Below are 72,089 nucleotides of genomic sequence, written 5' to 3' on the forward strand. Positions count from 1 at the left end.
TCTTCATTGTAATTCCTGATGCAGTTATCCGAATCGCACACTATGAGTATGGGGAATTCGCGACCAGTATTTTCAAGCGCCATCTTGAATGCCTGTAGTTCAGCTCGCTGAGCTGTACAGTCTCTGAGAGATTGATTTTTTGTGATCATAGGTCTGAATTTACTATTAAGCATGGGCGGAAAATCCGTTCCGCTCGCGGATTTTGCGGATTTACGGAAAATTCGCAATCCGCTAGATTCCCGAATTTCCCGAAAAATCCGTGAGCGGAACAGATTGGGTCAAAAGTTCAAGCAGACTTTTTGTAACTATTTTAGAATGGCGCCGGCAAGCTGCCAGAGCCTCTAAAATAGTTACAAAAGTCAGCTTCAACAGGAAGCACTAATAGATAAAGTAAAGCTGGTGCTAGAGTTGAATCTCAAATTCAGTTACACAATCATTAATCACCCCAAACTTGGGGTGATTAATCACTGTGTAACTTAATTTGACCTTCAACTCAAGCACCTGCCTTACTTGATCTATTAGTGCTTCCTTTTGAAGCTGACTTATGGCTGAGGGCAGAAGGGCACAAAGTGGGACAGAGGGCATGAGTTAGGCAGAGGGCAGAAGGGCACAGAAACCAGTGGGGCAGAGGGCAAAAGGGCACAAACAAGAGTGGGGCAGAGGGCAGAAAGGCACAAAAACAAGTGGTACGGAGGGCAGACGGGCATAAAAAACGAGAGGGTGGCAGTGATGAACCAGGCAAAAAAAAAACCTGCGAACACGCAAAGCGCCCCGCAAATACGCAAAGTTCCCCGTGAACGCCCGCGAACACCCGCGAACACGCAAAAGTTAAAAATTTGCAAATTCACAAATTTTGCGGATTGCAAATTCGCAAATCCGCAAATTCGCGGATCGCGAATTCACAAAATTCGCCCATGCTTATTTACCATCCTGCAAGCGACCTTTAACAATCGTGCACGCAGCACTATAAGCTTGCTGCCCCCAATCGCGGGCTGTGCTGATCCGTCTGTATATATAATACAGCCGTAATGTTCTAGAGGTAGAATTTCAGTAGGCAGAGGACATTTTTGTTCGTATTGGAGAAATTCTTGTGTCTTCAAGTAAGGGTCAAAAACGTATTCAACGTCTGTTGCAGCAAGAGATTTAACCCATTGTATCCATCTCGGATGTAGAGCTTTTGCATTTGGAATGCTTGCCTTCGTCACTGCCTCGAAGGCAGGTACAGGTGTAACGACTTTAATGCGTTTGCCCTGTGTGAGGGCTCTCTCCTTTGCTACAGCAGTCTGAACCGCTGTCAGATTTTTTTCTGTTGAAGTGAATTTCATTTCAGCTTCTGTGTACAAGTGTGACTTGTAAGTTATTGGTACCTTTTCATCTTCGTTGAAGGTTAGGTATGTGAATCCGCATCTCCCTGGGATGATTTGGATTACAAGGTTGCATACATTGTCGCGTGTTTGTAAGTGTGTTGTTGCCAACATGTCTGTTTGCACTGAACGCAAAATTTCTGTGTGTTTCTGAGTCCAATTAGTAGGTTTAAAATCAGGTTTAATTAATTCGTAGAGAGGTGTAACCCTTTCTGCGTAATTCAGTATGTAAATTCTTCCAAAGTTTAGTAATCCTACAATTCACTCAAGGTTTTTCAGCGTTTTTGGAGTTTGAAGCAGTGCACATTTTTCTAAAAAGTTTGCTGCCAGGCTTTTGCCTTCACTCGAAAGTTTGTATCCCAAGAATGGGACGTTGAGGTAGCTATTCTGGACTTTTTAAAGTTGAATTTATACCCTTCAGAGGCGATTCCAAGTATTATGGTTTTCACCCTGTTCAAGTGCCTGTCCAAATCATCATCTGTAAGATAGATGTCATTGACATAAGATAATGCCTCATCATCATACGTTTGTAGTAACTATGGCCCACATGCATCAAGCATTTTTGGAGTCGCAAACGGTGCGATTCCTTAAAATCGGCCGTTTGCGATTCCAAAAATGCTTTTTGAGATACATCATGCTTTTTTTAGAAATCGCAACTTTTTTGCGATTTCTAAAATTGCGATAGCATTTCAGAAATCGCAATTTAGCGATTTCTAAAATGCTATGCATCATTTGATTTCAAATTGCGAAATTTGAAATTGCAAATGCAAATTACCACGAAGTTGAACCTCGTGGTAATTTGCGAAATTGTTTAAAAAAGCACAAACATGCATTTTTTAACTGTAAAGTTACAGACACACATGTCCTTAGGACATGTGTGCATGTAACTTATACTCAAAAGTACATTTCATGGGTGAAGGGGGGGTCATTTGGACCCCCCTCTCTACCCTTGAAATGCATTGCTGAATTGTGATTTCAAATTGCGAATTCGCAATTCCCATTCATTCCTATGGGCATTTTAGCCCATTGGAATGAATGGGAATTGCGAATTCGCACTTTGCTAATCACATAATATTTGAGAATCGGTAAAAACTGCGATTTTTACCGATTCTCAAATATTTTGATAAAATGTACATGCATCCCATTTTGCATTTCCTAATTTGCGATTCCCTAAAAATCGCAAATTAGGAAGTGCAAAATGAAACAATGATGCATGTGGGCCTATGTTAAAAATAATACTGGACTATTCTTGAATCCCTGGGAGAGACGGCCAAATTGTCGCTGTGTCCCCATGATTGAGAAAGCGGTCAAGTATCTGCTTTCTGGTGCAATGTTTTGACAGAAGAAACCGTTTGAAATGTCTAATGTCGTTTTGTATTTTTTGTGCATGTTGTTATTCATCAGTGCTGTACTGTGTGCATTTTGTACTGCAAAAGTTTTGCTACAAGAGTTTAAATGTCTGTAGTCCATAACTAGACGATATGTATTGTCTGGTTTGGAGACAGGAAACAAAGGATTGTTCATTGATGAGGTGCATGTTTCAATCACTCCTTGGTATTCAAGTTGATCTAAGATCTCCCTGACTTGTTTTTTAGCTTCCTGCTTTACTGGCTACTGCCTCTGATCAGTAGGTTGATTTTTTAACTGGATTTTATGGTGAGGAGAATCCTCATTCCATCCCACATGATTTTTATATAGAGCCTGGGCCACAGCCCATTTTCTGGCATAGATGTATTTTTTATGAATAGGAATATGATTAGAGAAGGCTGGCATAATGATGTTTTCGCCATGTGGGCACTCCCTGACAAATTCAGGTGGCCAGTCTTTTTCAGCGAGAAGGGTGTCATAACCCTTAGATCGTTTTTTCCTAAAGAGTGCTTTTATTTTCCTAGTTATATCCCCCTCTATCCGGAGCGTTACTTCATATAACTTATGGGGTACACTAACCCTGGTGTCGGCAGTTTCAACCTGAATGTATTAATTCAGATCCACTGTCTCCAGATTATCCTTCAGGATCCTGCGAGCTATGGTGACCTCTGCTGCGCTGTCCAGCATTGTCTGGGCCCACTTCCCGTTCTTGAGTTGTGTCCTCAAGATCCTCGGCATGTCTGATTTTTAGACTTGCTACCTTCTTTTTGGTGAATTGGGTTTTCGTATTCTTCGGAACGTGTTGATCGTCTTTGGAAATCACGCGTTCTTCTTTTTGTTCTGATTGTCCTCTTCTTTCGGTTTTCTGCGAGGAAGTCTGAAAGGTACAAGAGGATCGTGTATCAGTATCTTGATATCTATCAGGTTTTCTTATATTATCCCTCTTTCTAAGGTTATATCTCTTCTCAGAGGGCTCCTTCTGAGAAGACCTTCCTCTGGACTGAGAACGCTTCTTTTTAGGAAGTGTCTGTTTAGTGTTCTCCTACTTCTTTTTAGGAGTAGTGAGATTATTTTTGATAAAAACCTTTTCAGGATTTTCTGTTAGTTTGGGCTTTACAGGTTTCCCTTCCAAACTATCTCTACCTAGTTCTTCATAGGATTTTTCAATAATTCCGGCAAGTTCATATGGTTGCTCAGTAATATCTGTTTCTTTTAGCTTTTGGGGGATTGTCACAGATGCTGCTTTATCTTTAATGTTGGCTAATAGTATAGCTGAGACCTCTTTCTAGATTTAAGGCCGGTTCTGGACCATATTAATTTTGAATCTGTCTTAGAACGTCTGGTATTACCGCCATAGACGAAACACCATGTGTTTTTGTGTAGATTAAAGCAAAGACTGTACCCCAAGTGTCACAGTCCTCTACGTGTGGTGCAATCCCCATTGGTAGACAGATTGTTAGAATCCTGTGTTTCTCATGAGGTGTACTATCAGGAAATACTGCCTCTATTTGAGTAATTTTCTGGGCTAACCAGAATAGAATTTGTTCCCTTTTTGCGGGCAACTTATCGATTACTGACTGTATAGTCTGTGGTGTGATTTTGTTTGTGTTCCCTTGATGAGGGGTGTCCTGTGGAATTCTTACAACTGGTTGGACTGTTAAAGTCCGCATGACATATTGTACCAATTGTCTATGTTTTTTAATTTATTGTTTTAGCTGAGCTAACAGTTCTACAGCTGCCATTATTTCAATGCTAGGATGTGGTGTATAGCTGGCTAATACCGACCATGTAGCTCCTGGTCTACCTAGTGGACCGAGCCTGGTAATCCGATTTTGATGTTGTAGGGCGCCATTAAACCAGAGCTGATGCTCTTGGTAAGTTGGTGGAATTTCAACGTCCTCGAAAGGAATGTATTCCGCTGGAGGTTCCTCTTTTTTATAGTAGTGGTACTCATGTGTTACTGGATTTGCTTGTGGAAAGACAATCCATTATTAGAATACCTCTGTCTGCCGATATTCATGTGCCTCTATCACAAATATGACTTTACCACCTCTCGATGATACTCCATTATTTATGAGTTTGTAAGTTATAATTTTCCTTACATTTGCCGGGCTGTGTATAACATCCGGGGCTCGTCTAGGTTTTGTGCAAGTGGTGCTGTTGCAGCTCTAGCTAACTCTTCGTCACTCTCCGTCATTTTTTTATGAAGGTTTGCAGGGCAAGTTTCAAGGGAATAAAGATAAAGTGCACAATATTTTGGAACACTGTATCCTTCAACGAACAAAAACTAATACATAGGATTTTTCGCCCTACTCAGTTTGAGGCGGATATTTTATCCTTCAACCCACTCCAGACGTCTATTGGAGTATTTTACGGGAAAATGGGGTCTCTGTGAAAAGCACGACTGAGTTGCTCTAGTATCTAGCATTAAATTAGTCCCTTGCCAAATGTTGGACGCCATGTAGTGTAGTTACTATATTCCCAATAGGCTCTGAGCATTGGAATAATATATCCTGTAGATTAGACTTAGGACTGAGGTCGACTAGGTCTCTACCGAATATACTAAACTTAATTGTGTGTGCCAGCTAGCTCAGAGGTCACTAGAAACTTTCTCAAATTCACAAGAAGAGATTAGTCTCTGACAACCGCATAAACATGGCAACTTTGTTTCCCCAAGATAAAACTTATCTTCAGAGTCGTGGAAACAATAGATAGATATTTTACTCAGTCAATCGTGCATGCTTTGTTTCACGAGAGGTGCAGAGAAATAGATAGACAGGCGTTTTTAATAAAAAGATTTATTGAACCGTCTTCTTTCTCAAGCATAAGAAATGAACTGCTACTATGGTAACACAGTTTGTAAAATATAATGCGTACAGTATAAATAGTAGAATAAAATAATACTGTAAGAGCATTGTATAGTTCTTAAACCATATAAAAATACATACATAAATAACAGAGGCTAAAAGTACTCAACTGGTGCTTCTAAAATACACCTACCCCGGTGTACCTAACCTAAGCTTAGTACGAGGGAAGAAGTAAGTGAGGTGTAGCATAAATGTAGTATTCTTTTGCCAAGAATCTGCCCAAGATTTGTCTAAGAGTCAAATCAGCTCCTTGCCTTAGTTTAGAATGGAGAAGGCTAGTCTCGGGACTCGATTTCCCAACAACCCACAAGGGTAGCTTTGAAACACTGGAGCTGGATTTCTCTGCAGGAGAAAAGACAGTGTCTCTCAGTGCGTCTGCTGGAGGGTCGGCTTCCTTCGGCACTTGCTGTAGCAGGCTGCGTCGGGCAAGTAGATAGTCGAACTGCTCCAAACCACCGTGTGTTTGCTTGGGCAAGTGTGAGCACATTTATACCTTGAAGGTGCCTGGTTTGACGTATGGTTGGACATAATAACATCATCAAAGAGTCTCAGTTCTTTGAAAACTCCATGAGTTCTTGGATAAATCAGTGCTCAAGCAAGGGGAAGACCCTGACTGCTGAAGGGCAAGGCGGGTTTTTCCAAGAAATCGTTGTGGATTTTCGAACTAGAGGAAGTAGCCCGGCCGTATTTGGGCTGCATGAGCTATGCCTAAATATGGTTATGATTTCTATGCCTATATAAGTGATTTATACCTATATAAGGGCATTAATCGGGTAACTTACAATAGGGTCCTAAAATAATACATAACACTTCTTTACAAAGTGCACAGCACGGGCAATGCACACCTTTTCCCTCACCCCATTTAGCAATCCAATAAGGAGAGTAATAGAGCTCCAAACTAGTTTATATTACTGTGTTTGAAGGTTGGCCGGCATTAAGATCATTAAAGTATTTGAAAGTGACCTTTGAAATGCAGTGTCTGTAATGTCTAGACTCCCTTGCCACTTCATGGAGCACTTTTCCCGATCGTGTTTCATATATTCATTAAGACCTTTATACAGAGTCCCAAATGTGGGGTGGGGCAGACTGTGTCATTTTATCCATAAGTTCACACTTCTCAAAACTTTCCGCTTCCCCCATTCCTTCCTTGCTCTGTAAAGAGACTCTAACCTGAAGGTATTTAAAGAAGAAATTCTATTAGTAAAAACAAATGTCGCTCTCAATTCATCATATGTTATTATGCCTTAAGGAGTATAAAAACAACCTAGGTATATCATTCCCGACTTTATCTAATTATTAAAATAATGGTTGTTAAAAATATCAGGCAAGTTCTTATTTTGCCAAAGTGGGGTATAATAATTCAGCCTCCCTAGGCCTAGTAGGCGGCGTTCAGAGGTCCATACCTTAAAGGCCGTGAGCAGCATCTTAAAGCACACCCTTTTGTAAATGCCATAATCTAGTTGGCGCCATAGACACCCCCAGGCTTTGGGACTAATCAGCAATTTGAAGTGGGAGGGATATTTTGACCTCTGCCTATTACTGTCTACCCTCAGTAGTGTTAAGTATTGCACCAATGAAACCCACCACCAGTATAACTTAAGATTCGGAAAAGCCAATCCACCACGTTCCCTGGGTAATGATTAGTATTTAATCGATCTCCTTGGTCTAGAGTATGTCCAGATAAACTGAGCAAATGTACTTTCAAATTTCTTTAGCTAAATATTCTAGAAATCGAGGGGAATTGCTCCAAGAAAGTATAGTATTCTAGGAAAAAATACAATTTTTATTGTTACTTCGTCCAATCAATATTAGATGTAGATTATCCACCCTTTGTAGCACTTTTGTAGTTCCCTCTGCACATGGCCCCAGATTTTCCTTTACCACTTCATCCAAATCAAAGGTTATCTTAACCGCTAAATATGTTTCCTTTTTTACTACCCTGTAATTGATAAAAGATACAGATTTATTAATAATTATCTGTGTTTTATCCCTGTTCAGGGCATATCCTGACAATGCACAATATCTATGAGCTTCTTCTTCAATATCCCTGATTGCCTACTCAGGATGGGATGTAACTAGGGCTATATCATTACCATAAGCCAACACCTTGATTTCCTGTTCATGCATAATCAAGGGGGGAATATCTACCACCAATTCCAACTGCTTTAGGAAAGGAATGATAAATCGTGCAAAAAGGAACGGTGAGCAGAGACACACCTGTCGCGTTCCTCTCGTAATTTGAAAGGCCTTCATCAATTACCCACTTGTATAGACTTTAGCCTCTGGATGTTTATACAAAGCTTTAACCGCACCAATAAAATTGCTTCATATCCCCTATCCCCTTTCTACACATTGAAGTCCAAAGAAACTGCCAGGAGACCCTAATAAATGCTTTTTCATCATGTAACAGAATAGCAGCCATAGGGTTTCCTGACACCTGTCTGGCATCAAACAGAGTGATAATCCTTCTGATGTGTTCTATGGTGCCTCTGCCAGGTACCAAGCCATGCAACCCCATGGAAACAGCCCTATCAATGACCTGTGAAAGAAGAGTGGCTACAGCTTTTGAATATATTTTCACGTCCCCATTTATTAGGGTTAATGGGTGATAGGACCCCAATTCGTATATAGGTTTATTTTTCTTTGGAAAAACTATGATCTTCGTAGAGGCCCATGATATCCATGGTGTAGTCCCTTCTTCAATCTGTAAGAACATAGTTGTCATCATTTCCTTGAGCTGCTCCTAATAGACCTTATAAAATTCCGTGGGGATTAAATTGGAACCAGCCACTTTTCCTCTACGTAGACTAGACATTGCCACCTCAATCTCTTCCCAGCTTAATGGACTATCTAGTTGCTCTCTCTCTTCAAACAACAAAACTTCCCCACTGTGGAATCCAGGTATTTTAGCATTGCCTCTTCACACTTGCTCCCAGGCTTCCCCGGTCTTCTGTGTATAGAGCCTGATAAAATGTATAAAAGGCTGCTCGGATTTTGCCGGCTTCAGATACCAGCCCTATTAGGAGATCCCTCACCATACTGATTTCAATTTGTGTAAATTCCTGCCTACTTCTAACTGCAAGTAGATGGCCCACCGATTTGCTACAGTCAGTTGTTTCTTTCCGATAAGTGGCTGCTTTATCTATTGCCTTCTTTAGCAGTTTTTCCCCAATTGCTGCTTTCTCGGGTGCTACTTCCATCTGGGCTTCTTCAATCCCATTTTTCTGCAGCAGGGCAGTAATTAGCCTTCCCTCTGCCTGGTCCAGCCTTTGTTGGAGAAGCCATAGGCAATCCTTTTCATTTTTCCTCTTTCTAATCGGAAATTTGATTGTTTCTCCCCTGATGCCTGCCTTTAGGGTGTCCCAAACTTTGCTCTGTGAGGCTGTTCCCAAAGTCCTTTGTAAGAAATATGGGATCCACTCCCTCATGTGTCCCACATAGGCTTTATCCAATAAGTGTGCTCTTTCAAAGGTTCAAGAAGAGAGTCTTTCAGGAAAGCCCCCGCCATCCACCTCTAATACTAATAGGCTGTGATCTGAGAAAAGTTTGGAAACATTTGATTGTGCTCTTCTGCCTGATCGAGGAAGATACAAAAACATAATCTAATCTTCTGGGTTGCTGGTGAAGGGCAGAGTAGTAAGTATATCCATATTCTCAGGGTCTCATGTGAGCCCATACGTCACACAGTACGTGCACCTGGCATAAATTACACACTGTCTGAAATATTTTGGTCTTCCTTCTCATGTATTTTTGCCTAGGTCCCCAACCACATGCGAGGTTGATATTAAAATCTCCACATATAACAATAGGGAGCTGCCTGTGCAACAGTTCATTGGATAACCACTCTAGTAGAGAGGGATCTTCAATATTGCTACCATACAACAAACATAAGGTAAAGCTGGGGTGTCATTGGGCTCTACAACTAGCTATAACCCAGCACCCTAATGCCTCCACCCGAACTTGGGGAAACTGCATTGCTTGGTTGTGGGTTAGAATTGCAACCCCCCGTGTGTGGGTCACTTGGGTCACTGCCCCCACTATGCTATACCCCAAGTGTTTTCGGAGATCTTTCTGATTACCCTCTAAGTGAGTTTTTTGCAGGCAGACAATATCTGCCTGTAGTATTTGCAATCTAAGTGACACCATCTTCCTTTTTTTGAACTTGTTTAACCCACAGATATTTATTGTAGCTATCCGTAGTTTGCCCATCTTTATCTTCTAATGCCCTAAACCGCACTTTAAGCTTCATCTGTCCACACAACCATCCCACGCCCCACACAAATAAAACCAACCCCAAAAAAGTTGTTGCCTGCCTAAGTCCCTCTACACTCCTTTTATGTGACCCACCCTTCCCCCACAATGCCCTCCCCCCACTCCGCCCTCCATCCACCCCCACGTACACATGCTATCAAGCATAACCTGAGCAATGTGCATCTGACAGACTCTCCCACCGTTTGTCTCATAACACTATAGTACACATTCTACACCAACAGATCAGTCCCAATATTATTGTAACATCCCCAGGAGCATAGCAGAGAAGCCACCCGCTCATTTAGCAGACTCCCCCTCTTTTTCCTTTCTTCTAATTTCTTCTAGGTAGTTCTGTGCTTGAATCTCTGATGTAAAGCTATGAAGCGTTCCTTTGATTTTAAGTCTAGCCGGATTCTGGAGGAAGACTCTGCCCCATCTCTTTTTGGATTCACCATTAGTGAAAATCGGTGAGTGCATTTTATTCCGGAATCCCAATCCCATTTTAGTTGATCAGGGAAGGCACTGTTCAATAAATTCACTGGGCCTTTTTTATGAGGCCTTGCAACAGTTTTGTGCCGCATCGGTGGCATAACACATGCCCCCTGTTACGCCCTATTTACAAAGTGACACATCTAAGCATGTGTCATTTTGTAAACCCATGAGCTGCATTATACCTGCGTCAGCTATAATGTATTTAGGGTGGAGCGGCGTTCCCACGCAAGTAAGCCTAGTAGAAGAGACAAAGTGAAATGTATTAGATTTCACTGCGCCAAATATAGGACGCAAATGCATCAAAACCTTATGCCTGCCTTATAGCAGGCGTAAGGATGACGCAGTGCAATAGTCAGAGCCCTCCTGCATCATTTTGGCGCTGACAGATACATCAATAAAACTGACATATCGGCCATTCCTTGTGACAAGTTGAGTCAAACATTAAATATGACGTATCCATCATGTCGCAAGGAGGGGCGCGATAAAAAGGGAGCATCTCTGTTTTCTCACAGCAATGGGTCACTTTTAATAAATGAGGCCCACTATGTAGACTCTAGGTTTGCTGCCTTCCACTCCCTCCAAAATCCCTAAAAAGTGTAAGTTATTTCTTCCCTGTCAGTTTTCCTGCCCTTCCAGTTTGAACATTTCATCAGACATAGCCTCTCCTTGGACAGTGGTTTGTGATTTCAAGTATTCAACTACAGCTTCTAAAACCTCAGTCGGTGTTCCCACAGAGGTCAATCACTCAGCAATTTCCCCTCAGTTTTACTGAGCTTACAAATCCCAGCTTGTACCTTTTTAGAAGGAACTCTTGCTCTGTGCCCATCATTCCAAATGTCTTCTTGCATCTGTTTAATGGATGTAAACAACGCTGTCAGTGTGGGTTATTTAGACTGTTTGTCTACATTTAAGCCTTCCTTTTGGGCTTGTGTCAGCTTCCTCTTCCTGGGAAACCAGTTTGGTATCAGAGTAATCCCATTTTAGATGTTTACCAGTGCTCCGCTTCTGGCTATCATTCCTCTTTTTCTTCCTATGTGTCAGTTGAACATCATCAATGGAGATGATACTACCGGAGTCTGTAAGGGCCTCACTGCTTGAGAGTGTATTTTCCTGCCCAGAAGAGTCTGAATCATCCGTTAATGAGAAAAACTTCTCGCCTGGCAGATCAGGAGACAACTCCCCTTTAGCTGCCGTTAGAGGGCAATCAATGGGTTCCAAGCCTTACTTTCCCCGGACCTCCCTTCATTCGAACAGCTGCATCAACCTCTATTCCTTGTGTCTCGGAACCTCTGTGACTAAATGGCTTTTTTTCTTTATTTTCAGAAATGTTCTCAGATGAGGGGGCCAGTATATTTTTTTATTGCAGTTGCCCCTTCACTGCCCACTGCCTCCTTTACTGGATTTCCATCTCCCCATCTCTGGTATTACACTGTTTCTTTGTGGGTCAGCTGATAGACAGGCACACATAGAAGCAACCCCCTCTACTTGTACCATCGGCTTGGTTGCTCTCTTCTTTACTCCGGTTTTGCGTTTCTCCTTTCCTATACTGCCACAATGTCTCAACTCGCCGACAGTCCACTGATCTCCGCTGGCTGGCCGCCTGTCCAAGATGCAGCTCCACAGCTTGAAATTCCGCAGCTGCAGTCCGAGCTTTCCCTGCCCTGCCTCCTCTCAGTGTCATTAGGTGATCCAGCAGTTTTACCCAGGGCCACCATAACCGCCTGCCCCAGTCCCAGTATTTCAAAAGTAGTCAGCAGGAAGGAGCGTCCACAAAAACCACCTCAGCGCTCCCCGCAGCAGTGCACTGTGATACGGGACTAAAGCCAGCCCCGCCCGTACCTCCCATTCTCGGACGCTCACCCTTCACGACAGCCTGCGATGAAGCGTCCTTGGACACAAACCTGACAACCAGCACCCCTCCCCTCTCTGTCTTCCAGGAGCCAATCAGGAACGGACGTCTCCCGGAACCACAACCACCTGACCCCGGAAGTCCCGCCTCGGACTCACCGCCGGAACAGGGAAAAAGCGGAAGCAAGGACAGAGACGCCGTCGGAGCAGCGATCTCATGGCAGGAGGCTCGGACCGGCGTTGAAGCAGACCAGACGAAAGAAGAGGAAGAAGAGTGGAGCGAAGACTGGTGGAGTCCAGAGGAGGAGGCTGAAAAGCGGCCGCAACTCACCTGGGAGTTGCGGCGGAGAGTGTGAGTACTACCGAATCCACCTCAGTAGCACACTAGGTGCTTTGTATATAGTGTTCGTCCCTCTCTCCTTAGTAGCACAAGGCCTGATTCCAAAATACAGAATGGACATAATATCGAAGTAAAAATATAGAATGGACAAAATATCGAATGGACACAATATAGTGGTTAAAAATATCGAATTTAAGGTAAGTAATATCGATTTTCAAAATATACAAGTCAAAATATCGAAGTATACAATATAGGAATTAAATATATCGATTTTTTAATAATATCTTTTTTTTAAGTGTTTTGTATGTTAGTATATGTGTGAAAAGTGTATATTAATTTTTGTAATGTATGTTTAATGTATTTTAAGTAATGAATTTTATGTTATTTAATTTTTGCGTAATTTAATTCTGTAGCGGGTTGTGGGTTTATAGGGGAATGGGGTGGGAAGTAATTTAATTGTAATTAATTAAATAGTTTTATTTATTTATTGGTATTCATTTTGAATTTATTGTTATTTTTTAATTGGTAATTCACTTTTATTAATTGCCAGTTAATTTGTATTAATTGATTAATTGTTAATTATGTTAATTTTCTAAATGTATTTTCTGTAGCGGGTTGTGGGTTTATAGGGGAATAGGGTGGGAAGTAATTTAATTGTAATTAAGTAAAGAATTTTTTTCATTTATTGGTATTGATTTTAAATTTATTGTTAATTAATTTTTAATTGGTAATCATTTTTCTATTAATTGACAATTAATTGTTATTAATTGGTAATTATTTTGTATTAATTAAATATTTGATAATTATGATAATTGTATTAATGTATTTTCTGTAGTGGGATGTGGGTTTATAGGGGAATAGGGGGGAAAGTAATGTAATTGTAATTAATTACATATTTAAAATACTTTTTGTGTTTTGATAATTAATTTACTGTTCATTTTTAATTGGTATTAATTTTTATTATTAATTAGTTTTTGTTATTGAAAATTAATTAGTTGTTAAATAATTATGAATAGGTTATTAATTTTTAATAACTAATATGTAGCTGTATTTCTAATTAATTGTTACATAATATTAAATTGATTATTAATTTCAATTAATGTTTTATTGGTATTGATATTTAATTTATTTTTAATATTATATTAAATCATTACTTCCCCTACTGTTAAACTCACTGGAGTGGGAATAGTAATTTTCACCCTCCCGCTATCCAACGCTTTCCCTACTGTTGCACTCTCTGGAGTGGGAATAGTATTTTTTACCCCTACGCTATCCAACGCTTTCCCTACTGTTGCACTCTCTGGAGTGGGAATAGTAATTTTTACCCCTACGCTATCCAAAGCTTTCCCTACTGTTGCACTATCTGGAGTGGGAATAGTCATTTTCACACTCCCGCTATCCAACGCTTTCCCTACTGTTGCACTCTCTGGAGTGGGAATAGTATTGTTTACCCCTACGCTATCCAACGCTTTCCTTACTGTTGCACTCTCTGGAGTGGGAATAGTAATTTGTACCCCTACGCTATCCAATGCTTTCCCTACTGTTGTACTCTCTGGAGTGGAAATAGTAATTTTTACCCTTCCAATATCCAACGCTTTCCCTACTGTTGCACTCTCTGGAGTGGGAATAGTAATTCTTACCCCTACGCTATCCAACGCTTTCCCCACTGTTGCATGCTATGGAGTTGGAATAGTAATTTTTACCCTCCCGCTATCCAACGCTTTCCCTACTGTTGCACTCTCTGGAGTGGGAATAGTAATTTTTACCCTTATGCTATCCAACGCTTTCCCTACTGCTGCACTCTCTGGAGTGGGAATAGTAATTTTTACCCCTACGCTATCCAACGCTTTCCCTACTGTTGCACTCTCTGGAGTGGGAATAGTATTTTTTACCCCTACGCTATCCAACGCTTTCCCTACTGTTGCACTCACAGGAGTGGGAATAGTATTTTTTACCCTCCCGCTATCCAACGCTTTCCCTACTGTTGCACTCTCTGGAGTGGGAAAAGTCATTTTTACCCTTACGCTATCCAACCTTTACACTACTGTTGCACTCACTGGAGTGGGAATAGTATTTTTTACCCCTACGCTATCCAACGCTTTCCCTACTGTTGCACTCTCTGGAGTGGGAATAGTAATTTTTACCCCTACGCTATCCAACGCTTTCCCTACTGTTGCACTCTGGAGTGGGAATAGTATTTTTTACCCCTACGCTATCCAACGCTTTCCCTACTGTTGCACTCACTGGAGTGGGAATAGTATTTTTTACCCCTATGCTAGCCAACGCTTTCCCTACTGTTGCACTCACTGGAGTGGTAATATTAAATGTTACCCTCCTGCTATCCTATGGTAAAATATTGTACATTTTTTATTAATAACTTAAATTAATTATATCTTAATTTTAAGGTTATTTAAGTATTTTTAAGTATATTTTAGTTAATTATATTTAATATTTCATTAATTTTAAATTACTTTTAAGACATTTAAAAAAATTAGATATTTTGACTGACTATATTTTTTACAGACTATATTTTGGATTCGATATTTTTGTACTTACCTGTTTGTAGATAGGAATTCGATATTTTGGCATTCTATATTTTGGTGACTATATTTTGGTAAGTCTATATTTTGTCATTCTATATTATGTCAGTGATCCACCTTGAGTCACTAAACTCTTCATCCTGTGTTTAGGTGCCCATAGATAGTCAAGTCTGGACATGCTACACATGGAGTTCGAGACTTGGGAATATTACATTTGTTGAGAGTGTGTCACCATTTATAGGTCCGTTATCCCTGTTGCTTCCGTGAAGATTTGTATCCATGTATCCAGGTTGGGTGGCTCTCGGGTAATGGTAACCCGGTGTATGCCTCTCTGTAAAGTGAGGTTCATGTCACCTCCTGCCACCAGAACAACTTCCATTATCCACTCAGCTAGTTTGTCCAGCCTTGTCACCTGTAGACATGGCGGGAGGTACCAGATGTACTGTCAGGGTTAGTCTATTCTACTGCCCATTGACAACAGCATAACATCCATGGGGATCTACCCAGTTTTACGCATAATGCAATGGCAGGGACCTACAGATTAGGATCCCTGTCACCAGGACCCTGCTGTGAAACCTGCATGAACCAATAGGTGGTAGAGGCTACGCATTAGAAATTGGGTTTCTGGCTGGCAGGGGTAGGTACCCTGTCCAAGCAGGAACCACAATCCTAGTCAGGGTAAGTAACTAACACACTCTAAATAAACCTGTGCTCACCCATTGGTAGCTTGGCACAGAACAGTCAGGGTTAATTTATGGGGCAATGTGTAAAGTATTTATGCAACACATCAAGCAGTGAAAATACTACAAAATGACTTCATACCAGTTTAGAAAAATAGGGAATAATTTTATAAGTAAAGCAATACCAAAATGACAAATATCCAATAAGTAAAATTCAAAATATTAATTTTCAAAGATTGAATGCAAAAAATGGCTTAATGTATCAAGTTGGACCGGGACAAAGTGAAGAGTTCAGGCTTACCATGAAGGAGTGTGGGCCATATACAGGATCCATGGCAGTCCCACTGAGCAAAAGTACCTTGATCCTGGTTGCAAACAACAAGATATGTTGGTGATCCCACCTCAATTGGGGTGATGAGCCAGATTTCTCCATGCAACAGTGGTGATGCATCAGTTTTGTGAGTGAGGTGTCAGGTCAGAAATACAGCAGTTCTAATTGTGATGCACTCGGTGTCTCCCTGCTGTATAGGTGATGGGTCCATCTTCTCCACATAGTGGTGGCCAAGCGTCAGTTCTGAAGCAACAGTTTCGGAGGTGATGTGGTAGTTCCAAGTGCAATGCATAGACCTGGTTCCGGCAAAGGCAGGGATGTTAAAGTTTCAATTGGCGCAACAATGTAAGCGGCGAGATGCCTCAAGGTGATTTGAGCGCTATACAAGAGAGTATAACATAACATAACAATGTTGATATGTGGGTTTTGACTGATGCAGTACTTTAAATTCACTTCCAAGGGCCCAGGACTGGATTGGTACTACTGGGCAGAGCAGGGCTCACAGCAGAAAGAGTCCATGTGCCGTTTGCAGGTTGAAGAGAGAACTCTTTGATATCCCTGAGACTTCAAAAAACAGGAGGCAAGCCAAAAAGCACTTTGAGATACTTAGGTCCAGGCAAAAGGGTAACAGGTAGCCAGCCAACATAACAAAGCAATTCAGCACAGTAGCAGTCCCTCCAGCACTGTCTTCAGTTCCAGAAGTGTTCTGAGTTGGGGGTGTCAGAGGTCCAGAACTGTTACCCAGTTAAGCATTTGAAGTGGGGGAGACAAAGAGATGCCTTTGTAGTGCGCAAATCCATGCCTTTCCTGCCCTGGATTCAAATTCACAACAGCGGGTACACAGGCTTTTGTTTGGGGACAGGACTGAGCTATTTCAGCTGTAAGTGATAGCTCCTCCATTCCATCCTGCCCAGGATGGCCCATTAGGATCTGGTTGGCTCATCAGTCACACCTAAGCTCCCTTTGTGTGTGGATATTCACCCACCCCAGATGTGTATTCAGAGACATCAAAAGGCACCAAATAGTCACAGTAGGAAAATTCCACATTTCTAAAAGTAAAAAGTACACAGGATGGACGGAATGCTAAACAAACCAAATATTTACCCCCAGTCACAGATCTGGGTTAAATGCATCAGGTTTTCTATTTTTTCTGCCCGCCATGCCAATCCAGTTTGGGCCCAGCCATCATTTTTTTTCTTCATTTGTCTCCCTAAGTGGGAAGGGTATGCCCAGACATGCGTCTTGTGCTCACTGTGCTGTGGATTCGAGCTAGCCTGGCTGATAAGGGCTGACACCCGAAACCAGGATGCTTATTTTCAGTCCAGGGAAGGCCTGGCCGTACAGGCTGGACTGTTCCCATGGGGAGCAGTGTCGGGACTGATTTCTCTATGGCTTCAGCCAAAGTGGGGTGACATACTGAGCAATAAAAAAAAATATATGGATTTAACACCGATCTGTTACTGGAGGTGAATGATATGTTCAGCATTCCGTTCATCATCTGTTATTTTTGCTTTTGTCACCCTAAGAGTGAAGGGTATATACAGAAGATGTGGATTCTGTGCTCATTGTGCCAATGGATTCAAGTAAACCTGACTGATGGGGGGGTCATACTCCGAAAGCGGTCCGAAGATGTTTGTTTCTGGTCCAGGGAGGACCTGGCCTGGCAGTTCAAGCTAGACTGTTCCTATGTGGAGCAGGGTCAAGACTGAATTGCATATGGCTTGGTCCAAACTGGGTGACGTGCTGAGCAAAAAAACTATAGATTTTGCCCATATATATGACTGTGAGTGAATGTTTGATTGTTCAGCATTCCTTCCATCATTTGCTATTTTTGCATTTGTTGCCCTAAGTGGAAAAAATATGACCAGAGGTGGGTCCAGTGCTCACTTTGCCACTAAATTCAAGCTAGTCCGGCTGACACCATGAATCCTATCCCGGGATGCTTTTTCCCGGTCCATGAAGGACCTGGCCTAGCAGTTCGGTCTGGATGATTGGAATGGAGGGCAGGGTCAAGACAGATTGGCATATAATACAAACAAAAGAGCACAGAGTGGCAACAAACATATAGAGAAGCACAAATGCTAAACAAAACAATCTATCCGGACTCTTCAATGAAGTTTGTCAAATCTCTTTAATAGTTGCTTGAATCACAAAGCATAACGCAGTGCAGATGCAGCCAACGAATTTCACCCTGAATAGGGCTTCCTCAGGGCAGTGATACACTGTACTGTACTCGTTAATGTACTCTGGAATGTACGTACAATGTTAAGAAAGCCTTGATAACTCAAATTGATGATGTTCATTCCCAGATTCATGGACTCAAATTTAATAGCAGTTAAACTTTTTAAGTAATTGAACAATAAAGTTTAACAAACGAAGGAATGTTCACTGTCATAGGTACAACATCTAAAAGTATCTCATCTGAATATCAAATGCACCGTGAGCACATATCGAGGAATGCGATGTCTCTCAATCACGTCGCCAAAGTAGTGTTTGTATTATAGTAGTTGGGTTCATTGGCAGGGGACCTGGGAGGTTCTCAACATTGACTTGGAGCTTTCTGGTATAGTGTATTGTCAGGTAGTGCAGTGTTAATTATTCCTTGCTGCCATTTGCCTCTTTCCACAGATTTGAATATGGCTGGGTCCAAACTGGGGTGTTATGATGAGCAAAAAAGCAATGGATTTGACCTATATCTCTAGCTGGTGGTGAATGTTTGATTTGTTCAGCAGTCTGTCAATCATCTGTTCTTTTGGCATTTGTCACCCTCAGTGGGCATGATATACCCAGACATGGCCCTTGTGCTAACCCTTCCACTGGATTCAATGTAGCCTGGCAGATGAGGGGTGATACCCCGAAACCGGTCCCAGGATGTTTGTTTCTACACAAGGGAGTACCAGGCCTGACAGTTCGGGCTGCCTTGTCCCCATGAGGAGCAGGGTCAACACTTATTTCCATATGGCTGGGCCATAACTGGGGTGGCATGCTGAACAAAAAAACAATGGTCCCGATTCACAGAACTAACTTAAGACAACATCTAAACTTTCTACTTTTGGTATTCACAGAGGCATTTAGCAGTAGTAAAGTTAGGAGTTTGTCTGAAGTCTGTCTTAAGTCTGTCCTAAGTTTGTCTTCAGTTTGTCTTAAGTCTGTCTTAAGTCAAACTTAAGACAAAATCCTGAACTTACTAATTTTGGTATTCACAGAAGGCATTTAGTAGTAGTAAAGTTAGGATTTTGTCTTAAGTCTGTCTTAAGTCTGTCCTAAGTTTGTCTTAAGTTTGTCTTAAGTCTGTCTTGTGTCTGTCTTAAATCTGTTTTAAGTTTGTCTTAAGTCTGTCCTAAGTTTGTCTTAAGTTTGTCTTAAGTTTGTCTTAAGGCTGTCTTAAGTCTGTCTTCAGTCAAACTTAAGTCAAACTTAAGAAAACATCCTAACTTTACTACTACTAAATGCCTTCTGTGAATACCAAAAGTGGTAAGTTTAGGATTTGGTCTGAAGTTAGTTCTTTGAATCGGGCCCAATAGATGTGACTCAGATCTGTGACTGGGGGTGAATGTTTGATTTGTGCAGCGTTCCATCTATCATCTGTTCTTTTTGCATTTGTCTTCATAAGTGGGAAAGGTATGCCCAGACAAGGGTCTTGTGCTCACTGTGCCACTGTATTCAAGCTAGCCTGGCTGATGAGGGGTGATATCTAAAAACAAATAACAAGATGCTTATTTCTGGTCCAGGGAGGACCTGCCCTGATAGTTCGAGATGAACTGTTCCCATGGGTAAGAGGGTCAAGACTGATTCGCATATGGCTGGGTTAAAACTTGGGTGGAGTAGTGAACACAAAATTATGAATTTAACCAAGATCTTTGACTGTGCGTGAATGTTTGATTTGTTCAGCATTCCATCCATCATCTGTTCTTTTTCCAACTTTCTAAAAGTGACATTTTCAGAATTACAATTTAAAATCCAACTTCACCATAACTTGTGTTTTAAAATTGTAATTCCAGAAACTCTAGATGTAGGGGCCCCTTCTCTTCTCAATTGGAAATTACATTTATAAAATGTAATAAGGCAATCCCAATGTTCGCCATTGTGAAACATAGGCTTTGCAACAGTATAAAAGAAATATAGGAACATTTCCCTACTAGGACATGTAAAACTTTAAAAGAACATGTCCTACTTTTTTTTTGTTCAAGAATTCTATTGAATTTTTAAGGATAAACAAAAACAAGAAAAAGAAAAGATAAAAATATTATCAGAGCAATACACATATTACAAATAATATGTAAGCATTCAATATATACATATAAGATGAGCAAATGAAAAAAGAGGAAGATGTAAATGAATAGAATGAAAGATGAAATTAAGAAGAGGAAGTAGCTTAAGATACAGGTGCATGTGTAGCAAGATAAGATGTAAAAGGAAACCAGAGAAGATCCGATGTAATTTTCTGAGATAAAATAGAAGAGGAAACAATAGTATTTCTGTGTTCATCACAAATGAAATTCCACCAGGTCAATGAGGATAACTTGGAATTATCTTTACAACATGACAGAATAACTTTGAATGCTAATACAATAAATAGGTCGAACAATAAAGATATAGGAGTCCAACCATCTAAGTCAGGTGAAGATCAACCTAGAAAAACATTTTGCAATGATAACATAATATCACATTTGAAGATTTTCATGCATGTAGATCAAACAGAATGCCAAAAGGTCAATACATTACAACATTCATAAATTTGATGTCTTAAAGTGCCGGTAGATTCAGAACAAGACCAGCACAAGGGTGAAGAGGAAGGTGAAAACGTATTTCCTACTTTTTTAAATATGCTGCACCCTGCCCAGGGGCTACCCAGGGCCTACCTTAGAGTTGTCCGCTAGCTAATAAGGAAAGTTTGGACCTCAATTTGCCAGTTCGACAGAGCAGTTTAAAACTGTACACACAGACTTTGCAATGGCAGGCCTAAGACAAGTTTAAAGTGCTATTTATGTAAGTGTCACAATCAGTCCTGCAGGCCCAATAGTAGCATTTAATTTACAGGCCCTGTGCACAGGTAGTGCAGTCTGCTATGGACTTATAAGTAAATGAAATATGACAATTGTGGATATGCTAATGTTACCATGCTTTAAGTAAAGAGCACATGCACTTTAGCACTGGTTATAAGTGCTCAGATTCCTAAAGCTAGCAAAAACAAAGTCAGCAAAAACAGTAAAGACAGGACGTCTGAAGGCAAAAAGTCAGGGGAAACCATACCTAGAATGAAAGGTCTAACACAACGGCTAAGAAATCTGCACTTATTTTCCACTAGGTGTGTCTCCTGTAACAGGACTAGGCCAGGGTTGCATTTATTTAGATATTTTGCTACTATGCCCTGCTTCAATTTACTACCCATGCCGCTCACATTCCTGGAGAGCAGTTTAAGTATCAGCCCCTTCGCAGTGTGGTAGGTCTAAGGACATACCATGTGTTACTCAGTAGCGTTCTCCTCTGCCTCTTTTGTGGTATTTATTGGTGGATATATGTAAACAACTTTGCAGACCTCAACAGTCCTCTTTCCCCCTAAACTATCCCCCAAATTCGTGTGCTGCAGGATTAGAACTACCCGCCTCTCCAATGGTCAAGGTGTTTCTCGCCCCTTCACATCAAAGAATCGAAATGTGAACATTGATAATAATACTCAGTAACCAAGAGTAGCAGGGTTCGGCCCATGCAGGAAATCAAAGTCTGTTGAAGGCTTTCATGCCAATGGCCGCCTAAGCAGCCCGACCTGTCATGTGCACTCAATCAGTTCACTGTGCGCCCAGTTAATTGATCTCTTCTGATGTCATTGGCGTGACCACTGGTGAACAAGGTTCCTCTCAATTTACTTCCTGTTCAGAGATCCCCTCATCAGAGAGAGACTGTTTTGAGAATTTCACTATTGGACATATCCCGGCACTACTTAAACCCCTGCTGACTCGGCTGCCAAGCTTTCTCACAATTATTTCCACTGTAATCCATTTCAATATTTTTCCTCCCACCCCCAGCATCATTGAGGACTACAGCTCCTCGGTGAATATTTTTATGCTAGGGCCTTCGGTTTTCTCCAGGGTTCCTACTGTTGTGCATTTATGCAGCAAGAATGCCTTTCAGCATCATTTATTATCTCAGACAGGGTGGCTACCTTCTTTTCCAGTACTCGCACACAGACAGAAAAATCTGATGTTGTTGGTCCTACTTGGGCGAGGACAGACTCCATTTACACAACTCTATCCATCAGCCATCTGTGGTCAGCCCTCTGGAGGCTCACATCCTGGTCCACTGTATCAACCTTCAGCTCTAGGGCCATTTTTATGTCTTTAATGGCTGCCGATATTGCTCCCATGTGGGCCTATAGCCTTGTATCAGCAACCACTGCCACTGCTCTGCACCCAAGTATCCCATTTTGGGCAGCATTCTCCAGCTGGTGTACCCTGGTGGATTTTCTCTAAGAACACATAGATTGCCAGGCACAAGGGATGGACTTCCACTGAATGCTCCTACAAAGGAGCCTGCATGCAGCAACTACTTTGGCCTGCCACCGATGAGTGCCAGCATGTCACCTGGCAGCAAGCACCCCCTGGCCACTGCCGGCTCACTGGGGGTCGGTCTCATAACTCCATAATAGGGGACTGAACACAGGCCAGGAGGTGTGCTCCCTATGAGAAGGTCCAGGTGAAACACCAAAGACAAAAACACCCCCACTACTGTCCTTCTGCCTCAAGTATGTCTCTTTGGCCTCGGGACTACCCCATCTTTACCAGCCCTACTGCACCCCAACCTGGAGTCTTGGAGCACCAGGTATTCATGAATTCCTGGGTGTTCCCCATGCATGCTGGTGGCCTGTGCTATTCTGCTTGTAAGGGATTGAGGGCCCCTCCAGTGCTCCTCGCCATCTCTGTTTCTTCCTCAGGACCTTTTTGCTGTGAGAGTTGATGCAGGATGCCTGGGTGCAGCTGCGCTCTCCAGTTCCCTCTTACCCCCTGCTCCTCCTTCACCACACTCGTGTCTCACCGCAGTTCCTTTCTTTGTTGGGCAGCTTCTGCACCACTGGCTCCCCAGTCATATAGCCCTGTCGGTGTCACCAGGGCTCTGGTTTCCCAGGCAAAACTCCTATTGGGTTCCTCGCAACTTCTGCTATGGCTCAGGTTGGTCCTTTCAGGCTGAGTTCCTTGTGACAGCTGCCATTTTCATTGGCTGCAGCCTGGCTCCACTCTTCCTCAGATGGCTCCCTGCACCTTCGACTTGCCAGCGGCATGACTGCTGCTGGCATCACCAGGACCCCTCCACCTCCGGCCACCATGTGACTCCATACGTCCTTGGCACGGCCCCCTGACCCATCATCATATGTAGTGGTAAAATTGGTACTGCACATTTTCCCGATGGTAACAGTAGACGAGCAATAATGTTTTGTATAGAAGTGTCTGAAAGTACCGTCAATAAAAAATACGTACACATAAGATCTAGAGCAGTAAGATATTTGAAAAACAAATGTAAACATGATGCTTCTGGAAAACCTTACCTTGGATGCATGAGTTTCTGGTCTAGAGCAGCAAGATATTTTTATAACAAATGTAAATATGATGTTTCTGGAATAACTTACTTTTGATTCAAGACTTGCTCTTCTACAGAGAAAGAAAAAAGTATGATCGAAATTAATTTCAAACAAGGGTAAAAAATACAGTTAACTGCAGCTCGCTTAAAATGGTGCAGAAAAACCATTAAGAAAATCTCTGAACATCATAACCCTGAAGTACACCAGTTACCCATACATTCAACTTAGCTTGGAGTGGATGTCATAGCCACACGCAGCATTGAATATCCCAGAAATCTCTAAATCACTTGTGTGATATAGCACTGCAAATGAGATAGCTCTGAAAATTAGCCATACACAGTAAATACAGGGGAAAGCTTTGTGTATTACCTTTCCTCCAATCAAGAGAGTTCATGGACTGTGCACCAAAATCCCCTAAGTTAACTAATCTACTCACTGAGGCCTGGGTGATGCAATTTAGGTGTTTGTATCTGAGGGCAATTCAATTCAGTTGCTTTATTCAAAAATAACTGGTCTCAAGACTAAAATGGAAGACAGCAAATTGAAAGTCTTTTATAGAAGACAGCTACTTCAAAGAAATATGGCTTTGTCTTTCTTTATATGTTGATGCTTGTCCCGGAAAATATGAACCACCAAGGAAATCCTGGACAACGACTTCAGAGATAGGTTTATTAAAGAGGAAAAACAAGAGCTTATAAAAATTCCAACTGTGTCTCAGAATGTTCTGTGCTTGAAAACTGTAAATGCAGAAGGGCCAAATCTCCAAGTTGACAATAGCTGTGTCACTCCAATTTCTTTACGGAATGGCAGAAGATGATGGGATTCCTCCATATGGTTTTTGGTGTGGTGTCAGAGATATGATAAAGACTGAGACTAAATAACCTACTTTTGTAATATGTAGTCATTTGCTGGTGGATGAGCATATTATTATGATATAGTAGTATATTATATATATATATATATATATATATATATATATATATATATATATATATCATATTTTTCAGAAGCATCGCACAGCTGCTTGGAGAAAACCACACTCCAAAATTTCTGGAAATGAAATTTAATGGACTGACACGTTTTGACCAGAACGGTCTTTGTCAGAAACACTGTCCACATACGGAAGTGCTCTATTTTCTATAAAAACAGTGGGTAAACAATAGTTAAGATGAAAGACAGACTTGTGGGGAGTTTACAATAACTTGTTACGTTTCATGGAGAGAAGACAGACTCGTCCACACAGTCATGGTTATTGTAAAAATATTATTATACAATTATTCACATACCAAATTGTATATATATATAAAGTGCAAATTACTATTCCATAATAATTTGTGTGAGTTGATAAATGTTTTCTAATGCATTGTGGTGATAATTTAAGCACAAATTAAGAAAATCATACTAAGTAGTTCATAATCCCGACTTCATAATTCTGGACAGTGCCCAATTTTGTGCTATGTAATTTATGTCTTTGCAGGACGAAAACATATGTTATCTGTAAAGATGTTACATTAATCATCATCAGTCGCCCAGTGGCTTCGTGCCTCCCTTACAGCGTTGCCAATTTCTATATCCATGATCTTAAATTTAAACTATATACCAGTGATACGCTAATCAAATGTGAAAAACGAAAATGAATCCAAATAATAAAAGAAAAATAAATACAGATTTCAGGGACATAATAGTTAGGAATTAGCATTTAAAAAACCTTAGATATTCACTGAAAAAAACACAGGTTTCAGGGACGTTTTAGTTAGGCTGACATTTCACTTGTACAAAACCAGAGAAATTCAGCCGGTATAGTTAGCTGAGCTTGCAATAACTTGTGCGCCAGCAATGCATTGCTGATGACGTCACATATTACATCTCTCATGACATAGTTAGTGACATCACAGATGACATCACAGATGACGTCACTGATGACATCTCAAATGACATCACTGGTGACATCATCCACTTAATCTCTGATGCACCTCCTCAGACTCTAATATAACCTTCAGTGATGTCTTGAGTGGTGCACTGACCATGTCATGAGTGATGTAATATGTGATATCAGCAGTGCATTGAGGGGCGCGAGTTATAGTTAGTTCAGCTAACTATAATGGCTGAATTTCTCTGGTTTTGTACAAGTGAAATGTAAGCCTTACTGTAATGTCCCTGAAACCTGTGTTTTTTTCAGTGAATTTCTAAGGTTTTTTAAATGTTAATCCTAACTATAAGGTCCCTGAAATCTGTGTTTTTAGTGAATTTCTAATATTTTCTGAATGCTAATTTCTAACTATGCCTACATAGATAGGACATGTACAGGAAGGCGCAGAAAGAAGCAAGAGAAGTGCAGAAAGTTGCAAGAGTGGTGCTGAAAGAGGACGGAAGGTGCAGAAAGAAGCGAGAAAAGTACAACTGAGGTGCAGAAACAGCCAAGAGAACTGTAGAAAGAGGCAAGAGAGGTGGAGAAACAGGCATGAGAGGTACAGAAAGAGGAAACAGGGGTGCAGAAAGAGGCAAGAGAGGTGCAGAAACAGGCAACAGAAATGCAGCAAGAGGCAAGAGAAGTGCAGAAAGAAGCAACAGAGGTGCAGAAATTGGCAACAGAAGTGCACAAAGAGACAAGAGAGGTGCAGATAGAGGAAACAGGGTTGCAGAAAGAAGTAAGAGAGGTACAGAAAGAAGCAAGAGAAGTATATAAACACGCAACAGAGATGCAGAAAGAGGTAAGAGGGTTCCAGAAAGAGGCTAGGGAAGTGTAAAAAGAAGCAACAGAAATGTAGTTAGAGGCAAGAGAAGTGCATAAAGAAGCAACAGAGATGCAGTAAGAGGCTAGAGAAGTGCAGAAAGAAGCAATAGAGATGCAGAAAGAGGCAAGACAAGTGCAGAAAGATGAAAGAGAGGTACAGAAACAGGCAAGAGATGTGCAGAAAGAGGGAACATGGGTGCAGAAAGAGGCAAGAGAGGTGCAGAAAGAGGGAAGAGGGGTACAGAAAGAGGCAAGAGAGGTGCAGAAAGAGGCAAGAGTGGTGCAGAGAGAAGCAACAGAGCTACAGAAAGAGGCCAAGGGCCAGTTCATCTACAACCACCAACAAGAACTGATTAGTACAGACAGAGGCAAGATGGCCACAGCAGGATCGTAGCAAATAGTCGCAATTCCTCCTTCTCCCTCCTGAACTAGTATGGAGCACTGATTAGGATGCTGTAGGCCCCTGGAAGCTCGGAAAACCGGACGTTAGCAAGACAGAGCAACCGTGGGACCGTGAACTGGCCATCATCCCCAATCGACCTCTTACTCTCGGCCATCAAAATTGGGCCGTTTTCCTCTCCCGCACAAGAGCGGCAAGCACGATGCCCCTACGCCCCCTCCAAGCAAGTGAAGGAGCAGACTGAATCAGGGATCGGAGCTAAGAAAATGACAAAGAGAGATCCCCCTGGTCCTGGGTATGGCTCAGCGCTCTGCGAGCGCTGTACGGAAGGCGCTGAATACCACAGCCAAAAAGAGGAAGGATTTGCGGGGAAAAATTTGCGATGCTCCAAACACTGATGAGGCTCGGAGCACTCCGTTGCAGAAACCCGTTAAAGAAAGTAGCAAGTCTAAGGATACAACAATGAGGCAACCTACCGTGGTCGAAGCCTTCAACGCAAAAGCCTCGGAACATCCCGACGCCAATGTGGGGGAGAACGAAGTCAGCGCCGTCCTCGAGGACGCTGAGAGAGCGATCGCTAGGCAACGATCGGTTTCAGTGGCTGGAGCGCTGTTAGCTGGGCAGTCAAGCAGCAAGGCAGGCAGTGATGTAGCCCAAGGAGGGAACCTGGACACCGATGAAACTCTGGACACAACAAATATGAGTAATAAGGACATGATGAGCGCCCTGCTGGTGGTAGAGGCTGGCTTGAACACCCCACCTCGAACTGTGAGTACTTGGGGGAGCGAGGCTAGCCTGGCAAGGCACAAGGATAACTCAAAGGTTAGACAGCAGAACGGGGGCTTGGAGAGAGGGGGGGCGGATCACCAGAGGGGGATTGCTTTTTTTCCCTGAATGAGGATTCGGAATCTCTACTCTCAAGTGAAGTAAGCCCAGAGGAAGGCTCATACACAGGGTCCAACGCTTCTGGTAGGAGGAGCACACAGAAGAAGCGAAGGTCCAAAATTAGAGTTAATGTACCTGGGACCCCCTCGGGTACGAATAAGAAACTTCTTTGGGACTACTCGGCCACCTCACAATTGTATCACAATGAAACTAAATTATCCTCCCCAGAAGGTGAGTTCGCTTCCAACAACCCCCCTAGCTCAGCCTGCCTCACTAGAACTACTGTTTAATACCCCAAAACAAATGTAGGGTGAAGCAAGGGTGGAGAGCCGCAGGGCTAGGCAGGCAACAACGAAAATACAAAATACTCTTAGGAAAGTCAACAAGCTATATGAAGAAGTGGCGGACAGAGTGACACAGGTTGAGGAAAGAACAGGAAGGCTGGAAGCCGACGTCGGTAGCTGACAGACTTTCAAATTGGCCTTTAATGAATCATCCTGGCAGTGGGAGAATAAGGTGCAAAGAGCGCACCGGTTCCCATTCACGCTGAAAAAAGGGCGGGGAGGAGCACAGGAGGGTATTCCCAGAGCAATTTTGGTTTATGTGGGCAACTACTTGCTCAGACAAGAAATTATAGATAAAGCAAGACTGGACTCTAAGCGGTCGTTTAATGGCATTACCTTCTTCGCCAGGCCCGATTTCTGCCACGCTACGGTGGAAAGAAGGTGGAGGCTTAGGAAGTTAATCACGCCATTCCAGGCAGTAGGCTCCGAGGCTTATCTTTTGTTTCCTGACAGGCTCAAGGTGATCACTCAGGGGCAAGCAAAGATGTTTTTTTCTGAAATCAAACAACAGCAGTATATGGAGGAGCTAAAGGGATAGAAGGGTGGCTAAGCTGGCTAAGGTGGCTCAAATTATAATATAGTTCATCAGTCCAGGGGACATTTAGGAATGGCAGGGGCCTTTTCCTTCTTGTTATTTTTTCTCACGTGTCCCAGAGCACAGCCCAAGAGTTCAAGCTGATGGTGGTGGGTTGGTATAAGGTGTAGGGAGGCAAGCACAGCAGGGATCAACAGATATAAGGGAGGGATGCAATAGTTGCAATTCAAAAGCGGTCACGCATAGGTCATGTGTGCCTGTAAGGGGGAGGGGGAGGTCCTGGGGGGTTATCAGGAAGGCCAGGAGGGGTGGAGGGGTGGAAGAGGGGGGCGTAAGGCACACACATTTAAGGTATTCACAACACACCACAGCACAGCACAGCACAGCACAGCACGCATATGTACTTCCTTTAAAGTTTGGATGCGAAAGTCAGGACAGCAATACGACGTATTCTAATGAGTATCTGAATTGCGTCGATAAATGTATGTTGTCTCAACGAGGGCAATAAAAGGCAGCCAGTGGCAGCGCTCCTAAGATCAATGTGTTTAGATATAGTATTTCTGCAAGAGACGCATATCGAGGGGACTAAAAGCTATCTCCTGGAGCAGATGGGTTTCTTAGTATTGGCGTGCACAAAGCAGGGGACTAAAACTCGGGGGTGGCCATACTTGCCAAAAGGGGGGGACATAATAGTTAAGAGGAAGAAGGAGGATCAGTGGGGGAGGTGGGTACTACTCAAGAGTAGCATGAAGGGCGAGGCATTCACGCTAGTATCACTCTATGGGTCTACAGAGAATGACCCGGACATCTTTGAGTTTCTGGATTCCGAATTTCCCTTATGGCCAGAACCTATTATATGTTGTGGTGACCTCCAACATCAACGGGCTGACAGGCTTAGGTATAGAGGTCGGGCAGGTATACATCGTCGGCAAGAAAAATACTTGTAAAGCAATAGTCAACCTGACACATCATAACTCGCTATCAGACCTATGGACCCGGATTAACCCTATAACCGGTAGCACATTTTACTCAGCACCCCATAGGATCTCTGTAAGACTGGACTACTTCTTGGTATCAAGTTCACTAGTTACAAGGGCATGGATAGGAAAACAACCTCGAATAATATCCGACCACAATCCTTTAATACTCACGCTTAAGTTGGGGAGGGTTGTGATTAAAGAGAACAACTGGACCTTTGAGAGGGTACTTTTGCAAGATGAGGAATATGTTAAATATATGACGGCGTGGATGTGTATGTACTGGGAAATAAACAGAGGCAGTGCCTCCCCTGGCGTTGTCTGGGATGCTTTTAAAGCTGGCGTCCGAGACGAGACATTGAGGTACACACTACATAAAAAAAAGCAGGAAAAGGATTGAGTCAAAGGAATCACAAGAAAGTTGGCAGAGACAGAGGAGGAGCTGAATGCAGCTATACAGATGAAGGCACTCCTGGAGGATATCCTCCTTAGGATTACAGTAGGTAAAGCAGAGGCGAGTGGAAGCATTACAGGTAAAGCAGCTGCTAGTTATTTGATCAAAAGAGAAAGTTACTATGAACTCAGTGAGAGAGTAGGGCACATCCTCGCATTATGCACAAGGCAGAAATTGGCGGCAGGAGAAATAAAGGAGATATCAGATGGCAAAGGAGATGTAGTTACAGACGCTGGAGAAATAAGGGAGATTTTTAGACTCTTCTATGCGGCACTATATGATCAAATCAAGACAAGTGATGTAGCTCCCATTCAGGAGTATCTAAAAGGTATTCTGCACCCGGTCTCCCTGAGGAAGAAAAGGCAGCTTTGGGTCTCCCTATAACACTAGAGGAGACAACCACTGCATTAAAAAATCTCCCCTCCAGTAAGGCGGCAGGCCCGGACCAGATACCGGCCGAATTTTATAACGTTTTTTGCGGGGTGTTAAGTAAGGATATACAGGCTACTATGGTACAAGCACAACGGGGGATTTCCATACCAAATTCCAGGGGGGGGGGGGCGATAAAATAGTTATCTTGAAAAAGGGCAAACCCCCTTTCGACCCTGGCTCATACAGGCCTATAAATCTCGAAAATATTGGCTATGAGGTTAGGTAGGGTGATTATAAGACCTTGGTGAGCCCCACACAGCATGTCTTCATCCCAGGAAAGGGAACCATACAACACATAAAGCAAATGATTACACTGTTTGATTCAGCGGAGGTCTCAGGGGACCCTGCCGTGGCCTTGCTATTAGACGCAGAGAAGGCAATCAACGGGGTCTCCTGGGAATATCTTTGGATGGTTATGCAGGGTATAGGGGAAGAATATATAGGGGATGTACAGGCTTTGTATAGGGACACGTCAGCCTGATTGAAAATCAATAGAAGATACACCGACCCGCTGCAGATCAAGTGAGGGACAAGGCTGGGGTGCCCCTCCTCGCCCTTGTTGTTTGCTTTATATATGGATCCACTGTGACGTAGGTTAGAATACAACAATAAGATCCCGCCTGTCGTGATGCATGGACAGGAGTACAAAACCTTTGCATACGCAGACGAGGTGGCCATCACCACTTCAGCAGCAGCTGCTGCTATCAAGGAGGTAGAGCTGGAGGCCCAGGGATTCGGGTTAGTTTCAGGTTATGCGATCAATAGGGCTAAAACCCAGATAATAAAGAACGCTTTCACAAACTGTGAGGATGACAAGGTGGTAACATTGGCCATATACTTAGGAATTAGGATCTCAGCAGATCTAAGTAGTTCAGTAGAGCAGAATATTGAGCCCTTAATAAATAAAGTCAAAGGTGATCTTGACAGGATACACAATTTTCACCTGTCAGTAGTGGGCCCGACAAACGTTATAAAGATGATCATTCTGCCCAAATTCCATTATTTGTTTGGGGCTATCCCACTTTTTTTTTTTTAGCCCAAATGGTTCCGTGCACTAGAACAAATCCTGAATAGATTCATTTGGGACCATGGCAAAACAAGGAGAGCATATTGTTTCATCACCCTCCCCAGGGAGAGAGGGGGCTGTGGGCCCCAGACTTCAGAATGTACTACTGGGCGGCGGTACTTCAGTACATGCAGGGATTGATAGGGGGGGCAGTAGAAAGAGCAGGGGGCCCGGGAGACAGACTCAGTTATACTAACGTATATTCTACTTTGATGGGGATTGAAGCAGGGAATTGCTTTCTAAATTGCATAGACTTCAGCTATTATAAACACACAAAATTCAAGACACTGCAAGCGGCATTTAAGATCTGGGTAGCTTTCTCAAAGAAGTTTGGTCTGGGAAGGTTTAACAACTATACACGTATGTTAAAAAACATCTCCCTGCCAGGAGAAATATTCAGGGATCCAGTGATGTTGGACTGGGAAGGGCACGGAATACAGAAAATAGGTGATCTTTTGGGCCCCAGTGGGGTGCTTCAGTTTTCTGAATTACAATCCAAGTATGGTATTGATAGCAGGAGCTTTTTAAAATACCTGCAGGTACGAAGCTTTATTTCCAATAAGCACGGTGGACCTTTAGGGTTTGGCCATAATATCATTTTAGACACTATTGGCAGGGGAGACTGTACGATACGCAGGTTCTATGCAGAACTTATTCCTGATGACCTTAGGAAATTTGCCACAAAATGGACAGAGAAATTAAGCACCGTTCAAGAGGGGTTTCAGGATTCCTTGGATCTGGGACGGACCATACTTTGCTCTGCCACATTACAAGCACAACATTACAAGACGGTATATTCCCTGTACCACACATCTGCAAGGATAGCCCAGTGGGGGGGGGGGGGCATGTCAGGCACTACTTCCTCCCGCTGTGATTTCACTGAGGCAGATAGAGTCCATATCATTGACACCTGCCCTCAGCTATACACACTTCACAGAGCTGTTGAGAAGTTCCTTGATACCTCTCTGGGGATCAAGGTTACACTTTCAGCGGCTTTGATCATCCTTGGGGTTAATGATGAGGTGGGGGGTCCTCATGAGGAATTTCTATTTATGGCTATAGCGGTGCTGCGCATCTGTATGGCCAAGGCTTGGCTATATAAAGCGCCTCCTACCCTTCACCTTTGGCTAGCCAGGATGCTGGATGTATTCAATCTAGAAAATGCAATTTATGCAAGAAAAGGCCGAAGGGGTAGAATACTCGGGAAGAAAATCTGGAGACCCATTGAGCAGTTGAAAGAGGGCCTTAACAGCATACCTTAAGAAGGCTGATCTCCTCTCCCCCTTCCCAGATGTTACCAGATGTTTATTTTTCTGCTCTCTCTTTTTTTTCCCGACCCAGGTGGGCTCTTTTAATTGCTTAAACTGCGATGTGTAAAATATGTAAAAAGAAGGTATATCTTGTATACTTAGTATGGTATTCTGCTGTGTGCTGTGTTGTAACACTGGGTAAAAACTATAACATATTTTTATTAAAAAAAAAATTCTAAAAAAGAGATACAGAAAGAGGCAAGAAAGGTGTAGAAACAGGCAGGGGAAGTGCGAGAAGAGGCAAGTGAAATGCGGCAAGAAGCAACAGAGATGCAGAAAGAAGCATGAGTAGAAATGAAAGAGACAAGACAGTTGCAGAAAGAAATAAGAGAGGTGCATAAAAAAGCAAGTGAAGTACATAGAGCAGAAAGAGGCAAGGGAACTGCATAAAGAGGAAAGAGAGGTGCATAAAGAGGGAAGAGGGGTGCAGAAAGCAGCGAGAGAGGTGCAGAAAGAGGCACGAGAGGTACAGAAAGAGTTAAGAGGCCAGTAAAAAGAGGCAAACGGGGTACAGAAAGAAGTCAGCTAAAAAGGAACAGAAAGAAGGATGAGAAGTGCTGAATGAAAGAACAGAGGTGCAGAAAGATGCAAGAGGTGTAGAGCAGGGGTCTCCAAACCGGTCCTGGAGGGCCGGATCCATGCCAGATTTTTAAAATACCTACATGTATCTCAATGGGGATATCCAAAAAATCTGGCATGGATCCGGCCCTCCAGGACCGGTTTGGAGACCCCTGGTGTAGAGAAAGAGGCAAGAGAAGTACTGAAAGAAGCAACAAGGGTGTAAATACAACTAAAACCAAGCTAATGGCTCTGGCCCCATCCAAGCATTTTAGAAATACCATCAAGTTGGATGACTCCCCTTTAGAATTAGTCGAAGCTTTCGACTATTTGGGTGTACTGGTCAACAACTTGATGAAATGGAACTCCCATCTGTCAAAGATGCTTCTCAATCACAAACGTGTGACGGCGGCTATTGCAAGGCACCAGTGCCTTTCCCATAGTCGACCTGTCACCCCAGCCATCAAGGTCTATGAGGGGAAAGCCTTGCCCTCGTCCCTGTACGAGGCGGAACTGTGGGGATTCGAGAACATTGTGGAGCTAGTGAGATCAGAGAACAAGTTTTACAGGGACCTGGTCTCGCTTTCTCCATCGACCCCTCTGGTCCCTCTCTGCCCTGATTTGGGGAAACACTCAATAAGGGATATAGCAAGGCTACGCCCTCTTCTATTCTGGGTACGCCTTAGAAGGACCCCAGCATTATGCAACTATGCCTCCGGCCTGACCGAACTGGTCCACATAGATACAGGCCATATGATATCCTGGGTATCCAAATTGAAACATCTGGTGGGAGACATCGGTCTAGCAGAAGCCTGGGAAAGCCAGACCCCGCCACCAAAGCAAGTAGTCAAGAAGGCCTACTGGGAGTGGGTGTCTAATGAAGCCATACGAAATTTGAAACATGGCTCTCTGACGGAGAAGTTTTTAGACCTGAAGCCTACCCCCAAATTGGAACCCTTCCTAGATTTTATTGAATCCCCGAGAGACAGGGCACTGTATCTGTAGCTGAGATCTGACACACTCCCTCTGAATGATTTCACAGTGGGGTGGAAACACACGAGGGTGAGGGAAAGTGGGTGCCCTGGCTGTGCTTCTCCCACGGAATCCGTTCCCCATTTTCTCTTTGCCTGCCCAGTGTACAGACAGGCGAGAAGAAGATGGTTGAAACCTGTGTGCCCCAATCCGGGGGCCAAGAACTATAGGGAGGCATTGCGTATTCTCACAGCGGACACCTCCGTCCCCAGTGTAATTTGTGAGACAGCAAAATATTTGGGATGTGCCTGGTTACCTAGATTTGAGCTTCTCCAGGCGAACAAGTTGTAGACTACGGAGCTCCAGCAACGTCCCTTTATTTTTGTGGTCTTTATTGTATATAAATTGTTCTTAAATTCTGTGCAACTTTCTAATGGACTTTTTATATCTTTTATACCCTGTTTTTAATTGCATTTTGTACTGTATATATGGCAAAACGATACCCTTCTTTTTTATAACATTGATGCCCTTTTAAATTGAGGAACGAATTGTATACACTTTTATGATATTTGTATTGAATAAAGTCATACAACATCAACAACAAAGGTGTAGAAAGAGGCATGTGAGGTACAGAAAAAGGTAAGAAAACTGCATAGAGAGGCAAGAGAGTTGCAGAAACAGGCAAATGAGGTACAGAAAGAGGAAACAGGGGTGCACAAAGAGACAAGAGAGGTGGAGAAACAGGCAAGAGTTGTGCAGAAGGAGGGTACAGGGGTTCTGAAAGAGGGAACAGGGATGCTGAAAGAGGCTAGAGAAGTGCTTAAAGAAGTAACAGAGGTGCAGAAAGAGGCAAGAGAAGTGCAGAAAGAAGGAAAGATATGCAGAAAGAGGCAATAGAAGTGCAGAAAGACGCAACAGAATTGCAAAAAGAAGAAGAAGTACAGACAGAAACAAGAGAGGTGCTGAAAGAGGGAATACGAGGGAAGAAAGAGGAAACGGATGCAGAAAGAAGCAAGAGAGGTGCAGAAAGAAGCAAGAGAAGTGCATACACAAGCAACAGAGATGAAGAAAGAGGCAAGAGAGTTGCAGAAAGAGGCAGTAAAAATATAGAAAGAAGCAACAGAAATGTAGAAAGGCAGAGAAGTACATAAAAATCTAAAGAAATGCAGAAAGGGGCAGGAGAAGTGCAGAAAGAGGCAACAGAGTTGCAGAAAGGGGCTATAGAAGTGAAAAAGACAGAAGAGGCATTCAGGAACAGACATGAGATGTGCATAAAGAGGGAACAGGGTTGCCAAAAGAGGCTAGAGAAGTGCTGAAGTAAGTAACAGAGGTGCAGAAAGAGGCAAGAGAAGTACAGTAAGAAGGAATAGATTTGCAGAAAGAGGCAAGAGAAGTGCAGAAAGAGGCAAGAGAACTACAGTAAGAAGGAAAAGATTTGCAGAAAGAGGCAAGAGAAGTGCAGAAAGAAGCAAAAGAAATACAGGACGAGGCAAGAGAAGTGTAGACAGAAGCAACAGAAGTGCAGAAAGAGGCAACAGAAGTGCACATAGAGACAAAAGAGGCACAGAAATTGAAAGAAGAAACGGGTACAGAGAGGTGCAGAAAGAAGCAAGAGAAGTGCATAAACAAGCAACAGAGATTCAGAAAGAGGCAAGAAGGTTGCAGAAGGAAGTAAGAAAAGTGCAGAAAGAAGCAACAAAAAATTAGAAAGAGGCAAGACAAGAGAAATGCAGAAAGAAGCAACAGAAATGCAGACAGAGGCAAGAGAAGTGCAGAAAGAAGGTACAGAGATGCAAAAAGACGCAAAAGAAGTGCACAAAGACGCAAGAGAGGTATAGAAACAGGCAAGAGATGTACAGAAAGAGGAATAAGGGATACAGAAAGAGACAAGAGATGCACTGAAAGAGGCAACAGGGGTGCTGAAAGAGGCCAGAGAAGTGCTGAAAGAAGTAACAGAAGTCCAAAAAGAGGCAAAAGAAGTGTAGAAAGAAGGAACAGATTTGCAGATTTGCAGAAAGAGGCAAGAGATGTGCAGAAAGAAGCGACAGAAATGCAGAAAGAGGCAAGAAAAGTGCAGAAAGAAGCAAAAGAGATACAGAAAGAGGCAACAGAAGTACACAACGAGACAAGAGAGGTGCAGAAACAGAAAGAGGAAACCGGGATGCAGAAAGAAGCAAGAGGGGTGCAGAAAGAAGCAAGAGAAGTACATAAACAAGCAACATAGAAGCAGAAATGGGCTAGAGAAGTGCAGAAAAACACAAGAGGCATACAGGAACAGATATGAGATGTGCAAAAAGAGGGAACAGAGGGGCAGAAAGAGGCAAGAGAAGTGTAGACAGAAGCAACAGAGGTGCAGAAAGAGGCAACAGAAGTGCACAAAGAGACAAAAGAGGTGCATCAATTGAAAGGAGAAACAGGGGTGCAGAGAGGTGCAGAAAGAAGCAAGAGAAGTGCATAAACAAGCAACAGAGATACAGAAAGAGGCAATAGGGTTGCAGAAAGAAGTAAAAAAAAGTGCAGAAAGAAGCAACAAAAATGTAGAAAGAGGCAAGAGAAATGCAGAAAGAAGCAACAGAAATGCAGAAAGAGGCAAGAGAAGTGCAGAAAGAAGGTACAGAGATGCAAAAAGAAGCAAAAGAAGTGCAGAAAGACGCAAGAGAGGTATAGAAACAGGCAAGAGATGTACAGAAAAAGGAATCAGGGATGCAGAAAGAGACAAGAGATGTACAGAAACAGGCAAGAGATGCACAGAAAGAGGCAGCAGGGGTGCTGAAAGAGGCCAGCGAAGTGCTGAAAGAAGTAACAGAAGTCCAAAAAGAAGAAAAAGAAGTGTAGAAAGAAGAAACAGATTTGCAGATTTGTAGAAAGAGGCAAGAGATGTCCAGAAAGAAGCAAAAGAGATACAGAAAGAGGCAACAGAAGTACACAAGGAAGTAAAAAAATGCAGAAAGAAGCAACAAAAATGTAGAAAGAGGCAAGAGAAATGCAGAAAGAAGCAACAGAAATGCAGAAAGAGGCAAGAGAAGTGCAGAAAGAAGGTACAGAGATGCAAAAAGAAGCAAAAGAAGTGCAGAAAGACGCAAGAGAGGTATAGAAACAGGCAAGAGATGTACAGAAAGAGGAATCAGGGATGCAGAAAGAGACAAGAGATGTACAGAAACAGGCAAGAGATGCACAGAAAGAGGCAACAGGGGTGCTGAAAGAGGCCAGAGAAGTGCTGAAAGAAGTAACAGAAGTACAAAAAGAGGCAAAAGAAGTGTAGAAAGAAGGAACAGATTTGCAGAAAGAGGCAAGAGATGTGCAGAAAGAAGCAACAGAAATGCAGAAAGAGGCAAGAAAAGTGCAGAAAGAAGCAACAGAGATACAGAAAGAGGCAACAGAAGTACACAACGGGACAAGAGAGGTGAACAAACAGAAAGAGGAAACCGGGATGCAGAAAGAAGCTAGAGAGGTGCAGAAAGAAGCAAGAGAAGTACATAAACAAGCAACAGAGATGCAGAAAGAGGCAAGAAGATTGCAGAAAGAGACAAGGGAAGTGCAGAAAGAAGCAACAGAAATGTAGAAAGAGGCAAGAGAAGTGCATAAAGAAGCAAAAGGAAAGCAGAAAGAGGCAAGAGAAGTGTAGAAAGAAGCAACAGAGATGCAGAAAGATGCAAGAGAAGTGCAGAAAGATGCAAGAGAGGTGCAGAAAGAGGAAACCGGGATGCAGGAAGAAGCAAGAGAGGTGCAGAAAGAAGCAAGGAAGTACGTAAACAAGCAACAGAGATGCATAAAGAGGCAAGAAAATTACAGAGAGAAGCAACAGAGACGCAGAGAGATGCAGGAGAAGTGCAAGAAGATGCGAGAGAGGTACAAAACAGGCAAGATAGGTGCAGATAGAGGGAACATGTGTGCAGAAAGAGGCAAGAAATGTGCAGAACAAGGGAAGAGGGGTAAAGTAAGAGGCAAGAGGAGTACAGAAAGAGGCAAGAGTGGTACAGCAAGAAGCAACAGAGGTGCAGAAAGAGGCAAGAAAGGTGCTGAAACAGGCAGGAAAAGTGCAGAAAGAAGCAAATAAAGTTCTAAAAGAAGCAACAGAGGCGCTGAAGGAAGCAATTGAACTAATGAAAGAGACAAGAGAGTTACAGAAAGAAACAAGAGAGATGCATAAACAAGCAAGTGAAGTGCAGAAAGAAGCAACAGATTTGGAGAAAGAGGCAAGGGAACTGCAGAAAGAGGACAGAGAGGTACATAAAGAGGGAAGAGGTGTGCAGAAAGAGGTGGGAGAGGTGCAGAAAGATGCACAAGAGGTGCAGAAAGAAGGAAGAGGGGTGCAGAAAGAAGCAACAGAGGTGCATAAAGAGGCAAAAGAGGAGCAGAAACAGGCATGAGAAGTACAGAAAGAAGGTACAGAGATGCAGAAAGAAGCAAGAGAAGTGCAGAAAGACGCAAGAGAGGTATAGAAACAGGCAAGAGATGTACAGAAAGAGGAATCAGGGATTCTGAAAGAGACAAGAGATGTACAGAAACAGGCAAGAGATGCACAGAAAGAGGCAACAGGGGTGCTGAAAGAGGCCATAGAAGATTGCAAAAAGAGACAAGAGAAGTGCAGAAAGAAGCAACTGAAATGTAGAAAGAGGCAAGAGAAGTGCATAAAAAAGGAACAGATAAGCAGAAAGATGCAAGAGAAGTGCAGAAAGATGCAAGAGAGGTGCAGAAAGAGGAAACCGGGATGCAGAAAGAAGCAAGAGAGGTGCAGAAAGAAGCAAGAGAAGTACATAAACAAGCAACAGAGGTGCAGAAAGAGGCAAGAAAATTGCAGAAAGAAGCAACAGAGATGCAACAGAAGTGCAAAAAGATGAGAGAGAGGTAAAAAAAAATATGCAAGATAGATGCAGATAGAGGGAGCATGGGTGCAGAAAGAGGCAAGAACGGTCCAGAACAAGGGAAGAGGGGTAAAGAAAGAGGCAAGAGGTGTGCAGAAAGAGACAAGAGGGGTGCAGAAAGAGGCAAGAAAGGTGCTGAAACAGGCAGGAGAAGTGCAGAAAGAGGCAAGAAAAGTGCTAAAAGAAGCAACAGAGATGCAGAAGGAAGCAATTGAACTAATGAAAGAAACAAGAGAGTTGCAGAAAGAAACAAGAGAGATGCATAAACAAGCAAGTGGAGTGCAGAAAGAAGCAACAGATGTGGCAAAAGAGGCATGGGAACTGCAGAAAGAGGACAGAGAGGTGCATAAAGAGGGAAGAGGTGTCTAGAAAGATGCGAGAGTGGTGCATAAAGAGGCACAAGAGGTGCAGAAAGAAGGAAGAGGGGTGCAGAAAGAAGCAACGGAGGTGCATAAAGAGGCAAGAGAGCAGTAGAAACAGGCAAGAGAAAAGCAGGAAGAGGCAGGAGAAGTGCTTAAAGAAGCAACAGAGGGCAGAAAGGGGCAAGAGAAGTAGAGAAAGAGGAAAGAGAAGTGCTGAATGAAAGAACAGAGGTGTAGAAGGAGGGAATACGAATGCAGAAAGAGGAAAAAGGGGTGCAGAAAGAAGCAAGAAAGGTGCAGAAAGAAGCCAGAGAAGTGCATACACAAGCAACAGCAATGCACAACGAGGCAGAAAGGTTGCAGAAAGAGGCAAGAGAAGTGAATAAAGAAGCAACAGAAATGCCGAAACAAACAAGAGAAGTGCAGAAAGGTGCAGCAGAGGTGCCGAAAGAGGTAAGAAATGTATAGAAGAAAGCAAGTCAGTTGCAGAAACAGGCAGGAGAAATGCGGAAAAAGGCAAGAGAGTTGCAGAAACAGGCAAGAGTTGTGTCGAAAGAGGGAACACAGGTGCTGAGAGGCTAGAAAAGTCCTGAAAGAAGTAACAAAGGTGCAGAAAGAGGCAAGAGAAGTGCAGAAAGAAGCAGCGGGTATGCAGAAAGAGGCAAGAGAAGTGCAGAAAGAAGCAACAGATATGCAGAAAGAAGCAATAGAAGTGCATAAAGAAGCAACATAGGGTGCAGATAGGTGCAACAGAAGTGCACAGAGACAAGAGAGGTATAGAAAGAGGGAAGACGAGTGCAGGAAGAGGAAACAGGGATGCAGAAAGAAGCAAGAGAGGCACAGAAACAGTCAAGAGATATGCAGAAAGAGGGAACAGGTATGCTGAAAGAGGGAACAGGGGTGCTGAAAGAGGTTAGAGAAGTGTTGGAAGTAGTAACAGGTGCAGAAACAGGAAAGACAAGTGCAGAAAGAAGGAAGAGATATGCAGAAAGAGGCAGCAAAAGTGCAGAATGAAGCAACGGAATTAAAGAAAGAGGCAAGAGAAGTGCAGACAGAAGCAAGAGAGAGGCAGAAAGAGACAACAGAAGTGCACAATGAAACAAGAGAGGTGCAGAAAGGTGGGAATACAAGTGCAGAGAGAAGAAATAGGGATGCAGAAAGAAGCAAGAGAGTGGCAGAAAGAATCAAGAGAAGTATAAACACAAGCAACACAGATGCAGAAAGAGACAAGCGGGTTGTAGAAAGAGACAAGAGAAGTGCAGAAAGAAGCAGCAGAGGTGCCGAAAGAGGTAAGGGGTGCAGAAAGAGGCAAGTGAGGTGCAGAAACAGGCAAGAGAAATGCCGAAAAAGGCAAAAGAGTTGCAGAAACATGCAAGAGAGGAGCAGCAAGAGGGAACACAGGTGCAGAAAGAGGCAAGAGAGGCGTAGAAACACGCAAGAGGTATGCAGAAAGAGGGAACAGGGGTGCTGAAATAGGCTAGAGAAGTGCTGAAAGAAGTAACAGAGGTGCAGAAAGAGGCAAGAGAAGTGCAGAAAGAAGCATCAGGAATGCAAAGAAAGGAAAGAGAATTACAGATAGAAGCAACATAAATGCAGAAAGAGGCAATAGAAGTGCAGCAACATAGGGTGCAGATAGAGGCAACAGAAGTGCACAGAGACAAGAGAGGTACAGAAAGAGGGAAGACAAGTGCAGGAAGAGGAAACGGGTGCAGAAAGAAGCAAGAAAGGTACAAAAAACAAGAAAGAGAAGTGCATAAACAAGCAACAGAAATGCAGAAATAGGAAAGAGGGTTGCAGAAAGAGGCAAGAGAAGTGCAGAAAGAAGCAACAGAAATGTACAAAGAGGCAAGAGCAGTGTAGAAAGAAGCAAAAGAAATGCAGAAAGAGGCAAGAAAAGTACAGAAAGAAGCAAGAGAGGTGCAGAAAGAAGCAAGAGAGGTATAGAAACAGGCAAGGGAACTGCAGAATGATTAAAGAGAGGTGCACAAAGAGGGAAGCGGGGTACAGAAAGAGGCACAAGAGGTGCAAAAAGAGGCAAGAGAGGTGCTAAAAGAGGGAAGAGGGAAGAGGGCTGTTGTATGAGGTACTTACCTTTGGTAATGATGTATCTGGTAGAGACGATTCTAGCCGCAGATTCCTTCACGTAGAATGACTCCCAGACATGAGACTGGATCCGAAAACTTTTTTGCCACAGCATCCCTGCGCGCCGGGGTGGGACGAAATCACGTGACTCCGCCCAGGCATCGTCCGCCCGCGCACGGGACATCAGTGAGGTCACATAACACCCGCCCCGGTGAGCATACGTCAGTTTTTTTCTGAGAACTTTTCCGAACCACAATGCGGAATCACTAAATAATAAACTATGAAAGCATGGGAACAGTGTGCGAAAAGCAAAAAATGTGGAAAGAAACGGTGACTAACAACACCACCCACAGTAGTGTCACACCGCAGAATCCAAGGCAGGGGAAGAAGAACAAGTGAGCAGAACCCCGCGCAACCACCCTGCCAGCACATAGACATCCTCCCACCTCTGTGCCCCGAAGCCAAGGAACATGCATAAGGACATCGGGCACGTAGGAAACCCACCACCCCCACCCTGAGCAAGGAGGGGGGCCAGTCCCAACACAGACAGGGACAACAAACCTCCAAGCCACCCCAACATAAAGGGCAACCACCCACAAGGGACAAGGTCAAGACATGGCCAGATGACCCTTAATCAGAGGTTAGCAATGGAGGGGAGGGAGGACAGGGATAGAAAGCAATCTCCCCCAAACCTGGAGTAGCCAAAGCAGCAGGGCACTGAAACACTGGGACCGCATCCTCAAAAGAACCAAAGGAGGAATGAACCGCCCCCGCCAGAGCCAGCCATCAAGAACAAAGAAGGCACACACAGGAGATACAGCCCCCCACTGGGAGGTGAGTACCGAAGACCAACCTAAGGGTTCTCGCAGAATAGGGGAGGAAGGACGGGCCATTAAGGAATCTGCACTTAGAATTGGCTCTACCAGGTACATCGTTACCGAAGGTAAGTAACTCATACATCTGATAGAAACTACTAGCCACAGATTCCTTCACGTAGAATAGATACCCAAGCAATACCCCCTGGGAAGGAGGGTCTGTGAAAGGACCCCACCAGCCAATACAGAACAGAGGGCCCCACAGGGGACCAGATCTGTGGACCAGGTAGAACTGTCCCTGCCAGGCAAGGAAAAAAACAAACAAGCAGACCCCCATCGATCTGAAAAGGATGTAGGAGGAAGAAGAGCCTGGAGAGGAACCAAGGCCAAGGTTGGAGAGGCCAAAGCACCCTACTGGCCCACAAGGCAACACAGTTTCCGCCCATTGCCAATGCAGGAAGGGAGGAAGAAGAAGAAGAAGCCTAGAAGACCCAAGGAAGCAAGGGAAAAGAAGGCGAACCCACTCCAGGTAGAGAACAACCTGCCAGCCAGAACAGCACTGGCAGTCAAAAGCCGCCAGAAGCAAGAAGAACAGCCTGAGGCCCCAGGGAGGCCGAGTAGGCGGCGCCTGGCAAGGGCGAGGATAGGATCATCCCAGACCTCAGGGTAGGAGCAGAGAGAGGAGGAGATGCTACGAGTAGCCGCACACACGACCTCAAGGAGCAAGGCAACCTACCCAAACGCCATGGAGAACAGGCACCCGAAGGTGACCAGGACCCTCCAGAAGAGCTCAAGCCATATGACAGCTACCACTACTCCACCTTGGGTACGATAAGTCCCAAAATATGGGAGCCCTCTTTGGAAGAACTTCCGCAGCAGATGAAAAACAAAAGAGCCACAGGGAACCAAACACCGCCGCGAAAGACTTGACAAGCGGCCCAAGCAAGCAGAAGGCCTAATCTCAGTGCCAAGTCTGCCCAACAATTCCAAAAACATATAATCAATAAAAGGCCGTCCAGCAGCCAACAATGCCAGAGTCCCAAAGAAGAACGTAATGGTCAGAAACGCACTCCGCAGCCAGAACAAGTGGCCTTAGAAGGCCCAGAATCAACCCAACACAGGAGTTACTGAGGAGGGGACGGAGGAGGAGGAGAGTAAGGCGGAGGCGGAAGAGGAGGAGGAGGACAGAGCCCTGCCAAAAGCCTTTGGATGGCAGAGTCGGTTGGGACATGGAACAACAGGCTGCCATCAAACGGAAGGTCAATGAGTCGCTCCTGAATATTCTCAGGGAATACTCCATCCCGAAGCCAAGCATGGTGACGGAGAGCGACTGAGGAAGTCATGGCCCAGCCCAGCACCTCCAGGATATCCAGAGCGGATCAGAGAATAAACGCTGCAAGCTCCAGGCCATCCAACGCATGATGCCGTAAATCCACCTGACCACCCTCCTGGGACGCTGCAGATCTGAGAGACTCAGCCGAGTCCCACAAGCAAGAGGAGGCCCAAGCCAGCACACACAAGGTGTTCAGGGCCTGCAGGGCAACCCTGGTTGAGGCGAACATGCTGCGCCCCCAAGTCTCCAGCCAGCAGGCCTCTTGTGATGGCGGAGTCAACAGCGGTGGCAGGGAGGGAAAGGCAGTCCGCAAAAGAGGACTTGAGGCAGAGGAGTGGAGTGAAAGGGATGCCGGGTCATGCGGCGCCGAGGTGTCGGTGCACAAGATGCTGAGGCACCGAGTCCCCTGAGGCAGGACGCCTCCAAGTCCCGTCAAGGAAGAAAGGAGGGAACCTTCAAAAGGAAGCAAGATTTCCCTCCCACCAGAGCCCTGGTGGAGGACCTTCAATAGATGGTCCACCGGAAAGTGAGCAACCGGGTCACCCATACACAGGATACCCATAGTCATGGACACCCTGTGGGCGAAGGCCGCACCTGCCTTCGTAGGGCCCCGTGGTGGGGAAAGCAGCTCCTCTGTGGGCAATGGCTGCAAACTAAGGTGGCCGTCCCTGAGGCCAAGCGGGATGGGCAAGGGCCAGACCTGGAAGTCAGAATGAGCCAAAGAATGAGAGACCTGCCGCTCTTCCGATGAACACCTCCGCCTCAGGAAGGGCGGGGAGCCACCCTTCGACGCCTTTGAAAAAGACACCATACGGCGACCAGTCTCCGGGGAGGACGACACAAATATTAAGCCTGCCTCCGGAGAAGGCACATCCGAAGATGGATCCGCGGCACGATTCCTGCGCGGAGCCGTACAGTCCGCCACCTGAGGCAGGTTGTCGGCACCATCCGGTGTCGCCGGACAAGGGTCCTCAAAGTCACCCCCCACTGGAGACTGGAGTGGAGACCCGAGTGGAGCTGGAGTCGGCTCGGCCCTGGGGTGGTGCCGGAACGGCACCGACCCGACCCCCACCAAGGTAGCCACCTGTGTGGGGGAACGGGCCTGGGGAGTGGCACGAAGCCCTCCGCCAGCCGGGGCCCAAAATGAGGCGGAGATCGCTCGGCAACCCATATGGCGGTGCCAGGAAAGATCCAACTTCCAACTCGTCCTCCGTCGAGGAAGCCGCCCTGTAGGGACGGACGAGAGGGGCACGGAGAGGGATGAGGAGGGTCCACCTACCCCTATGGCTCCCCATGGTCTGGCCGCCGCCGCCGTAGCGGCATCAGCTTGGCCTTAGACAGGACCACCTTGTCAAAGGACCGAGAGGGGCAACCTCCCGCCACACCAAAGGGACTCCCACAGGAGTTTGCGGCGAGGCAGAGATGCCGTGGCCTGAAGGAGGTGCCCCAGAGGAGCCGGTCCCAAACAGCACCGCATCCTCCAAGCCTGGATCCGAACCAGTCAGCGCTGGGGCCGGAACCACCAGCGGTGTAAAGGAGGGCTCTGCGCAAGGCGAGAGGGCCAACAATGCCCAGGAGGGGAAGGAGGATCAGACGCCAGCGAGGCCTGCAATGCGCTGTGTATGTCTCAATTTGGACTCTCTGCGCCCCAACACAAGGAAACGGTGGATATGATGACACGCGGGGCCGCATCAGCCACAGAGAGTCCACGTACCCGTCAGACCGGAAACCAGCCCCCGGGGACAAACTGCGACACTTACCCATCGGAGAGCAATGCTCACATGACATCGGAGAAGGGCGAACCATAGCCGAACCTGAAGCCGTCCGCTGAAGCAGACCGAGGGGAGGACATCAGCCTTGAGAGAAGTTTCATGTGGCGCTCCCACCACAACTTCGGCTTTAACTGTTGACTGGCCTAACAGTCGGTGGTGCATTGATCCTCCCCCAGACACCACATACACAAGAGGTGCGGGTCTGTCGCCGACATAAGATGCCGACAAAATGGGCAAGTTTTGAAGCCCAAAGGGCTGAAACAGGCAAAAGAGGTGCAAAAAGAGGGAACAGTGGTGCTGAAAAAGGCAAAAAGAGGGAACAGTGGTACAGAAAGAGGCAAGAGAGGTGCAGAAAGAAGCAAGAGAGGTGCAGAAAGAGGCAACAGAAGTGCACAAAGAGACAAAAGAGGTGCAGAAACAGAAAGAGGAAACAAAGGTGCAGGAAAAAGCAAGAGAGGTTTAGAAAGAAGCAAGAGTACATAAACAAGTAACAGAGATGCAGAAATAGGCAAGAAGATTGCAGAAAGAGACAAGAGACGTCCATAAAGAAGCAACAGGAATGTAGAAAGAGACAAGAGAAGTGCATAAAGAAGCAACAGAGATGCAGAAAGAGGCAACAGAGATACAGAAACAGGCGAGCGATGTGCAGAAAGAGGGAACAAGGGTAAGGAAAGAGCCAAGAAGGGTGCAGAAAGAGGGAAGAGGGGTACAGAAAGAGGCAAGAGGGGTACAGAAAGAAGAGTGTTGCAGAAAGCAGGAGAAATGATGAGAGAGACAAGAGAGTTGCAGAAACAAACAAGAGAGGTTCCGAAAAAACAAGTGAAGTGCAGAAAGAAGCAACAGATGTGCAGAAAGAGGCAAGGGAACTGCAGAAAGAGGAAAGAGAGGTGCAAAAAGAGAGAAGAGGGGTGCAGAAAGAGGCACGAGATGTACAGAAATAGGCAAGAGAAGTGCAGAAAGAGGGAAGAGGGCTGTTAAAAAAGGTAAGAGGGGTGTAGTAAGAAGGAAGAATGGTGCAGAAAAAAGTATGAAAAGTACAGAATGAAAGTAAAGAGGTGCAGAAAGAGGCAAGAGGGTTACAGAGAGAGGCAGGAGGGGTGCATAAAGAAACAAAAGAGGTGCCGAAAGAGGAAAGAGAGGTACAGAAATAGGTAAGAGAAGAGCAGAAAGAGGCAAGAGAAATGCTGAAAGAAGCAATAGAGGTGCAGAAAGAGGCAAGAGAGGGGCAGAAAGAGGCAAGTTAGGTATAGAAACAGGCAAAAGAATTGCAGAAAGAGGCAAGAGAGTTGCAGAAACAGTCAAAAGAGGTGCAGAAAGAAGGAACAGGGGTGTAGAAAGATGCAAGAGAGGTGCAGAAACAGGTAAGAGATGTGCAGAAAGAAGGAACAGGGGTGCTGAAAGAGGCTAGAGAGTGCTGAAAGAATTAAAAGAGGTACAGAAAGAAGCAAGAGAAGTGCCGAAAGAAGGAATAGATATGCAGAAAGAGGTAATAGAAGTGCAGAAAGAGGCAAGAGAGGTGCAGAAAGAGGCAACCTAAAAAGATCTTTAACATTCAGACAATGAGGCAACAGGGTTGCAGAACAAGGCAAGAGAAGAACATAAAGAAGCAACAGAAATGGGAAAAGAGAAGTGCATAAAGAAGAAACAGAAATGCAGAAAGAGGCAAGAGAAGTGCAGAAAGAAGATAAAGAGGTTGTTGTAATACTTTATTCGATACATTCATATCATAAAAGTACAAACATTACTAAACATAAAACCAATGTACAAAGTATTACATCCATTTCATCTTAAAAAAGGTTAAAATCTATATACAATTAAAAAGGATAATTACAGAGGACTAAGGTGCATTCTCAATAATATTCATATAGCTGGATGTAGTGGGAGGTTAATTTTTGCTATTACCTAACAGCCTAGTCCGTATGAACCAAGCGCTAGCAACATACTTTGCAACCCCACAGACAATATACAAGGATGTTGTGTCAGTTAGAAGGATACGCAATGCAATTCTGAAGTCTCTAACACCCATCTCCCTACACACAGGTTTTAACCATCTTGTTCTATGGTGCTTGTAAGCCTTACAAGCAAACAAAAACTGAGGTAGAGATTCTTTCATATATGGGCAGCCTGGACATGTAACATCGTGATCCCTCGCTCATTTCCACCCCTCTATAAACTTTTTAAGGGGGAGTATACCATATCTCATCTTCAAGAAGAGGGATCTATCTCTTGGAATTTGAATGTGATCCAGAAAGGGCTCTAACTTCCTAGTTGGCTTATGTTCCAGGAATTGGTTAGTCAAAGGCCCCCACTTTGTGCTTTTTAGATCCTCAGCCTCCGCCCACTCCCAATATATTTTTTTGATAATTTGTTTATGTGGTGGGGACTGGGAAACCCAAAATTCGACCATTCCTAAACTCACCACCAACTGCCTCAATTTATTGAGCCACTTTATCTTTTTTGGGGCATTCAGGTTAATCAGCTCATCCAACACCAAGGCATATTTTGCCAATTCTGGTGTCCTTCTCAGGCGCACCCAGAACAGCAAGGGGCGGAGGCGTACTATATCCGCAATTCATCGTTTGTCCATGTCGTTAAAGAGGGGTTTCAGAGTAGGGGAGCGATACTAAGTCTCTCACAAACTTATTCTCAGCTCTTACCAGGTCCATCGTGTTCTCTCCACCCCACAAATCAGAGCCATAAACCACCGAAGCTAGCGCCTTTCCCTCATAAACTGCGAGGGCCGGGGCTATTGGCATGCTAATAGACAAACACTGATTCCTCAGGATGACTCCGGAAACCCTTTTGAGATTTAGGAGCATTTTTGCTACGTGGGAGTCCCATTTCATGTTATTGCTCAACCTGACTCCCAAGTAGTCAAATTCTTCCACCACCTCTATCGCAGCCCCATTTAAAGTGAGATGAACTTTCCTAGCCTTTTTTTGGAGGATAGCACCATCAGCTTCGTTTTGGTGGTGTTGACAGTTAGCCCTCGCTCGTCGCAAAACAAACTAAAACGATCAAGCAGTTTCTGAGTGTCGTCTGCAAAGAGGAGGGTAGGTGTTTTCTCCCCGGCCAGGACTGGGGAATCCGCAGGGTCCTCCCTCAAATGGTCTACCACCCCCATTATAAAAAGGGAGAACAATGTCGGAGCCATCACGCAGCCCTGGCGAACCCCTCTGTTGACTAGCACCCTCCCTGTTAGCTGGCCTTGGCTCCCCCACCGGATTCTGGCATAATTGTCTTCATGGAGCCTAACAACAAACTGCAAAAGGTGACACGGGAAACGTATGTCCAACAGAACCTTCCAGAGCTTGTCACGGGGATTACATCAAACGCTGTTTTTAAATCAATAAAGGCCAAATATAGGCTACCCTTTGCGACGGACACAGATTTCCAGTATACTGCACAGAACCTGAAAACCTGGTCCATCGTGCCCACATTTTGCCTGAAACCCGCCTGGAAGTGGGTCAGATTATTATCTTCGCTAAGCCATGTCCCTATTCAGAGTCAGAGTCAGAGTCCAATACACTTTATTCGATTATTTTAAAATCATAAAAGTATGCTATACATTCATTTCTGATCACAACAAAAAAAAGAAATTATAAAATTCTTTAAAAACAGGAATTCATTATGTACAAATCTTCAATGGTGATCAAGATAACTATACAAAAATTATATACAACTACATAATTTTTAGAATCACTGTAGATTGTTTAAATTTTTCAAAGGATTTACATAGTTTGTACATTGAATTTTCTACATGTCCCTATTCTATTAACAAAGACCCTGCCAACTACTAAGCATGGGCGAATTTTGCGAATCTCGCGTTCACGAATTTTGCGGATTTGCGAACTCGCAATCCGCAAAATCCGCGAATTCTCGCGAATTTGCGGATTTTTTTTTGTGTGTTCGCGCGGGTTTCTGCCAGGTCGCGAGGGTTTTTGTACAATTTCGCAAACGCGAACTTACCTGTTGGGTCGCAAGTTTTGCGAACTTGTTGTTTCTACGTGTCCAGCCTGTTTGGGACACTCTTCTTCATCACTGCCACCCTCTGTCACCACTGCCACTCTCTGGTTTTCCCATGCCACCCTCTGGCTCACCCATGCCACCCTCTGTTTCATCACAGCACCCTCTGGTTGTCCAGTGTACATTATTGTGGCAACGCAAAGCACACTTTCCCTGCCTCAAGTGACCTGAATTAATTTGGGGCTGATTAATGTGTCACAGAATATTTTTTTAGCTGGCACCTGCTTCCTTAGTGCTTCCTGATTAGTGATCTTTTGCACTTGGTAAGTGCTTTCATTGTTGCAAAATTAGTTACAACACCTGCCCTGCCCCAACTGACAATAATGAATTAGGGGCTGATTAATGTGTCACTGGATTTGAACTTCCAGCCTGGCTCCTGCTTGTCTCCCTTAGCTGTAATTCAGGATCTTTGTGGCATATTTGTAACTATTCTGAGGGTCAGAGCAGGGTCACATAATAGTTGCAAGTAGGCAACTGAACTCTGGAGGGGCCCCTCAGGAAGCACTGCAGGAAATGGCTACTAATGATGAGCTTGAACTTTTGAACCTGGTAAGTAGTTTCAGTTTTGCTAAGATCGTATTTCTGCAATTTAGCGCTTATTCGCGGGGCGCGAAGTTGAACTGGGAAGCCGCGAACTCACGCGAACAGTGCGAGCAAGCCATAAAATCCGCTGCTCGCGGATTTGCGGATTTTGCGGGAAATTTGCGAATCTCGCGGATTGCGAATTTACCGAAAATCCGCAAAATCCGCGAGCGGAACGGATTTTCCGCCCATACTTACCAACTACCTTCTGAATTGTATCAATTAGACTTATAGGTCTGTAGTTGGCAGGGTCCTCCCTGTCACCTTTTTTATATATGGTTACAACCTCCGCGCCCTTCCATGATTCGGGGACAGGGTGTCCGTACATGATTAAATTCATTATGCGAGCAATGAGGTCGGACCATAGCTTTGGGTCGTACAGAAGTAAGTCGCCCGGCAGCCCATCTGGACCTGCCGCCTTGCCGGGTATTATATTTGTAATAGCATCCTGCGCTTCCCGGGGAGCAAAGGCTTCTATCGGCGTTTGGGTCTCCATACTGTGTTCATTATATGCCCCTGTTGTTTGCCCCAGATCTACTTTCCCACAATACAATTTTTAAAAATGGGAGTGCCACTGTTGTTCCGTTATATGATTTGGTATTGGCTCCGCCCCTCTTCTATCCAGTTTATTGACCAGGTTCCAGAACAGAGTTGAGTCTTTTGCATTGGCAGCAAACTTAAGTTGCTGCCAGTGCTCCTCCTCCCAATCCCTCTTAGCTACTTTGATACTCCTACTGTACTCCTTCCTGGCTAGTCTTACTGCTATCGGGTCCTTTCTTTTAATGGAAGTTGTTATTGCCTTCCTCTTTTCCCTGCATTCAGCCGTATACCAAGGAGTACCATTCAAGGGTTTTCGATTTAAATTGGTAGGTCCCTTGCTCTCCCCCATAGTAAAAAACACACCAATTTTTTTCTATTAGATTCTTATAGGAATCAGCTAATTTAAAATCTGAGGAATTAGGCTGTGCCAGCCTGCCGGATGTTAGGTATCTAGTCTCTGCTTGCACCAGCTCTTTAATACTAGTTAATTTTTCCTCTTCACATCTTACCCTACTCCATTTTAACTTCCGGTTGCAATTTGTGGGGATTACTTCTTTGCCAATCATCACAGGACCACTCCTTATTTCAATCTCACTCCCCCAGTTGATTTTCATGCAGAGTGAGTTGTGGTCACTATCCTGTGATTGCCTAACCTCCATATCCTCTAGGCTGCCCCATGATTGGATGTGCAGTAATATATGATCTATGCGTGACAGGCAACCTATTCTATTGTATGTCATTGCCCCATTAGGATCTGAAACAGTCCTCCCATTAAGAGCTGTAGATTATGTTCTAATGTTAGAGAATTCATTTGTATTGCTCTAGCCGACCATTTCTTAATAGGTTTTAAATTTGGAGGGGGAATGGACTGCCTCCAATCATCTGCACTAAGCCCAAGCACCTCCTCATCAGCTAAGGGTTCATAAGTGCAATTGAAGTCACCCCCTACTATCACTTTAGACCATGGGGAAATATCCGCTAGTGTCGCATCTAGTAATGCTATTATGGGTGAGGATTGGCCACCCTGGGAGCCTCTAGCATATACACAGAACAATTCCAGTGTATTTCCCCCATTCGGGCCCTTGAGAGATATATATAATATGTCATTTGAAGGTAAATTATGGACAGTGACAGCCCAATTCAGTGCCACACTAATCCATATATGCAGGCCACCTGATGGTCGTCCTCTCCCTACCGTAATTGCTGGGATAAAATAAGTAGTATACCCATTTTTATGAAGTGGGATCATGCTCCATGTTTCTTGGAACATGCAGATATTGAATGTATCAATAAAGTCGTTCCATTCTGGAATGGCCAGTTTTTTTTTCAGCCTTGCTATGTTCCATGAAAGAAGATTGATGGTATTAGAAGCTGGAGCTGTTCCCTTGGCTGTTACATAGGGCAATGGTCCCTTCTCTGCTATACATGGGATATTTCGCCCATTGCTAGTTAGTTCTTCCCTCCTACAACCGTACTTGTATCCAATAGGAAATTCCACCTCCCTCTCAGCAGTACTTACAATAAGCTTGTTCTTGTGTTTTAATCTTGGGGCTTTGTTTATCTCTATCCGTTCATTTATCTGGTAGCCCTTCCCTAGTCAGGCCACAGTGTTTAAATCTGACTCGTTTTGGACATTAGCTTTTGACCACCAAGGCGACTGTCTAATTTGTATATTTGAATGTGTCGGAGGGGATGATCTATACTCAAGGGTGACAAGATTCTCCGCTAAAACCTTGTCCCCTAGTTGTATATCAATGCAATCTGTAACAGAGTTTACCAGGGACAATATTTGTACTTTGATCATATCTTCCCTGATAATTGATCTGCATCCTCTCACCTGGCGCAGCCAGTGTATCGCTCTGTTACAGGTTGAGTCCCTACTCTCGTGAGCGTTGCGGCTAAGTTTAGGAACCCCCGTCAGGTAGACAATGGTGTTTGGAGTACTCTGTGATGTAGTGTGGGCATTAGACCATTTGCCCCCCTCGTTTGCTGTTTTTTTTCCCACTAATATATTACTGGCCAACTTTCCCCACCCCTGGTGATTTTTTCCCAATGGGCCTGGCTGTTTAACTGCGCCCGCATAGGAACTGGAGCTACCATTGCCCCGCCCTGCTTGCCCCCACCTAACGGGTGTGTGGTTATTGTTTTTACTGCCAACCCTTCTGATGCTTTAGAACCACTAGGTTGTACTACCCTTGTAATGGGGGTTCTTACTGTGTTGGGAGCCATACCCTTGTGTGGGACCTTTGGAAAAGCGATAATCAAAAATAGAATGGACACTGGTATCTACAAAACCTTTGGTTTGTATACAAATACAAACCAAAGGTTTTGTAGATACCAGTGTCCATTCTATTTTTGATTATCGCGTATCTGTCCAGGGGAACTGAATGGACCTCTAACCCTCTTCCCTCCACTTTGATATAAAAGGACCTTTGGAAAAGCCTGTCGAGTTAAAATTGAGGTTTCACATCCTACTTCTAATGCTACCCGATTGTTTTGGACATTTGCCAAGGAAGATGGCACAACTAATTGGGGAGTACATGAGACCTGTTTGCCACTCTGCTTTACTAGATCCATCAATAATTTCTTTATCTGCACAATTTCCTCTTCCAAGCAGCCTATTTTCTTCATAAAAAGATCTTTAACATTTAGACAATGTAAACAATGTGATATACTATCTGGGCTCAACTCGTTAACTCTTGTTGCTTGTGCTGGAACCTCACCTGTCTCCTTTGATTCACCTCCAAGACAGCATATCTATTAGAACAAACAATCCCTGGTCTGGATCTAGCCTCCAGTCCATCCCTGTCATCGACCTCTATTATTTGAACCGTACCTTCTTCCCCTTGTTCATATTGCGCCCATGTGAGGAATCTGTAATATTAGGCACTGGAAAGGTTTTAGGTGCTGGATGAATTTCAACAGCAGGTTGGACTTTCTTTAGAAAAATTACCGGGATTACTACTTTTCCCTGCTGCTGTGGTGCACTCTCTAGCAAGGGGTCTATGGAACTCCCATTCGATGGTTTTGGGGCCCCCTGTAAGATCTCCTCGCATTCTTCAACAAGCAATTCAATGCTAGACAATACGCAGTTGGATGCTGCATGTAGTGACTTTTTATCTTTCTTTCCTTTTTTCCCGTTTGCATGATCAGCACCCCTTTGGATAACTTTATTTTTCCCATCCCCTTAAGAACCACTCCTAACTTGTTGAGATGTAATATTTAGTACTTTTTGTAGAGCAGCTCCACAGGGACGGATGCACAATTACCCTTCCCAGGTTGTAACAGTACCTTTTTGCAGCTTGATCTCTACTGATCCACAACTTAGGGGGGCGGCCCAGCCCTGCCCCTATCTGTCCTGGACTGTCACAGACTGCCCCTCCCTTGTCCCGGGCTCTCAGTAGCACGATCCCCAGCAGCAAAGCTCCGTCTGCCCAGCAATACAGGCAGCAGTTGTGGTGTCAGGTAGGCGATGCGGTCTCCCACTCCTATGTTGAAGCCGCGGTGTTTAGTGCACCTCCGGACAGGTCAAAGGGTGTAGATGGGCGGAGCTAGCCCAGGCAGTGATTGTGGGTCCTGTGTCCCCCCGCTCGGCGGCCGCGTCAGGTGTAGTGAGCCGCGGCGGAGGGGACCAGCAAGTCAAGGCAGCAGCGCTCTCAGTAGCGCGATCCCCAGAAGCAAAGCTCCCTCTGCCCAGCAATACAGGCGTCAGGTAGGCGTTGCGGTAAAGAGGTGCAGAAAGAGGAAACTGAGGTGCAGAAAGAGGCAAGTGAGGTGCAGAAACAGGCAAGAGAACTGCAATAAGTGGCAAGAGAGGTGCAGAAAGAAGGAACGGGGTGCAGAAAGAGTCAAGAGAGGTACAGAAACAGTGAAGAGATTTGCAGAAAGAGGTAACAGGGGTACTGAAAGAGGCTAGAGCAGTGCTGAAAGAAGTAACAGAGGTGCAGAAAGAGGCAAGAGAAGTGAAGAAAGAAGAAACATATATGCAGAAGGAGGCAAGAGAAGTGCAGAAACAAGCAACAGAAATGCAGAAAGAGGCAATCAAAGTGCAGAAAGAAGCAAGAGAGGTGCAGAAAGAGGCAAAATAAGTGTACAAAGTGACAAGAGATGTACAGAAAGAGGGAAGACGAGTGCAGAAAGAAGAAACAGGTGCGCAGAAAGAAGCAAGAGAGGTGCAGAAAGAGGCAAGAGAAGTGCAAAAACACGCAATAGGGGTGTAGAAAGAGGTAGGAAAAATGCAAATACAAGCAACAGAGGTACAGAAGTGGGCACGAGAATGGCAGAAAGAGGCAAGAGAGTTGCAGAAACATCCAAGACAGGTGCAGAAAGAAGGAACAGGGGTGCAGAAAGAGGCAAGAGAGGTGGAGAAACAGGCAAGCGAGGTACAGAGAGAAGGAACAGGGGTGTAGAAAGAGGCAAGAGAGGTACAGACAGAGGGAAGTAGGGGGCAGAAAGAGGCAAGAGAGGTGCAGAAAGAGGAAGAGGGGTACAGAAAGGGAGAAGAGGGGTGCAGAAAGAGGCAATAGAATTGCAGAAAGAGGCAAGAGAAGTGCAGACATAAGCAAGAGAGGTGCAGGAAGAGGCAACAGAAATGCACAAAGAAACAAGATAAGTGCAGAAAGAGAGGATATGAGTGCAGGAATAGGAAACAGGCGTGCAAAAAGAATACAGAGAGTTGCAGAAAGAAGCAATGGAAGTGCATACACAAGCAACAGAGATGTAAAAAGAGGCAAGAGGGTTGAAGAAAGAGGTAAGAGAAGTGCAGGAAGAAGCAACAGAAATGTAGAAAGAGGTAAGAGAAGTGCATAAAGAACCAGAAATGTTCAAAAAGGCAAGAGAAGTGCAGAAAGAAGAACAAGAGAGCAGAAAAAGGCAAGAGAGCTGCAATAAGTTTCAAGAGAGTTGCAGAACCAGGCAAGAAAGGTTCAGAAAGAGGGAACAGGTGTGCAGAAAGAGGCGATAGAGGTGCAGAAACAGGCAATAGATTTGCAGAAAGAGGGAACAGGTTTGCTGAAAGAGGCTAGAGAAGTGTAGAAAGAAGTAACAGAGGTGCAGAAAGAGGCACGAGAAGTGCAGAAAGTAGGAACAGATATGCAGAAAGAGGCAAGAGAAGTGCAGAAAGAAGCAACTGAAATGCATAAAGAGGCAATAGAAGTGCAGAAATAAGCAAGATGGGTGCAGAAAGAGGCAACAGAAGTGCACAGAGAGACAAGAGAGAAGGCGAGTGCAGAAAGAAGAAACAGGGGTGCAGAAAGAAGCAAGTGAGGTGCAGGACGAAGCAAGAGAAGTGCATAAACAAGGAACAGGGATGCAGAAAGAGGCAAGAGAAGTGCAGACAGAACTAAGAGAGGTGCAGGAAGAGGCAACAGAAATGCACAAAGAAACAAGATAAGGGCAGAAAGAGAGGATATGAGTGCAGGAATAGGAAACAGGGATGCAAAAAGAATCCAGAGAGTTGCAGAAAGAAGCAATGGAAGTGCATACACAAGCAACAGAGATGTAAAAAGAGGCAAGAGGGTTGCAGAAAGAGGTAAGAGAAGTGCGGAAAGAAGCAACAGAAATGTAGAAAGAGGTAAGAGAATTGCATAAAGAACCAGAAATGCTCAAAGAGGCAAGAGAAGTGCAGAAAGAAGCACAAGAGGTGAAAAAAAGAGGCAAGCGAGGTACAGAAAGAGGCAAGTGATATACAGAAACAGGCAAGAGAGCTGCAATAAGTTTCAAGAGAGTTGCAGAAACAGGCAAGAAAGGTTCAGCAAGCGGGAACCGGTGTGCAGAAAGAGGCAATAGAGGTGCATAAACAGGCAATAGATTTGCAGAAAGAGTGAACAGGTTTGCTGAAAGAGGCTAGAGAAGTGCAGACAGAAGTAACAGAGATGCAGAAAGAGGCAAGAGAAGTGCAGAAAGAAGGAACAGATATGCAGAAAGAGGCAAGAGAAGTGCAGAAAGAAGCAACAGAAACGCAGAAAGAGGCAATAGAAGTGCATAAATAAGTAAGAGGGGTACAGAAAGAGTTAACAGAAGTGCAGAGAGACAAGGGAGGTGCAGAAAGAGGGAAGGCGAGTGCAGAAAGAAGAAACAGTGGTGCAGAAAGAAGCAAGAGACGTGCAGAACGAAGCATAAGAAGTGCATAAAGAAGGAACAGGGGTGAGAAAGAGGCAAGAGAAGTGCAGAAGGAAGCAACAGAGGTGCAGAAAGAGGCAAGAGAAGTGAAGAAACACGCAAAACGTGTGTAGAAAGAGCCATGAAAAGTGCTGATAGAAGCAACAGACGTACAGAAGTGCAGAAAGAAGGAACAAGCGTGCAAAAAGAGGCAGGGAGTGTAGAGGAACAGGCAAGAGAGGTACAGAAAGAGGGAGCAGGTGTGCAGAAAGAGGCAAAGGAGGTGCATAAAGATAGAACGGGGGTGCAGACAGAGGCAAGAGAGATCCAGACAGAGGAAAGGGGAAGCAGAAAGAGGCAAGAAGGGTGCAAACATTTGCAAGAGAGGTGCAGAAAGAAGCAAGAGGAGTGCAGAAAGTAGCAACAGAGGTGCAAATAGAGGCAAGAGAACTGATGAAATAGGTAAGAGAGGTGCAGAAAGAGGGAATAGGGGTACAGAAAGAAGCAAGAGAAGTACAAAAAGAAGCAAGAGAAGTGCTGAAAGAAGAATCAGAGATGCAGAAAGAGGCAAGAGGGGCACAGAAAGAAGCAAGTGAGGTGCAGAAACAGGCAAGAGAGCTGCAATAAGTTTCAAGAGAGTTGCAGAAAGGTTCAGCAAGAGGGAACAGGTGTGCAGAAAGAGGCAATAGAGGTGCAGAAACAGGCAATAGATTTGCAGAAAGAGGGAACAGGTTTGCTGAAAGAGGCTAGAGAAGTGCAGAAAGAAGTAACAGAGGTGCAGAAAGAGGAAAGAGAAGTGCACAAAGAAGGAACAGATATGCAGAAAGAGGCAATAGAAGTGCAGAAAGAAGCAACAGAAAGAGGCAATAGAAGTGCAAAAATAAGCAAGACAGGTGCACAAAGATGCAACAGAAGTGCACAGAGAGACAAGGGAGGTGCAGAAAGATGGAAGACGGGTGCAGAAAGAAGAAACAGGGGTGCAGAAAGAAGCAAGTGAGGTGCAGAACCAAGCAAGAGAAGTGCAAAAACAAGGAACAGGGATGCAGAAAGAGGCAAGAGAAGTGCAGACAGAAGCAAGAGATGTACAGGACGAGGCAACAGAAATGCACAAAGAAACAAGATAAGTGCAGAAAGAGAGGATATGAGTGCAGGAATAGGAAACAGGGGTGCAAAAAGAATCCAGAGAGTTGCAGAAAGAAGCAATGGAGGTGCATACACAAGCAACAGAGATGTAAAAAGAGGCAAGAGGGTTGCAGAAAGAGGTAAGAGAAGTGCGGAAAGAATCAACAGAAATGTAGAAAGAGGTAAGAGAAGTGCATAAAGAACCAAAAATGCTCAAAGAGGCAAGAAAAGTGCAGAAAGAAGCACAAGAGGTGCAGAAAGAGGCAAGCGAGGTACAGAAAGAGGCAAGTGATGTACAGAAACAGACAAGAGAGCTGCAATAAGTTTCAAGAGAGTTGCAGAAACAGGCAAGGAAGGTTCAGCAGAAAGAGGCAATAGAGGTGCAAAAACAGGCAATAGATTTGTAGAAAGAGGGAACAGGTTTGCTGAAAGAGGCTAGAGAAGTGCAGAAAGAAGTAACAGAGGATCAGAAAGAGGCAAGAGAAGTGCAGAAAGAAGGAACAGATATGCATAAAGAGGCAAGAGAAGTGCAGAAAGAAGCAACAGAAATGCAGAAAGAGGCAATAGAAGTGCAGAAATAAGCAAGACAGGTGCACAAAGATGCAACAGAAGTGCACAGAGAGACAAGGGAGCTGCAGAAAGAGGGAAGACGAGTGCAGAAAGAAGAAACAGGGGTGTAGAAAGAAGCAAGAGAGGTGAAGAATGAAGCAAGAGAAGCGCATAAACAAGGAACAGGGATGCAGAAAGAGGCAAGAGAAGTGCAGAAGGAAGCAACTGAGGTGCAGAAAGAGGCAAGAGAAGTGAAGAAACACACAAGACGGGTGTAGAAAGAGCCAAGAAAAGTACAGATAGAAGCAACAGACGTACAGAAGTGCAGAAAGAAGGAACAGGGGTGCAAGAAGGGTGGAGAAACAGGCAAGAGAGGTACAGAAAGAGGGAGCAGGTGTGCAGAATGAGGCAAAGGAGGTGCATAAAGATAGAACAGGGGTACAGACAGAGGCAAGAGAGGTCCAAACAGAGGAAAGGAGAAGCAGAAAGAGGCAAGAAGGGTGCAAACATTTGCAAGAGATATGCAGAAAGAAGCAAGAGGAGTGCAGAAAGTAGCAACAGAGGTGCAAATAGAGGCAAGAAAACTGATGAAATAGGTAAGAGAGGTGTAGAAAGAGGGAAGAGGGGTACAGAAAGAAGCAAGAGAAGTACAAAAAGAAGCAAAAAGAAGCAAGGGAAGTGCTGAAGGAAAAATCTGAGATGCAGAAAGAGGCAATAGGGGCACCGAAAGAGAAATGCAGAAAAGCAACAGAGGTGCAGAAATAGTTAAGAGAGGTGAAGAAACAAGCAAGCAAGAGAGGTGCAGAAAGAGGGACTAAGGGTACAGAAAGATGCAAGAGAGGTGCAGAGAGAGGCAAGAGGGGTGCAGAAAGAAGCAACAGAGGTGCAGAAAGAGACAAGAGAACAGCAGAAAGAGACAAGAGAGGTTCAGAAAGAGGCAAGAGAGGTGCAGAAAGAGGCAAGATCGATGCAGAAAAAAGCAATATAGGTGCAAAAAGAAGCATGAGAAGTGCAGAAAGAAGCAACAGAGGTATAGAAAGAGGCAATAGGGGTGCAGAAAGAGGCAAGACAAGTACAGAAAGAGGCAAGTAAAGTGCATAAAGAGGCAAGAGAGTTGTAGAAACAGGCAACAGAGGTGAAGGAAGAAGCAAGAGAAGTGTAAAAAGAAGCAAGAGAGGTGCAGAAAGAGGGAAAAGGGGTGTGAATCCTGCTGTCTTGCTCAGGGAATCTCGGACCACTCTTCCATTCTTACCAGGATGTCAGTTGGCCCCCAACCTCAGTGCACGACCCTGACTATAAATCTGTAGGCGTTTAAAGTACCACACATCAAGGCGGCATTCATGAAAGATACCAAACTATACTTCTAAGAAAACGTTGGCTCAGTCAACTCAGCCCAAATCCTGCAGAGCGCATTCGGTGCAGTGGTGAAGGGGAGGGCCTTTGCTCTGATGGTGGGCCACAAGAGGGAACTAATTAAACACATAGATCAACTTTAGACAGATATCCTCCAGAGGGTAATGGCACTAACACAAACCCCCGATCACAATACAGAGCAGTCGCTGGCGGTCATGAGACTAGACTACATACAGTTCCTCACAGAGGCAGCCAAGGCGAAATACAAACCAACCTGTCATAAAATATACGAACACGGGGAGAGAACAGGCAAGCTCCTTGCCTGGCTTGAAAAAAAAGAACAATTATCAAGATGGGTTCATCAATTACACGGAGCTAGCAGAGAGGAAATTACTGATCCCCAGCGGATAGCAGATACATTTGCGACCTATTTCGACTCGGTATACACATCAACCGGGACTATCTCTCCGCTCGCGGCTAGGGATCTGCTCTTGAATATCAAAGTCCCCTGTCTGTCCCCTAAAGAAGAGACTCCCTCGATGGAGAACCTACGGAGGAGGAAATCCAATTGGGGATTTGCAACATCCAATCGGACAAGGCCATGGGACCTTATGGGTTCCTGATTGAATTTTTTTATACCAATGGCTTCCAACGTATCCCCCTATTTGTGCCAAATGTACCTTGAAACTTTGGAGAAGGGATGCTGCCAAAAGATATCAGACGAGCCTCAAATGTGGTTATACACAAACAGGGCAAGCCTGCTGGTGAATGCAAGACATACAGGCCAATTTACCTTCTTACGGGCAAAAATGCTTGCAAAATTACGGGCCAACAGACTCATTCCCTTATCACCGGTCTGATACACCCAGACCAGTCAGGCTTTATGCCTGGCCAGAATACCTCCCTGAACCTACGACGAATAAACGGGGTACTGGGCAGACATCACACAATCAGGGAAGATGCAGCCCTACTGTCCCTCAATGCCAAAATGGAATTTGATACCATTGAATGGAATTTTCTGTTTGCGGTGCTGGAGAGAATGGGATTTGTATAGAACTTCATAAAGTTCGTTCAACTACTATATGTCAGCCTGATCACCCATGTTGTGGTGAATCAACATACCTCCAGAAAGTTTCAATTGGGAAGGGGAACCCAGCAAGGTTGTCCCTTATGGCCCCTAATATTTGCCTTAGTGCTGTAGCCACTAGCAGTCTGGGTGAGGGGAGACCCACTGATTCTTTGACTCAAATGGACAGAGAATCACGAAGACTGCATCTCTTTGTACGCAGACAATATTCTGTTATACATGCCTCTACATCTACCCTTGATCATATCCTCCACATTTTCTGCATATTTGGCAATCACTTAGGGTATACAATGAACTGGCCAAAATCTCAGCTATACATACTGTCGGGCCACCACCACGTACTCCAAGAGAATATGACATCCCTGTAGGGCAAGAGGGCTTCCGCTATTTAGGTATATATCACAACTGCCCCAGCCCAATTTTATGAAGCAAACCTTTGAGATGCTTCCGTGCCGATGCCAAATACTGGCGCTCCCTCCCCCTGAGTCTTTAGGGACATGCAGCCCTTTTTAAAATCCTGGCGCTGCAGCGCTTTCTTTATGTGTTGCAAAACACCCCCAATAGAATCCCTGACTCCTACTTCACTAGCATTGAAAGTGCTGTGCGCACACTGCTGTGGTATGGCCGAGCACCACGAATTGCCATGAAAAAGTTATTGGCGGAATGGTGTGATTGGGGCATTGCACTTCCTGACCCCAGGTTATATTATTAAGCATCTCAGCTAGTCGTGATTAATCATTGGGCACACAGGGACCATGGGGACCCGAATATTGGCACAACAGAATCACACTTGCGACACCACTCTGGTCACCCAAACTGTTGGGTCGTCTGAGCGATTGCCCCACGTTTGACAATAGGGACCTAATTGGCATCTCAACGGTGGGGGACATGTGGAATTCAGGAGGACTGGCGACTTTCACAGACCTCCAGAAGAAATATGAGCTTGCGCAAGCCAAAACATTTAGATATTTACAGATTAGCCATGCGCTCAAAACAGTGCTGCCAAGGGGCGACCCACTTGCACAGGCCTCTCCACTAGAAGATAGGTTAAAACTTGATCCCATGAACAAAAAGTACATATCCCTCAAGTTAAAAAAATTGATCTTTTATTGTGTCTGCGGCAAGACTGGGAGTCGTACCTGGGTGCACTCGAGTTGGACGATTGACGCGATGCCTTGGCCTCCCCTAGAGAGGTGGCCATCCCCATGAGACTGCGTCTGGTCCCACTTAGGATCCTGCGTTGAGCTTATCTGGCTGCAGGAGATTTAGTCAAAATAGGTAGATGGGTGGAGCCTTCTTGTCTCGATGTCACCAGGAGGGGTCCTTTTTTTACACTATCCGTGAATGCCCAGTTGTCCTGTCGTACTGGGACGCTATTACTAAACAAATGGAGAGGGCTGGGGCTAAGACATTGACGGCCTCCCCAAAACGTTGCCTATTAAATGTGTGGAGTGCCAGGCAGGTGTAGGGATGGAAATATTTGCGCTAAGCGCGAAGATCTCCAAAAGCTAACGCCTGCTCAGACCAGTTCTTAGCCATTATATCCAATGGGAGTTGGATATTATGGCTAAGTCCTCATTAGCGATAATTTGTGAATATATCGCTGGATTACCAGCGATATTCACGCATTTCGCCGCTAACACCGGATATTTTATCGCTTTAAAGATAAACGTTGCTAATAGCACGTTATCTCTGCGATAATATCCGGCGAAACTTGGTGTTAATAAAATACTCGCTAAGCCCATTTAGTGATAAATATCGCTAGTTGTTGGTAATATGCCCCTTTGTTCTTGAGATTATTATCATCACACACCTAGGAACCCCCCCCCCCCCCCACCATGGTTGCTATCCCCTAGCTCTAGAGGAAGTAACAACTAAATCAATGAAAGGACATTCTTTTGTTGAAAGGTGTTACAAGATAACCAATGTAGGACTTCATTCTTTAGTTGTAAAAAATCCTCCGTAACGCCTTGGGGGAGGGTCGGCACATTCTCCAGTATAACAACATATGATGTTGATTCTTCTGGCAAATAAATGACAGACACAATCCTCTTAGGGGCCTCCCCTCCTTCATGTATTTGCTCCCTAGATAGATTAACCTCCAAAACAGGTAGATCCCATATGGCCGGCCTTTCCCATGGCTATAGAGTAACCCTCTGCCCAGCAGGAAACTACAGGGCACATCCAGGGGATCCAGGGTGAATATGGCAGACATTTTTTATTGTGGAGTTTTGCAGGGCTAGCCAACAAGTTTTCCGACCCGCTGTGGAATGTATTAATAAAACAATTTTGTGTGATATGTTTACAGGAAACATGGTTGACTGACAAGTCCGTCTTTATTCCAGCTACTCCTTCACCTGTAGGAAGACCAAAAGGTGGTCTTGTAATTTACATCTCTCTGGCAGTGGATTACAAGATATATGTTTTGTCTACAGCTAGGCCATCTATTCAATCACTGGTATTAGGTAAGGGTCTAATAAAGTGGGGCTTATCAATTTTTATAACTCAACATCATGTACAAAGAAATATGTAATATTACCAAGTTTGGCTCCTTTGTCAGGCAACATTGCATTGCTGACTTCCAAAACTTTATGATTGTTGGGGATTTCAATATCGACCAATGCGGCGACCCTAGAGTTTCAAATATGGTTGATATGGGCAGTCCACGTGTGAAGGGGAATCACTTTAACCATACTGTAGAGGGAGACTTACTGAATGATCTTTTGCAGGAATTTGATCTAATGTCCTTCATGTACTTATCTGACATAAGTAAGAAGGCTGTTACTGCATCCTTTAACACCTTGGCTGCTAGGTGTTTCCCCCCCCGGTGCTGGATCCTTTGCTTTCCCATTGTTCATGACGAGCTCAGCTCGTCATCAGCACAGCTCAACCGTGCATCATGACGAGCTGAGCTCGTCATGAGCATCGAAAGGGTTAAAGGCAGGAGCGGTGGCTCATTTATTGATTTTATATTAATATCATATTAATTTCATCCTCTCTACAAGATCCATTTTTAGGTTTTCCCATACTAGCCAGTGAGTATAGTGATCTTAACCCTTTGTGTGTTAATCTACGTGGATTATTATAATCACCCAATAGAGTTTCTGAGCAGAGCGGGGTGGTGAGGCCAACGGACGGAGGGAGATGACTAAAATGGGCTCAGATCTCGCCAGAAGTATTTTATAGGACTATTTCATGTGCAACTGAGTTAGCTTTATGCACCACACCACTTACACAACTGGGGGAGGCTATTTGTGCTTTTAAAGCTATCTCTGTTAAAATAAGTGAGTTTTTAAGCACATTGACGCTACAACCAGGCGCACAGACCCTTAGATGTTTTGATTCTTCCTACTCTAGGGTAGCAAGAAAACTGCAGGAAACCTTAAACAGGAGCCCAAAAGACACGACGACTGTGAGATCATGTCAAAAAGATTTTAAATTCGAACTGGTCAGACGTAAGGTGGTTTAAAAGGAGGAGGCCTGAAAGGGGTTAATTGAGGCCAGGAGGAATAGCTCAAGGTTTTGGAGCATAATCAACAGCCAACGAGGGTGGAAGTGCAGTAGATGCACACATTAGCAAAGAGGAGTGGGTACTTCATTTTGAAACCATGTTTGAGAGTCCCCCAGAGTAAAATTGCCCACCTGGTTGTGGGGCAGATATCCCGACCTGGTTTTTAACACAGAGGAGATTAAGAAGGGTATTATTGGGTTAACAAGGAACAAAGCCCGACCCGATGGCATCCCATCGGATCTTTTTGAATCAGACCCACTTCTGGGTTACGGTCCTTACCACAGTAATTAACGCAGCTGTGAAAACTGGCTGTCCCCAGTCATAGGCTACATCGACCATAGTGTCATTTTTTAAAAGGGGGATCGAAACAGCACCCATTGCTATAGACCAATCTCTTTGTTGGATTTCGTGGTAAAGGTGGTAGGTCGGGTACTTTTAGATAGGTTGACCAGTTGGTCTGAGGAACATTCCATTCTATTTTTATATACAGTACGGGTTTCGCCCGGGAAGGTCCACTGTGGCTCAGTGCTTTCACTTACGCATGATCCTCAAAAAATACATGGTTGCTCGCCCTGGTACTGTCTACCTAGCATTTATGGATTTGTCTCCTGCGTTTAAACACATGTGTAGGATTTAACTTTGGCAATCCATGTTGGCCATCGGGATAGACAGTGACATTGTTGCCTTAGAAGCACTTCATCGAGTAACCAAGGCCCATGTTAATCACCAGGATCTAAGATTCTCCTGTAACTTTGATATAGGGAGAGGAGTATGCCAAGGGTGTATTCTGGCCCCCATTTTATTTAACCTGTATATCAAGAATTTAGAAAGGGTGCTACTGATGACAGGGGTTGATTATCCGCAGGTAGGATGACGTAGTCTGTCAGTTCTACTATACGCAGATGACGCGATCCTCATATCTAGGACCGCAAGGGGGCTGCAAACACTGCTCAACTACTTTTCCACCTTTATGGTGGATCGGAATCTCTCGATTAATGATTCCAAATCCTATGTTATGCAGGTGGGCCTCCATACGAAAAAGTCCTTCCAATTCAGGGTAGGGTCTGCAAAGGTTCCCGCACTGATGCCTTTTCGTATCTGGGGTTTGTATTGGATGAGCAGATTGATTGGGGCCCCCTTAAACAAAGAAAGAGGGGAGACCAGGTGTGGGTGAATATGGCCATTTTTAACTTTGCTGCCAAACTGGGTAGGAGACCGATCGTGGGCCTTTTAAAAATATATCAGACTTCCGGCATGCGATTAATAAAAAAAACCCTGCGCATCATGTCCAGGAACGTTAATGGCCTCCTTGACTGCTTTAAAAGCATGGCTGTCCTCAGATATGCGCAGCGTTTAGGGGCGAACATCTTACTCTTACAGGAAACCCACCTTCTGCGTAATCACTGCCCTTCTTAATGTGGGACGGCTATGATAGTGTGTGGCACTCAGGGTTTACAAGGGGTTCCCGAGGGGTGGCGATCCTGTTGAGACGCTCCCTTCCTCTGGTGACTGTCCAAATGACTCTTGATGCCCAGGGCCCTTTCGTGGCCCTCAGTGGCACACCAAACGGCAACCCTCTTAACCTGGTGTCCCTTTATTCTTCCCCCTCGATGCTGACGACAATTCTAGCTAAGTCTGTTAATCTCTTGGCGTCTCTGCCCCCTGGGACCACATCCCTTGGGGGCGACTTTAACACGTTCTCATCACCTGATCTCGACAAGACAGGCCCTTTACCCCCAGGTAGAATTGCACTAGGTTTATCCGACGCATGGCAACTGTGGCACCCTCACTCTAAACAATTTACACACACCTCAGCAGCACACCATACATAGGCACGCATTGACACCATTTTCGTTCCTTTCATGGACTGTCTTCTGATTCAGGACATCTCGCTTCTTACAAGAGATATCTCTGACCACTCGCTAGTGATGATCCGTAAAGGGGTTTCAGGAAGGTGGTGAAGTGGGAACTAAAACAGTACTTTCACTCCAACAAGGGCTCTGTGTCCTCCCCAGGCACCCTATGGGAGGTGGGCAAGGCCACAATAAAGGGGGTCACTAAGGGCCAACTCAAGCTCCAGCAACAAACCCAGCTGGAACAGATTACCTCGCGAGAGGCGCAGGCCCTGCGCCTCGAACGTGCCGTGGCCCAATCCCCAGATGCTTCCGACACAAGACTTCTGACCCAGCTGTTGCTGGACGCAGCCAAACTAATTTGGCGATCCTCCATGCCCAGGGTATATGGATGGAGCGACAGCAATGGCTCGCTCCTTCACCGCCTGGCTACGTACCCAATGGCGAACCGTATAATCCCTGAAGTAGCGGCACCAGACGGGTCACTGTGCTGTGCCCCAATGGAAATGGCACAGGCCTTTGCCACCTACTACCGCAGGCTATAGGAGGCCCGAGCCCGAACCATGTCCTGATGGACGTGGAGGGTGGCCGCCCTCCGTGTGTAGATGCCGCCACTCATGCTGATCTGGACCGTCCCATTTTCTGTGGGGTCCTATCGTAGCCCTTCTCGGTCTGTAGAGTGACGAGGCAGGGTTGTCCCCTTTCCCCCCTGCTTTTTGCCTTAGTGACGGAGCCCTTGGCGTCCTTGATACGGTCTTGCGATTGGATGCGAGGCGAGTATGGGAATGGCCCAGCGCTGAACCTGATAAAATTGCCCTCTACGCGGACGACGTTCTCATCTACTTGGGAGATCCTGCCCGGTCTTGCCCCCACTGTCTTTGTATCTTGGAGTCTTTCGAACAGGCCTCAGTCCTCCATTTGAATCCCAAAAATCTGTCCTGGTTCCCCTTCACCTTTCCCAGGAATGCTTTGACTGGCAGTCGGAAATACCTATACGTCGTCAATCATTCAAATACCTGGGTGTTGGACCTGGGGTTACCAGTCTACATAGGGTAGCTTGGCACAGAGTAGGAAGGCCTATCCCAAAGGTGCATGTGTTAAGTTTGCGTCACACCCTTCAGTAACATAACGTCCATTCACTAGAAAAGAAAGACACTACACCAGTCTTAGAAAAATACGAGCTGCTTTATAAAGTAAGTTCTCTGATCTTCAGCATATGGCGTTCCAGTACATAGACAGTCAAATGATTACACTTTGAGTATGGATAAAAGGGAATCAGTTCATCAGTACAAATACAACATTTTCTTACTTTTAGAAGCTCAGGGTTTCTATTTTCAGCAGGACACAATCTTTGTCAATTACACCCCGCTTCCTCAGCAGCACCTTAGCTCAAAAACAGGATTATCTGAATCACACCTAGCAGAGTAATCATCTAATGCCAGGGGCTCATAATATCAACAGTCTCATTCCCTTCAATGAAACCCTGACAAACATTCCTCCTTGGATTATACAGTAAAGGATACTCTGTCTTGTCCCACCATCAAGTAAACTTCTATGGGGCCCTCTTTTTGGGAATGAATAGCTCCGGGATACTCTGAACCCCTTCCCGCATTGGTTAAGGGAAGGCACTTGCATTCCTTTTCCCCACTCTGCTCACCACCTTATAGGTTCCTTAAGTAGCCCCAATTCCCTGCCTGGAACAGTTTCTGTGAATGATACAGGTTCCCACACTCTCTCCGAAGAACCTCCCTCAGCTTAGCGACACTCAGGAGGTGTTAATCATGCAGCCGCTAGGCACCGAGGATGATGCGAGTCGAAAGGTGAGGGCCGAGTACTGGATTTGGCTTCCTTTTCCCACCCCACCGATGACCCTCCTTGCTGTAGGTGAGAGGTCCTGTTCGATTGCCCTGCAACTGGGCCCGTGCAGTTCCCCGAACCGGGGAAGGCTCCGCTGTCAGAGGACTTCCCCCGCTTGGTTCTGAAGGTGCGGGCTCACCGCACTGGTACCGCGTTGATCTCACGGAGCGTCAGGGCAATACCCAGCTCTTCCGGGGTTCTTCCCTCACCGGCTCCGAGAGTGGCAGGTCTCCGCCCACAGCCGGCCTCCGTCTACTTCTTCCGGGGGACTTCCCTCATCGGCTCGGCCGGATTTCAGGACTCCGCCCACAGCCGGCCTCCGTCTGCTCTTCTCCTCCCCTTCCGACACAGTGATGACAGCTAGGGAGATCACTCGCGTCAGCTGCGCTATGCTCGCTAGACGTCCCCTCACGAATACGATGGGCTTCACATGCGGCAGGCACGCGCTCCCACAGCTACTGGTCACGCCACCGCCGGGAACTCTTCCACAGCTCCACAGGGACTTTACTGCAGTGAGTGGCTCCCCAATCGCTATCTCTCCTACTTAGTGATGCCACTTGGACAGCTTTCCACCGCATACAGGGGTTAGACGAGGAACACTTCCACAGTGTCAGGGGTAGGAATCAGTCCCCACACACGACAGGGCTTGGACGATGAGTAGGGGGCACGTCACTTGAAGAGGCCGCCGGCTCAGAAGTCGATCTCCCCTTTCTCAGTGCGCCTTCCTCCCCACAAGATCGCCTCACTCCTTTCCTGACCAGATATCACAACAGCTCACTGGACACTACAAAATGGCTGCCCTGACCCAGGCCTTATATAGGCTAGCCTCAGGTCACTAGAACCAGCTGGAAGGTTCTAGAGTCTCCCTATGTTATCCTATGGGCCCCTTTTCCTGAAGTGTCAGTTATGGCAGTTACTGTCCACCATTTTGTGTGACTAAACTTGCCCTCAGAAAAGGAGGGATTTCTAGGCCTATGAGGAACTATTGGGTCAAGGAGCACCTGACCCCCAGGTCAACACCTTAAAAATTCCAGTGGACAACAAAAATGAAGGGAAATGAGGGGCAGAAAGGGGACAAAAATAAATAAATAAACAGGAGGGACCACCCAAAGGGCTGACAGGTCTAACACTAGGGATCTGCATGAGCTCAGCTGGGCCCTCAATGTCACTCCACTGGTGAAGCGAGCCAAGGCGGATCTCCAGCGGTGGCAGTCATTGCTCCTCAACCCCATGGGGAGGTTGGCCCTTTTTAAGATGATGGTGCGCCCCGCTTCCTTTACATACTTCAGAATACCCCTATGTGCTTTCCCAGCGCCTGGTTCCGTGAACTTGATGGCTTAGCCAGCAAGTTCTTATGGGGGAAAGGTAGGTCAAGGTTAGCGCTCAGTACTTGCAGGATCCCCTCATTCGACGGGGGTTTGGGGATGACTCACCTTTATCTATACTATTTAGCCATGCAATTTCTCTCCATACATGACTGGTTCAACAGGGGTGCCCGATCCGGCCTACAGGCTCGAACTTGGGGAGCTGGGCCTCGCCAAAGTCCAGTCCTTTCTATATGGGACCCCGATTCCTTTCCGTCTTCCGTAGGTGACGCGCTCTGTGTTACTGGCCTGGCAGGCAGCACTGTGAGACGCCAACTGGACAAACACACTGACCCACTGTACACCCCTGTGGCACCGGACATGGCTCAGGGAAGTGAGCGGGCTTCTGAGCTTTGAAGCTTGGGGACCTCATAGGCATCATGCAGCTGGGGGACATTTGGGTGGGAGATCATTAGCGCTCCTTCGAAGATCTCTAAACCAGGTACTCGCTGCACCACTTACAATTCTTTCGCTACCTCCAGCTACGGCATGCCCTACATTCACACCTCGCAACAGGTATGCGGTTGCCAGTTTATAGCCCGCCTGAAGCCCAGATTATGTTTGGGGACCTGGGGAAGGGTGGCATTTCCCGCATTTACCACACACTGATTAAAAACACCCCGACTTCATTGGACCGACTGCGGACGCAATGGGAGGACTGGGTGGGCCCCTTGGAAGAAGAAGACTGGCGAGACTCCCTTATGGCCCCTAGAAAAGTCACCGCCTCTGCTAGGCTGCGCTTGGTGCAGCTCTACTATCTACATGCTGCATATCTCCCCCCTGTACGCCTTCATCGCGCTGGGCTTAGTCCGTCCTCAGCCTGTACCAGGTGTGGCCATGACCCCGCTGACTTCCTTTACATGGTTTGGGCAACGAGAATTTGTGATTGTACTCCTTGATTATTGAAATACGGTGCGGATTAGCTGGTGCACTCCTTCTGCAAACTGAATAAAAATGTGTTTATCAAAAAACATATATCAGGCTAAATGTATCACAACGGTGTCCTATGGTAGTGAAATATGGGTGCATGTTACCACAGATATTTTACAAGTGGCCGAGAACGCATTCCTGAATAGCTTATTAGGTGTGCTGCATGGTATAACTAAAATGGTGGCACATGATGAACTTGGGGTGCCCTACCTGAGTGATATGCTGGCCCTCCGCCCTTTAACATTTTGGTTGAAAATCTGGCTGAGTGAAGGATTATCATTGAATCGACTACTCTACCGAGTTCCCCAGGGCTCCTACCTGAGCCCCACCCTCTTCAACATCACATTGCCCCCCTAGCAGCCATCATCAGAAACCACAAACTCAACATCATCCCCTCTGCCGACGACACCCAGCTGATCCTCTGCCTCACCAACAAACCCACAGCCACCAGAACTAACTTCCACACCAGGATGAAGGCAGTGGCCACCTGGACGAAATATTGCTGCCTCGAGCTTAACTTGGACAAGAGCGAGTACTCATCCTGGGACCTGCCCTCACAGCCTGTGATGACTCCTGGTGGCCTGCCACTCTGGGAACTACTTCCACCACCAAGGACCATACTGGACACCTGACTCACACTGAACCACTAGATCAATGCCGCATCCTCATCCTGCTTCCACATGCACCTCCTGCTCCAAAAGGCATTCAGATGGATCTCCACAGAATCCAGACAGATGGTCACCCACGCACTCATCACCTTAGGCTCGACTACGGTAACACACTCTACATTGGCATCACCCAGAAACAGCTCAGGAGCCTACAGAACATGCAAAACGCTGCAGCCAGACTGGTCCTCGACATTCCCAGCCACATCACTTAACACCTCTAACAACTCCCAGTCAACACAATAATCACTTTCAAGCTCCTCAACATGTCCAAAAAGCTTTCCATGAATCAGGACCAGCATATCTGGGCCACTACCTCTCATTCCACATACCAGCCAGACATCTTCGCTCCACCCAACTTGCCCTGGCCACAGTACCACGAATTCACAAGACCAGAACCAGAGGAAGATCCTTCACTTACCTCACCACTAAGACCTGAAACACCCTGCCCCTCCACCTTAAGCATTCCCTGTCACTGACCCAATTCAGGAAGGATCTCAAGACCTGGATTTTCGCTGGAACCTCCATGCCCATACAGATCAGCAGCTCCCTCAGCACCTAGAGACCTTCACAGGTGAATAGCTGCACTTTACAAACCTCAATATTTTAGATCTCAATAAAAATATATATATAAAAAAATTACTACAATCCTGTTATTTTAAAGATGTGGAATGCAAACATGGATCCTCAGTTTGTTGCACATATTTCAATTGCTATTGCTCGGTACGTCACACTTTTGTATAACAAAGTCAGAGAAAACCGAGATGAAGGAAATGAGGTAGGAGATTTCTGCAGAAAAACTCTTACTAAGAAATTGTACAGTTTTATTTTAAAAATGCTTTCTCACAGAGAGATAGGCCCTTATGAAAGTGTATACTAGTTAAGCTCAGCTAGTTTGTTTTAAAAATCTAGAGGAGCTCTGTGGGTGAGTTTAGGGCCTGCTAATACTCGTAACAGAGTACCGAAGTCTTTTCCTGAAATCCAAATCCAAATTCTTGCAG

Source organism: Lissotriton vulgaris, chromosome 8 (genome assembly GCF_964263255.1).
Source record: "Lissotriton vulgaris chromosome 8, aLisVul1.2, whole genome shotgun sequence".
NCBI lineage: Eukaryota > Metazoa > Chordata > Amphibia > Caudata > Salamandridae > Lissotriton > Lissotriton vulgaris.